General features: G+C 42.5%; 2 protein-coding genes across 2 annotated transcripts; one reads left to right on the forward strand and one right to left on the reverse strand.

Moving 5' to 3' along the window:
• The first annotated feature begins 26,577 nt into the window (after positions 1-26,577).
• Positions 26,578-29,333, forward strand: LOC147885786 (peroxidase 31-like). Its single transcript, XM_087396560.1, has 4 exons — positions 26,578-27,547; positions 27,837-28,031; positions 28,130-28,295; positions 28,404-29,333. Exons 1-4 carry the CDS (start codon positions 27,296-27,298, stop codon positions 28,814-28,816), a joined length of 1,026 nt encoding a protein of 341 aa, XP_087252686.1. The 5' UTR covers positions 26,578-27,295; the 3' UTR covers positions 28,817-29,333.
• Positions 29,334-43,491: 14,158 nt separating this feature from the next.
• On the reverse strand, positions 43,492-48,009 carry NFXL1 (NF-X-like 1). The gene has a single exon (XM_087396459.1). It carries the CDS (start codon positions 47,667-47,669, stop codon positions 43,869-43,871), a length of 3,801 nt encoding a protein of 1,266 aa, XP_087252585.1. The 5' UTR covers positions 47,670-48,009; the 3' UTR covers positions 43,492-43,868.
• Between the last annotated feature and the right edge of the window lie 24,080 nt (positions 48,010-72,089).

The raw sequence follows: 72,089 nt of genomic DNA on the forward strand, positions 1-72,089 counted from the left end.
ATGGCTTGGCTTCGTGCTATATGTACATACAAGCACTTTTTGGACTATGAATTAATATACACTCCTTTTATTTTTTAGGCTTTCAATTGCCTTGTGCAATGTTCTATCAATGAATGCCTTGTGAACTAAACATTTTGGAGTTGTAATGTTTTATTCGGAATTGTAATCATTGGCTATAGACATGCTTGGAATCGTGCTAACCAAAATGCCAACCATGCTAATTAAAATGCGGTTGGCTGTAAGAATTGAATTGCACATTGTGGAAATGGGATTCTTGTAACCACACGGCATACATAGCATTCTGTTCAATGACAAATTTCTTCTTTTCTTTTCTTTTTTTAAATTCTGCAGAGCGTCTATAAGCGTGTCAATGAATGCGTCTTTCTATTTTTTTTAAATATCTATAGAGCATCCAATAGTGCATCTATAGGCACATCTATATGCACTCTGTCTATTATATAGATGCGCCTATAGACGCAGGTCTATAGACGTGCCTGTAAGTTTTTTTTAAAGTTAAGGAAATGCATCTATGTGTGGTTTGTGTTGTTGTGTGTAGAGTCTTTTGTGTTGATGATTGAGGAGCTAATTCAAGCTAGCTATTGCTACTTTATAGTTTTATTGAAGCATACTATTACCCTTACTATGCCTTCATTCTTATTCGACATTGTTTTGCTGATGTTTAGCACGCGCGGGCATGAAAACTGTGACTATGCTACATGGGCGGGTTTTTTGTCGGTACTAGTGTCAGAGTGCCGGTGCCGACACTAATTAGTGTCGGTATATACTGACATTAAGACAGTGTCGGTATGTGTCGACACTATCAAAGGTCATTTTACCAGTATTAGTATATACCGACATTGGTAAAAGAAATCCATACCGATGGAATTACAGAACCAAAATAAACTTTTGCTAAAAGTTTCATCATTTGAAAGATAAAAAATAGAAGAGTATGTATACCAAGTTTGAGATCAAAATTATACTCATGTATTCATGGTGAATTCAATATACAAATGTACATAATACCACTACAAAAGTGAAAGAGGCAAAGATAAAAAGCCTTCTCAATGGCAACAGAATCAATCAGTAGTATTTACATCAATAGCTTCATCTTGAACCAAGTCTCACGCACCAAATAAGTATATCTCTAACTTTATAGTCAATTGATGACCCATATCATCATCGTCTACTATACATCTATCTAATACTTGCTCCTCTATTTCATCTTCTTCAATAATATCAAGTGATATATGATCCCCATCTTCTTCCCTAATGTCGTGATCTCCACCTCTTCCATTATGATGTCATTATATGCACTTTCTTCTTGGCCCATATCACGATCTTCTTCCCTAGATCCATCGGTATCAATTGGATCCATTGGTGGCATCTCTATATCGACACACCTATCTTTAAAAGTATGTTTACTTTTAGGAGCAACTTGGACCACATACCATCATCTTGGATCAGAACAATCTGGATGGAAGACTTGTATTAATGGATGCCTAATAATATACAAACATGTACCAATTCTTTAAAATGAAGGCATCATCTTAATTAATTCATTAGTACATACTCGCTCACAATGCTCAAGAAGAACAAAAGTGTCACTTTCATTGGTCCATAGTTTGGTGGAGTTTATGGGAAAAAAACTACTACTATCTTTTCTGATTGCAACATTGAGACATTGTAGATATACAACAACACAATGCATCTGTAGACGTGCTCGATAGATGCAAAAAATAGCGAGCATGTCTATAAGTGCTGATAGAGTTAATGAAATTACAAATGCATCTATTAGCACAGTTACACAAGCATCTAAAATTGCAGTTATACATGCATTTAATAGTGCCTGCGCTATATGATAGATGCGCTTTTACACGCATTTTAAAATGTGCAACAGAGTTTAAAATTTTATTGCAGGTTGATAAAGGAGTATCATGTCTTGCCAAAAATTGCCCATGATAACCAAAGCACCAAATTTAATAAAAATATCAATGCTATGCACATGTCTCACACCGTAATATGCTTTTTACAAAATGCACATACACAAAAATTAAGCGAGGTGAGGAGAATGAGAAAATATATAAAATAGTTTTGCCAATATGTAAGAAATTTGAATGATAGAATGATGGGCTATGGTTCGATCTCAATTTTCAATGAGATCAACCCTTGCCAAAATATCTACTTTAATATCCAAACCAATGTGGAGATCTACAAATACATTCATCCCACTACTACTTGCGCTACTGTGCTCATAGAAATTAGCATCACCAATGGCAAGTTTGTCCTCATGGGTAATGGCATGAATATCTATATCTCCTTTCTCATGATCATCCTCCTATCTCATATCACGATCATCATTACCTCCATGGCCATGATCATCCTCCATATGCTGTACTATACATCACTTTGAAACATTAGGTAATAGGTATGATGTGCCACCACCCAATAGGAAAAAAAGGAGCTCATTTTGGAGCCTTTTAGGGTTTAGAAAAATAGGCTCTCGACCAATCAGAAGTGGGCCAATGTAACATTGGAAAAATACCAAAAACCATGTAAAAATATAAAATAAGTCATTCAAAATCTTTTTCTTTTATTATGTCTGACATATGTGATCTTCAAAAGATGATTTTTTGTGCATTATTTGATGATTTTTACATTGCCAGTGCATTTGGAGCGGGCCAAAACCCCCAAATCGACCCTAGAGACTTCAAAATCTGATGCCCGAAGGCCCTTAAAAGGGCAAAAATGCTCGAAATGGGGGATTTGCACAAAAACACAATTTGGCCAACTCGAATTGTGTTGATCAGTGTGTATTGTAAGCAGCCTCATGTCTTACCATAAGGAAATAGCTCAATAATTCATTGGGCAACTGAAACCTTGAGACGAGGCTTAGTGAATCCCCCCCCCTGCTTGATACGCTTTACAACCTCATCTCTGTGACAAGAAGGACAAAAAGGAAGCCTCATCTCCAAGTGATGACATGTCTAATTTAATGGGATTGGACAAACACAAATACAAACAATAAAACAAACACAAACACAAAATCGAATAAGAAGCAGAAAAAACAATAAGTACTCACATGCATAAGAAAAATAAAATGAATAGAGAGGAATGGCGGAATTTCGGAATGAGAGGAATGAGGAATGAAAAAAGATAACAGGTGGAATGAGAGAAAATATGGAACCATAGCCAGAAAGACAAAAATGCAAAAAAGCTGAAAGACAGGAACATGAAAGAGCAAAAAAAAGAAAAGATGAAAACACGGAAAGGCAAAGAATTGGAATGAGAGGAATGAGGAATGAAAAGAGATGATGGTGGAATAGGAGAAAAGGTGGAAAGAAAGAAAGAAAGAAAGAGAGGAAAGAAGAGAGGAGGGAAAGAAAGAAGGAGAGAAAGAGAGAAAGAAAGAGAGGAAAAGAGAGAAAGAGAGGAAAGAAGAGAGGAGGGAAAGGAGAGGGAAGAAAGAAGGAGAGAAAGAGAGAAAGAAGAAGAGAGCCAAAAGAAGAGGAGGGAAAGAAACAAGGAGAAGAGCCAAGAAAAGGGGGTAAGGGTTCCTATGCCCATCACTATAGCTAGCACTTAGGGCACTAGTTGGAGGCCAATGTATGCACAAAAAGGAAAACAAGAGGGAGAGAAATCACGTACTTATTTAGAGAATACGTGTCTTATGCATGACCACAGATGATCCCACTCAAGGTTTCAGGGATTTTGCCCTATAAAATAGAGGAAACATACCATTTTTAAGAAAACTAGTTAGGGAAAGGAGGAGTTTGGAGAAGAAACATACCAAAAGAATGGAGAGGAGACAAAGAGAAGGATACAAACAAAAACAAATCACAAAAACAAGAGGTAGAGCTTTCCTACTCCTCTCTTTCATGATTTTTTTTTAATACCTTGTTCTTTCCTTTCATAGTTTTGAGGGAAAGAAAAGGAAAGGAGGAGAGAAACATAGAGAAAGGGAGAGAAACTAGAGAGGGAGAAGGAAACATAAAGGAAAGACAAAGAAACAAAAAGAACTTGAAATAGAAGTAGATGAGAGAAAGTCTTAGCTTGAGGTGGAGAGGGAGCTCTTGCAAGTATTGTAGGTGGAGAGGGAGAATGTTGGAGAGAATGGAGAGGTGGGAGGAGGAGGGAGGAGTGAGGAGTGAGGAGGAAAAAATGGAGGGTGATCATGAGCTAAAAGCCAGGATAGAGGATGCAAGAAAGGAAAGCGTGAATGGCATCACGGGAAGGGACGGCGCGGGTTTTGGTCTCTGGTATTGTCGGCATGACCGATGATATTGACATTTTTATATATAGCAGAGGCATCGGTATAAGAGTCAATGTGGGCATCGGTATATACCGATGCCCATACCAACAAAGCACGGATTTGGGGGTTCTGGGGGTTTAGGGTTTAGGGGTGTTGGGGGGTGTTTGAGGGGATTTAGGGGGGATTTAAGGGGGGTTTAGGAGGTGTTTGGGATTTAAGGGGATTTAGGCTTTAGGGTTTGGAGGGCTTGGGGGGGGTTAGGAAATTTGGATCCGTTTAAGGGGTTTGGGGGGGGTTTAGAGGGTATTCGAGGTTTAAGGGGATTTAGGGTTTTGGACTTTGGGGGGTTTAGGGAACTTGGACGAGTCTAAGGGGTTTGGGTGGGTTTAAGGGGTTTGAGGGGATTTAGGGGAGTTTAAAGGGGTTTAGGGGGTATTGGGGGATTTAGAGTTTATTTGGAGGGGAGGTTTGGGGGTTTCTAGGGGATTTGGGTGTTTGACATATCTACGGATGGTCTACACCTGGAGCAGACTGTGGATATCTAGGGATCAAACTCCCTGAGTTTGAGCTATACTCCTTCCATCTGCACATTGCTTGTAATCACTTATCTTGGTGTATTTGGGTATCAAACTCCCTTGAGCTTGTCCATTGAAGTAGATCATTCGGCCTGGTCACCTTTACTCACTGATTACCCTATATTTGGTGGTTGTACTATGTGGATGTTAACAATGAATTACTCAAATATCATTGGTTTATCGATGATGCTCTAGCATGATGACCAATATCCTCTTTTGGAGTTGCCTTTCCATATATTTGCAAGTGGCGCATGACAATACAGTGCAAATGATGAACCTCTTGCCTGCAATGCATGCAAGGACAAGGCAATCTCTCATAAAGCCACTCCACACTCCTGAGAGGTGGCCCCCCATCCGATGAGCTGTCACCACTCATCCTCTCCACCTGAACACTACCAAGAACAGGGAGATGCACACAATAGGCCACGTCATTAGTGACATGTCATCAGGCCACGTCATTAGTACCATGTCCCCAGGCCATGTCATCAGGCCATGTCATCAAGCCACATCATCACTGCCATGTCACCTCTGCCACCTCAACAGTGCCACCTCAGCAGTGCCACCTCAGCACTGACCTCTGCAGGCATAGTCCCTTGTCAAGCACATTGTGCACATAGTTGCCACCTCAGCACAGAGCTTCACTGGCACACCTCTTGCTAGGCACAATGCCACATCATCACTGCATGTGACTCACAGTGACACATAATCATTGAGCACATTTGCACTCCTTTTGCCCCTCCACCTAGATCAAGTCATATCTCTTGATCCAGGAAGAATTTGAGGGCGCTTCAAAAAGGAAAGTCGCTCGTTTTTTTGTGCTCTATGCGCTTGTCAATCACGCGCACATTTTCGCGCAAGTTACACTCACATTTGAGCCTCGCCAACAAAACCACTTCCTTCATGCACATTTGCCTCTACATCGACGCATCTGACCCAGCACTTAAAAAGAACAAAAGAAAAGGAATTATTTACTGTTCTTTCATCGATTGATGGTTGGTTTAGATCTAGATCAGAGTAGACTAGATCACCATAGAGGGGATGCTTTGAATTTCCCCAGGTTGCCAATCTAAGCCATGCCCGAAATTCCCGACTAGTACCTACTCGGAGTCGGTCCATTCGCTCACATACGGTTTCACATCATTACATTACCTGAAACCTTACATTCATCACTTCAGTGAGCAGACTTCAGAGTTTAGAGGCATTGCAGATTGATTTAGTGGGCAGATAGCATTTGATTTCACACACACATGCCACCATTGTAAAGCCTATTTGGCTATCTCACGGCATCGTGCACATCATTTCAGCCTTGTAAAGGCTCTTAGCTATTCTCGGCATCATTGCCACAAGCCTTATAATACAGATTAGATTTTATATATTGCAGTTCTATCTTCACCGATGGTACAGAGATTTGACTTGGCATATTCAGTGTATTTGCAATTGATTCATACAGGAGATTTTCACGACACTTTTGAGTACATTTCTTGCACCATGTCGACTAGCAACCTCAATTTGGAGGCATCTGCTAAGTTAGACAACTCTAATTACGGTACATGGAAATACTGAATGGAGACCATTCTTGTGCTTCAGGACAAATGGGAGTATGTCGATGGGTCTACACCTAGACCATTGGACAATCCAGCCACCAGTAGCTTTACTCCATCTGTTGTCACAGCACGAGCAATGGAATCTACATCGGGATCTACATCTACACAAATAGTTTTTGCACCAGTAGCAGATCTTGCCATTGCCCGAGCTCAAGCAGAATGGGATAAGAAAGATAAGTATGCCTATCACCTGATCAAGCAAAATGTGCAAGATGTCATGCTAGGATAGCTCAACACACTCAAAACATCAAAAGAAGCATGGGATATGTTCGCAGCTCTCTACGAGTCCAAGAACACATCTAGGATTCTCACACTGAGAAACCAGATCAACCAGAGTTTTCGCAACATCAGTGAAACCGGTCATGCTTATGTACTCCGCATAAAAGACTACAACAATCAACTTGCAGCAACAGGAGAGACTATGTACCCTGCAGAAATGGTTCAAGTCATTCTGAATGGACTAGGAGAGGGATATGAGAATCTAGTCCAGAGTATTGCCATCCAACTGCAAATTCCAACACTGGAAGAACTTCAATCAGTCCTACTTAGTGAAGAACTCAAGACTCAAGCCATTCAAGCACGTAAAGGTCATTCTAATGATCAGGCATTCAAAGCTTCAGATAGAAGCAGAGGTAAAGGTAAAGGAAGAGGTAGATCATACCAGAAAAGTGGTCATCATCAACAAAATCAAAGTCAGAATCAGCATCAGCATTAGCATCATCCTCACCAACATCAGAATCAGCAAAGAGGAAATCATTGCAATCGAGGAAGATTTAAAGGACGAGGGAATGCATCCACCAATGTGTCAAACATTCAGTGCAACTACTATCACAAGTTTGGACACTATGAAAGAGATTGCCGCAAGAAGCAGTACGACCAAGGCGGTCAATCTAGTAGTAATCGAGGGAATTCCCGAGGCAGAGGAAATCATCGTGGTGGACATTCTAGTCATAGTCATTTTGCAAATGAACATGGAAATATGTTTCTTGCAAGCGAGGAATCGCATCAGACTGATACGATGCACCTAGACACTGATTTCAATCCCAAAGAGGATTTCAGTTATCAAGTCGACCAAGTGGAACAGGATCCTTAGTACATCGACAGCGGTGCATCATCTCATATGACAAATCATCAGGAATGGTTCACAAAAATGAAGCCATTAGAAGGACAGAAAAATGTCATCTACACAGCAGACAATACACTGAATCCAGTTCAAGGGACAGGTGTTATCCCTATGAACAATTTCACTGGCACAAAAGGATTAGTCAAAGATGTGCTCTATGTTCCTAAGCTCAGCAAGAACCTTTTGTCAGTAGGTCAAATGACAGAACGCAATTACAAAGTCATCTTCGATGGTGATGAGTGCACTATCAGAGACAAATCCAAAAGATGTCAGCTAGTAGCAATAGGTGTCAAGGAAGGATGCTTATACAGAATGCTAACTAAGTACCAGATAGGCATGCCATGTCAGCTCAACCGCAACAGATGCTACTATCTGCAAAATGGCACAAGAGATATGGTCATGTCAGCTTCAAGTACTTGTTAGATCTCAAGAATCAGAATAAAGGCAATTGGGATTCCGAAGCTACAGTTTCTTGGAAAAGTTTGTGAAGCATGCTACTTCGGCAAACAAAAGCGAACCAACTTTGTCAGAAGTACCTCTCGTGCACGAGGTATTCTTGATTTGATACATATAGATGTATGGCGTTATGCCCAGACCTGCAGCATCAATGGTTCACTTTATTACTTGACTTTTATCGAGACTACAGCAGATATTGTTGGGTCTACTTTTTGAAAGAGAAATTTGAAGTGTTTTCAAGATTTCAAGAATTCAAATCCATGGTGGAAAACCAGACAGGCAAAAAGATCAAGGTCATGAGATCAGAAAGAGGAGGTGAATACATGTCTTCAGCATTCATGAGCTTTTGCAAAAGTCACGGCATACGAAGACAATTCACATGTGCAGATACTCCTCAGCAGAATGCAATAGCTGAAAGGAAGAATGGGACTTTAGCAGATAGTGCTAGAGCAATGCTTAGTGAAAAGCATCTTCCAAATCAGTATTGGGCAGAAGCAATAGCTACAGCTAACTATTTGCTTAGTCGGCTTCCTACCAAACCGATACAAGGTATGACTCCCTATGAAGCATTCACTGGACACAAGCCACGCATTGGGCATCTCCGCATATTTGGTTGCATAGCATATGCTCACATACATGATGATCATCACAGGAAATTGGATGCGAAGTCACGCAAATGCATCATGGTTGACTACAGTGAAGAAAGCAAAGCATACAAATTGTATGATCCCATCAACCACAAAGTCATTATCTCTAGAGATGTAATCTTTGATGAGGAATTAGAATGGAAAACCTCACCTACATAGGAGATAGAAGCATCGACTTCACAGTCATCTATAGAACAGGTTGATGAAGAAGAGCAAGAATTGCTAGCAACACCCCAAGCAGAGCCACAGCAGCTCAGATGGTCTACTAGGGAAAGCAGACCTCCAGCTAGATTGACATATGCTCAAAAAGGCAAAGCAATTCAGGTGGAAACCACCAACTATGCTCTTATGACTACCATCATGGCTACAGAAGAGCCAGTGTACTTCGAAGACGCAGTAGATAAGCCAGAATGGCAAACTGCTATGAATGAAGAAATGGATGCTTTGTATAAGAATAATACTTGGGAATTATGCGACCTTCCACCAAGAAAGAAGGCCATAGCCAACAAATGGGTATACAAAGTGAAGTACAATCCAGATGGCAGTATTCAAAGATATAAAGCTAGATTAGTTGCAAAAGGATTTGCACAACAATATGGTCAAGACTATGATGAGACTTATGCTCCAGTAGCAAAGATCGATTCCATACGGTTCTTGATATCACTAGCTTGATGTCAAGAATGCATTTCTCAATGGTTATCTAGATGAGGAAGTCTACATGCAACAACCAGCAGGTTATGTTGAACCAGGAAAGGAGAAAAAGGTTTGCCATCTCAAGAAAAGTCTCTACGGCATAAAGCAAGCACCCAAAAGTTGGTACAGCAGAATCGACAAGTATTTTGCTGATTTGGGATACATGAAATCCAATGCAAATCATACTCTCTACTACAAATTTCAAGGGGAAGACATTACTATTACACTTTTGTACATAGATGATCTAATTGTGATAGGAAGCAAGGATAGCTTCATCAAAAAATTAAAACAAGACTTATCTACAGAGTTCGACATGAAAGATCTTGGACTTATGCACTATTGTCTTGGAATTGAGTTCTAGAGAGATTCAGATAGCACATTCATGAGTCAGCTCAAGTATGTTGACAGTCTCCTGAAGAAGTTTCATATGGCAAATTGCAAGATTGCAGCCACTCCCATGGAACAGAGTTTGAAACTTACTAAGGATTTAGAAAAGCCTACAGTTAATGATAGATACTACAGGCAGCTCATCGGATCTCTTATATATCTGACAATCACACGGCCAGATATTTGTTATGCAGTAAGCTCACTAGCACAATTTATGTCAAATCCAAAACAGTCTCATTGGAATGCAGCCAAAAGAGTCTTGAGATACATTAGAGATACAAGACAGTTTGGGATAGAATATAGAGGAAGTCATCCACGGTTGCATGGATTCTGTGATAGTGAGTATGCTGGAGATCATGAGACCGGGAGATCGACATAGGGATATGCATTTTTCCTTGGTCAAGGTGCTATATCATGGTTGTCAAATAAATAGCCAACTATTTCTTTGTCTTTTTCTGAAGCAGAATATAGAGCACTTACTACAGGTGCATGTGAGGCTATATGGCTCAGAAGACTATTATCAGAAATAGATTACTTTGATGAGTCAAAGCCAACAACAATATAGTGTGATAATCAATCGGCTCAAGCATTGGCCAAAAGTCTTGTATATCACTCTAGGACAAAGCACATTGATGTCAGAGAGCTCTTCATCAGAGAAAGAGTGTTACTTGGTGACATCACACTATAGCATTGTGATAGCAAAGAAAATGTTGAAATGCTGCAACACTTTTGTAACATACTCCTTCTATGAAAGCCAAAGGAGTTTCCTACTCTGGTCATGTGTGATGCACATACAAAGAATATGACCTACAGGTCCCAAATCCTTCATGTCAAAGGCCTCATGCAACTTGGACCTCAATGCATCAATCTCATAAGTTTGTTCTTGCTAGCCAATAACGTATCATCCACATAAAGTGCCAAGAGTATCAGGCTATTAGCCTAAGCCCTTAGCCTGAGCCCTTTTAGTGTAAAGGCAGTGATCAATCTCACTTCTTCTGAAACCCTGGGACCGAATGAAAGCATTAAACTTGTGATACCATTATCTAGGCGCTTGCTTAAGGCCATAGAGACTCTTTTTCAGCTTGCAAACCAAATGCTCTTTGCCCCTTCAAAGCCTTCCAACTGTATCATGTAAATTTCCTCATGCAAATCCCCATGCAAGAAAGCTGTCTTGACATCCATCTGCATAAGCTCCATATCCCCTATTGCCACAAGTCCAAGTACACATCTAAGTGTGGTCATCTTCACAACTAGAGAGAATATCTCATCAAATTCCACACCCTTCTCTTGCTTGAACCCTTTAGCAACCAAACAGGCCTTGTACTTAGGCACATCATCACCTGTTCCTTCATCTTGTAGACCCATTTACATGGCAATGCTTTCTTTCCATGTGGCAAAGAAACCAAGTCCCAATTCTTATTATTTATGAGTGAACTCATCTTTGATTGCATAGCATAGTCCCACTTGTGCTGATCCTCGGGCATCATAGCCTCTCTGTAGCAAGAAGGCTCCCCGTAATCAGTAATAAGCATCACATAGTCTACCCTTGGAACAAATCTCTTAGGCGATGGTCTAGACACTCTAGATGTTCTTCTTAAGGGCATTTCATCTTGTTGTCCCACTTGCATATCAGCCACATTTGGCTCATCATTGCCACCAATAGATGATCCATCATCTATACTTGATTGTGTACCTGTGGGAGTACCTGGTGGCACCATTTCCTACACATTCGGTGCATGGACAGCTTGGTGTCTATCAACATATGCTGGTGAATTCACATCCTGGAAAGTGATTCTCCTCATTTCCACATCCCTCATGGGTGTCTTATGCATCTTCTTCTCATTAAAGACCACATCATGGCTTTGTATGATTTTCTTTGCTTGTGGATCCCACAGATGATAGTCCATCTCTCCACTTTTACCATAACCCAGAACGATGCATTTCCTAGACTTAGGATCTAGCTTCTTCCGAAGCTCTTTTGGCACATGTGCATATGCCTCACACCCAAATATATGCAAATGAGAGTAAGAAACTTCTTGCCACTCCATGCCTCTTCAAGAATACCACCATCCAAACTCCTTCTAGGTGACGTATTGATCACATGCACTGTAGTCTTCATTGCTTCAATCCAAAAAACAAGAGAAAGAATTGCATTGGAAAGCATACATTGCAACCTTTTCTGAATGGTGCGGTTCATCTGTTCTGCAAACTAGATTCTGCTTTGGAGTACGAGGGGACGTGAGCTCCCTCTTAATCCCATGTCTATCACAGAAATGCTGAAAGTCATGAGAGATATACTCTCCACCATTATTAGTCTGTAGGCATTTAAGTGTTCTACCTAACTGATTTTCAGCCAAAGCCAACCATTTTTGAAATACTTGGAACACATCGTTCTTCTGAGCTATAGCATAACCCCACACTTTCCTAGTTGCATCATCAACGAATGTCACATAGTATTCAACCTCGCCTAATGACGTGTAGGCATGGGACCACATACATCTAAATGCACTAAATCAAGCCTTTCAAGCTCTTTCTTTCCCCTTCTTTTATGGGCTGATTTAGTCTGCTTCCCATAGAGACAGTGCTCACAAAATTCAAAATCAGAAAAACTCAAATGTGGTACATAACCCAAATGGCATAAGAGTTTCATTCCATTCTGGCTCATGTGCCCCAACCTGCAATGCCACAAAGAAGTACTTGGCTGCTCGGTTATTGCAACAACATGATCACACACCCTTGATACATGTAAGGGATACAAAGTACCACACTTGGCACCCTCGGCCAAAACCATTGTCATAAGTGGAGAACTGTTCCCTATGGGGAGTAACATGGAATGAAGCACCAGAATCCAAAATCCAATCTTGGGAATATGCATCATCTAAAGTGGTGAGCAAGTTTGTAGTAGGTAGACTAGACATGAAGAGAATGTCATTGTCACTATCATCAGTGATTGCATTAATCTCCTTGATCTTCATTTTTCCTTTGTCCTCCCTTGGACTCTCTTCCTTCTTATTTGCACGCCAATTTGCATTCTTTTTATTATCCTTTTGCTCTCTTTTTAGCTTGTAGCAATCCTTTTTCATATGGCCCTTCTTGCCATAGTGGTAACACTCAATGTTTTGTGCCCTGGATTTGCTACGAGACTTCCCTCTTTCTTGGGACTTCCCCTTGAACGGTGATCTGCCCCTTTGCACATTTACGGCTGCATCCTGCTTGTTGCCATACATAAACTTCCGTCTAATCTCCTCGACCAACAAGCTACCCACAACATCATCAAACTTCAGTACTCCACTAGGTGTAGAGTTATTGACAGCTGTATGGAAGGTATCCCATGAGGATGGCAATACACATAAGAGAAATATTGCCTTAGTCTCTGCATCAAAATTCATCTTCTGAGGCTGAAGTTGGCTGAAAATAATATTGAATTCATTCAAGTGAGAAGCAATGGAGACCCCTTCATTCATTTGCAGCGCAAACAACCTCTTCATGAGGAAAACTTTATTAGAGGCAGTATCCTTCTCATAAGTGGCACACAATTTCTTCCACAAATCTTCCGGTCTGCTCATTTACTACTATGAAATTAACCGACTCTGCAAGATGAAGTCTAATAGTAGACTTTGCTAATGCATGAAACTCATTCCAATCATCCTCAGACATATCTGTAGGCTTAGCTTCAATCCCTACCAAGGGTTTAAAATGCTTCTTTTGAATAAACACATCCCTTATCTGTTCTTTCCACAAAGAAAAGTTTGACCCATCAAACTTTTTAATGCTGAAAAACTCCTTTTCAGACATGGAAGAGGATGCCATGATGCAAATGAAACAAAATCCCAAATGCTAGTACTTGCAAAAGAGAAATCACACCAAATACCAGGTGCACTCAATATGTATGCTTTAATGATGGATGGTGTCACCAAAACTCAAGGCTCAAAGCATCAAAATGCATCTGACTCATGTGCATATACTATGCATCCATATAAGCAAATCTGGCCCAAAAGAAAATGTCAACCCACAATGACAAAACAATGGCAATATAACACCAATAAAAGCCAAATGCCTCAAGCATAAACACCATCCATGGGCATAAGCATCAATAATGTCTCATCCAAAAGATCATAACACAACCTATGCATCCACTACAATATGTCAAAGCTGTCCCTCAACATAAAATAGCATATGTGTAAACATCCATCAATAAAGCATCCCACAAGGCGATCTGGGCGTATCAGCGCATCCAACAAGGATCGCAATGCATCCAAATGTCCTCTAAAGCATCCACTGCAAAATACAAACCACAAATGAGTGCACATGGCTCAGACTACAACCAGAGTGATTTGCATAAGATATATCAAAGAAATCACAGCCTTACGAGACAATGACCGCTAGTGAAAGTAGAACCTCGGATGTCTCAAAACATGGGCATCACTGCATAATCGAACTCAGCAAGACAATCTGCAAATATCTCTCTTCTACCACAACTCCAAAATCTCATCCAAGGATGGCGTAAGAGCCAGTCAACCCTTGCATTTACTTGCAAAAATGAACCTTAGGAAACTTAACCTTAGTCAAAATGCCACATGGCAATCAATGAGAAGGTCTTAGAAACTTTGAGAAAGAGACGAGGGGACAACACAAACAATCACAACTCCCTCGATTCTTCACAGAATGGCAAGCAGCTTTGTAGACATATGTTTCAGGCAGTTCGAATCCAATGAGACAAACAGCTCTACAAATGGAGGCCCGGATGTTGAGATCCCACTCGCATTGGAAATGGCGAAATGAAGACATTGGAATAGACAGAGATTCACTACAGCTTCAAAAGTTCACGGAACCGGAAGCATCTTCTCAAGTAGAAGTTTTGGACCACTCTGGATCCACTAGGAGTGTCAGAACTACAAATGGTGGCCTAGATATAGAAATCCAACACATGAAATCCTCGCAGGAAATGAATTTCGTCACTTTTTGCAAGAGCTGTAACTTTTCACTGAAAACTCGGATGACAAAGATGTTGAAAGTGAAAATGTAGCTCTCAATTTGATCTACAACTTCTTTGAAGGCTTCAAGTCGAAATTCTGTCTCTAACTCTGGATATTTGCGCTACTACATATGTATGTCTGAGAAGATTTGCTTATATCTTGCGCCTTCAACTTTGCAACCCAGCAAAACAAATGCCCAAGAGGATTTTGCCCCTTTCTCTCCAACTACTATAGCAGGTCCAAAATCTACAGCTCCTCCTATTGAACAAGGATCTTTGGGATGCACCACTCTCTCTCTGGGCTAGAGGCTATAATGGGCTGCTCACACTACTGCCAAGCTCTAATACCAGTTGTGAGGACACAACAGAAGCTAAGAGGGTGAGAGGGAGTTTGAGAGACACAAGTTTTGGTGGGTGCAAAACACCCTAATCTTCTATTTCATCCATATATATATGTGTTTGAGTATTGTACATAACTGGGGTTAAGGTACAGTAACCCCCACATTGGAAGAGGCACCTTAATTATTGGACACCTTTATCATCAATGTGCAAATGGTGTTCTTTACAAATGGATTATGCCACATGAGCGAGTAGTCGTTTTGCAAGAAACTCACTTGGGTCCTTCACGAGGACATTCCAAGGAGAGATAACTACCAAAAAAGTGTTACACGAAGGACTATGCTAGGAAACCTTGTTTAAGGGTGTTCAAACTAAGTGTATGCATTGTGATGTGTGTCAGCACACTGGATGGTTATTGCCCAATCAGTCTATGCCATTGCAGCCTACTCATCCTTCGGAAGCTTTTCAAAGATTAGGTTTGGATTTTGTTGGCCCTTTCAAACCTACTAAGCTTACATATAATAAATAAATCATTGTAGCTCTATTGACTATGCTATTAAGTGGGTTGAATGTAAGGCACTCTAAGATAACTTAGCTCAAAACATAACCAAGTTTATTCTAAAAAATATCATCTACAAATTGGTTTCCCTCTATAGCTAGTTATTAGTGATAAAGGTTCGCATTTCCTTAATGACGTTGTGCAATTGCTCAAGACTAAATTCAAAATCATGCATACAGTTTCCACTACTTATTATCCTCATGCCAATGGTGAAGCTAAATCCACTAACATAACACTCAAGAGTATCCTTTTGAAAATAGTGCAATCATCCAAGAGTGAATGGGATACTAAATGGCATTTTGCATTATGGGCATATGGGACTATTTATAAGGTCACTACAAATCTTACTCCTTTTCATATGGCCTTTGGCTTTTGGAAGCAGCTGTCCCCTCAGAATTTACGTTCCTAGCCTTTGTATTACTACCGAGCATCAATTAGATGAGTCAGACGAAATCAAGGGGCAATTGCATCAACTAAGCCACCTAGATGAGTTACTCCCCCAAGCAGCCTAGTCACAGCAGATGATACAGTGCAAGAGAAAGGCATGGCATGACAGGTATATTGTGCCTAAGCACTTGAAGAAGGTATGCTCGTATTATTATACAACGCCAAGTTGATACCTATTAAAACAAATTTCAAATTAGGATGGAATGGTCCCTACTGATTAAAACAAATTTCAAATTAGGATGCATTGCATGCTAACACATGGTAGTCTAAAAATTATGGGGACACTAATGTAGGATAATCATGTCTAAGAAAGGGGTACTCTACTTTATCATGCAGCCATTCATCTAATAGGATGTCCAATATTAGATCCTATTTCGATACATTTGGTTGTGGATTTCCATCATCTTCTTCATTGCTTGTGTAATCTCTTATATCCCCCGTATCTCTATCTCTCACAACATCCCCCTTGCTTTCGTTGTGCCCAAGAATCTATTGTGCTTTCCACTCTTCTTCATCGTCCTCACCTCTAATTAGTTTCTATGCAATCTTTGTAGTCATGGAGGAGTAGAGGGAATGAACAAACTGACAGAAGAAGCGAAGAGAACCTTCTCATGGTTGTCTCCACACCCAATTGAGAACTTAAAGAAAGAGATCATCAAAGGAGTCTTGAGGAGCAATAAGCTCCTAATTTCTCCTGACTACCATGGAAACAAGTGTGGGACAAAATCTTGGCAGAAGAGATCCTAGATTCATATGACGAAGAAGACCACAACGTCGTTATAGATGATGTACAAAATTGTCTGAGCCCACAGCTACTAGAGGAGGTATTCCACTTCAAAAGGCCAGGATAGCTAGCCTCTACTAAAAAGTGCAATGCTTACTTTGATGAGGATAGCTACTAGACCTCACAGGGCTACCTCATCAACATGGCATTTGATGAAGGCCTAAGGGCACAGTCTACAATTTTTTATCTGAGTCCATTGGCCTTAAGAAGAGCCTGGGCTATGTTCCATGATAGTATGTAGCTCAGTTGGTGGTAGCTTTAGAGTATGACCTTGGATTGGATTGGTTTACCACTTTTGAAATGGTAGTCGAGTCCCAATTGAAGGTAGTAAGCAGGGGACAAGTGCACTGCAAGCTCGGTCCTCATCTATGCATGTCACATTATCACCTCACAACTGGCCAGGTACAATGGCCCAATTCCCTTCCAGCACTAGGTGTAGCAAGATCATTAGGAGCCAAGAATGATGAACACTCAGAAGAGCAGGGTCAGTATCAGAATTACAACACTAGCAAGGGTGGTGAGGATCATGCGTAGGAACAAAATCTAGGGGGGAACAATGGTAAGGGCACCTCCGAGGAGCGTGTGCAAGATCAAACTCTAGAGGGGAACAGTGGCAAGGGCACCTCTGAGGAAAAGTTGGATCAAGAGAAGTCTGCTAAGGTCTCTAGGGTTGCACTATTAAGAATCCCTAGGTATCACGTGCGTTCAAGGGGTATTAAAAAAAACCATGAGATAAAACTTTCCCCCGAATAAAACCACCCATCTTTTCTTATGAACCAAAATATTTTTTTCTAAAGTTGATTTTTAAAAAGCCTCCTATTATGGTAATCTTGTTAAATTATTTCTATATGTGAAATTAAAATACCCCTCCTTTTGAATACATGTGGTACACTAAATATTTTTTAGGTGAAACCACCAAGGCTAAGGGGGTAGATGAAAGTGATACCCCTAGGGAGAAAAGGACTAATGAAGAAACCACTGAGGGAACATACAAAGACCACATCAAGCAGCCTTCACAGACACCCTTGGAGCAGGGCCTAAGCAGAAGAGTGGTAGTGTAGAGACTCCAGCCAAAACACTTGCACTACCTCCGCCTCCATCTTACGTGCGAGATTGGGCCAACTTTGGAACCATTCTCCCTTGACCCCCTACAGATGTAGAATAATCATCAAGATCAAAGTTCACTTTTTGTAGTTTTATATATGTCGTAGTATAAGTCACAATTTTGGTAGACACATGTGACATGAGGATCCACACATCTGAGCATGTTTTGGATGCCAAGCCAATTTTTCCAAGGAAGGATCTTCCCATGGCCGTGCTAGTAACTGAATGCTTTCATTGAGTACTAGGCCAAGAAGAGGTAGGTCTGTTTGAGATCTATGCAAGGATCCGCTAACTAACTACAAGAATGAGTAACACCAGCTCACGGATATGCCAAAATGTTTTAGGCCGCACTTGATATCTCCGATCCACATGAGGATCCAGTGGCCGAGATGTGGACTGTTGACTGGCTTACCAACCCATAGAGGCTACCCATCGATATTAGCTTGTTATATCCTTGGCCTTGCCATGAGAAACATAGTTTTGGCCTAGCTTTTGTGTCCTCTCCTCGGTCCCCACCTATAGATTAAGTTGTATCCTCAAATCCACCAGCTCACTCCAATCCACCACCTTGATGATGGCATCATCCTTCATGATGCCCCCATGGTTTCAATCCTAAAGCTACAGCATTCGAGCAGTAGCACAAATGGTTCCCACTAGTCCCAATTCAAGTATAGCCAATGCAAAATGTTAGCCCTTAGGTCAAGCTAATAGAGATAGAGTGAAAGGCCAAGTGCCACTCACCTGCATCAAGTATGGACTGTATACGATAGCCATAAGTGCATGCTTAAAGCACTAAGGTTCCCTAGGTTGTGCTATGGCTAAACCCGACGATGTCCACTGCACTAGGGAAAGACTTCACTGATGCATAAATATCCTCATGCTAAGGAATGATCTACTGATTGAAAGTGGTGATAACTAGATCCAAGGGTGGTGCAATGCGGCATGACTTAGCCGATGTTGTAATGTCCTGAAGATTGATCTATTGATGTGTACTAATGGTGGAAATTGTGTCCAAAGATGTAATATGATCCGTATCAGAGGTGAAAGAATCAGTGATGGATGTTCGAATGGAATCAACTAAAGAGCATGTATCTTGACATGATGCTAGAGATGTGAGAGCCTCGTACTAAGGACTTACCTCTACAAAAAAGATGCATGATCATAACTTATCTCCTAATATGGATATGCATCTAATATTATAGTAAATGGAGTCAATATTACTTCTAACACATACAACTTGTTCAAATAATAAAGATGAACAAAAGGAAATTGAGATAGAAAGAAAAGCAAATCATAGATCAGTTATAGAGTGAGGGTATTTGATCTTGGTTTTGAAGTCTCTTAAGAAAGCCTTGCCATTTCGAAAGACATCCCATTTTCCTTCTTTTTTGGCCGCCTAAAGACCTTTGCAAGCTCTGAGGTCTTAGTATTTAGCTGAGCTTTTGTGAGTTCCTCTACCATCCACTCGCTTAATCCTTTCAACTTATTTAGCTGTCTAACAATCAATCTAAGTTCGTTCATATTTTGACTCGAAGGTAAGGATTGCATACGGCAGGAGGGAGGAGCAAAGGAGAGGGATCTTGGGTGGCTGGAGAAGGAGGGGAGAGGAAGGAGGGAGGAGGAGCCAAAAGGAGGAGGAGGGGAGAGGGAGGAGGGAGGAGGAGGAGCAAGACGGAGGAGGGGAGAGGAGGAGGGAGGGGGAGGGAGGGAGAGGGAGAGGGAGAGGGAGGAGGAGGAGGGAGGGAGGGAGAGGGAGGGAGGGAGGGAGAGAGAGAGGGAGGGAGGGAGGGAGATTCAAAATTTGAAATTCAAATTTCAAAAAGTGGCCCCCTCTCCTCATTGATGGGGGGAGAGGTGGGCTCAAATGTGGGCTTAACCCACCTAGGTTGGGCTGGTTAGGCCTCTTTGGGACCCTCCAATCCCCTTGCATTAGCCCACCAAGCATTCTCTAATCCATTCCTTATGAGGCCCTTTTGAGACCCCAATTCTCCCCTAATGCTTATTCAAAAGAAGCAGATAAAATCCTTGCAAGGGATTGTACCTATGTCCACAGATGAATGGAATGAGTTGGACATATTGGCAAAGTCTACCATTAGATTTCATCTTGGGGAGAGAGTTTATTTCACCGTAGTCACTGAAAAGACTACGGAAGCTTTATGGAAAAAGTTGTGTGCTACATATGAGAAAGAGACTGCTTTAAACAAAGTCTATCTTAGGAAGAGATTGTTTGAGCTGCACATGAAGGAGGGAGTATCCATAGCTTTGCACTTGAATGAATTTAATATCATTTTCAGTCAGCTTCAAGCTTAAAAGCTGAATTTCGATGTGGAAATGAGGGCAATATTTCTCTTATGCTCATTACCATCCTCATGGGATACTTTTCGTACTGATATTAGTAACTCTGCACCTGGTGGAGTATTGCACTTTGATGATGTGGTTGGTAGCTTGCTGGCCGAGGAGATTAGACAAAAGTCAATGGAAGGCAACAAGTAGGATGCAGCCTTAAATGTACAAAGGGGCAAATCACAGTCCAGGGGGAAGTTTCAAGAAAGAGGGAAGTCCTGTAGCAAGTCCAGGGCATGGAACATTGAGTGTCACTATTGTGGCAAGAAGGGCCACATGAAAAAGGATTGCTACAAGCTTAAAAGAGAGCAAAAGGATAAGAAAAAAAATGCAAATTGGGGTGCAAATCAGAAGGAAGAGAGTCCAAGGGAGGACAAAGGAAAAGTGAAGATCGAGGAGATCAATGCAGTCACACATGACAGTGACAATGACATTCTCTTCATGTCTAGTTTATCTGTAGAGTTGCTTACCACTTCAGATGATGCATATTCCAAGGATTAGATTTTGGATTCTAGTGCTTCATTCCATGTTACTCCCCATAGGGAATGGTTCTCCACTTATGACAGTGGAAAGACAAGTTGTGTGCATCTTGGAAATGACTATGCATGTGACATAGTGGGAGTAGGTGACATATAGTTTTCTTTTACAAATGGGTTTGCATTTATTTTGAAAAATGTGAGACATGTGCCTAAGTTGACCAAGAGTCTCATTTCAATGGATCAGCTAGATGATGCTAGTTTTCAGACCATCTTTGGTTCTGGGAGTTGGAAAATTTAGAAGGGCTCTATGCTTTTGGCTGAGGGTGCCAAGTGTGGGACTTTGTATCCCTTACATGTATCAGGGGTGTTTGATCATGTTGTTATAATAACCGAGCAGCCAAGCACTTCTTTATGGCATTGCCAGTTGGGCCATATGAGCCAAAATGGGATGAAACTCTTATGCCGCTTGGGTTATGTATAGCATTTAAGTTTCTTTGATTTTGAATTTTGTGAGCACTGTCTCTATGGGAAGCAGACTAAATCAGCCCATAAAAGAAGGGGAAAGAAAGAGTTTGAAAAGCTTGATTTGGTGCATTCAGACGTATGTGGTCCCATGCCTACACGATCATTAGGCGGGGCTGAATACTATGTGACATTCATTGATGATGAAACTAGGAAAGTATGGGCTTATGCTATAGCTCGAAAAAGTGATGTGTTCCAGGTATTTCAGAAATGGCTAGGCTTGGTTGAGAATCAGTCAGGTAGAACGCTTAAATGCCTACGCACTGACAATGGTGGAGAGTATCTCTCTCATGACTTTCAGCATTTCTGTGATACATGTGGGATTAAGAGGGAGCTCACATCCCCTTGTACTCCAGAGCAAAATCCAGTTACAGAAAAGATGAACCGTACCATTTAAGAAAGGTTGCAATGCATGCTTTCCAATGCAAGTCTTTCTAGTGGTTTTTGGGCTAAGGCAATGAAGACTGCAGTGCACATGATCAATAGATCACCTAGTAAGAGTTTGGATGGTGGTATTCCTGAAGAGGCATGGAGTGGCAAGAAGCCCTCTTACTCTCATTTGCATATATTTGGGTGTGAGGCATATGCACATGTGCCAAAAGAGCTTCGAAAGAAACTAGATCTTAAGTCTAGGAAATGCATCTTTCTGGGTTATGGTGAAAGTGGAGAGATGGGCTATCGTCTCTAGGATCTAGAAGCAAAGAAGATCATATGCAGCCATGATGTAGCCTTTAATGAGAAGAAGATGCATAAGGCACCTATGAGGGATGTGGAAATGAGGAGACATGAATCCACTTGCATATGTTGATAGACAGCAAGCTGTCCATGCACCAAATGTGCAAGAAATGGTACCACTAAGTACTCCCACAGGTATACAATCAAGGGTAGATCATGGATTATCTATTGGTGGAAATGATGAGCCAAATGTGACTAATATGCTATGCAATCAAAGATGAGTTCACTTATTAATAATAAGACTTGGGACTTGGTTTCTTTGCCACATGGAAAGAAAGCATTGCCATGTAAATGGGTCTACAATATGAAGGTCACAAGTGATGATGTGCCTACGTACAAGGCCCGTTTGGTCGCTAAAGGGTTCAAGCAAGAGAAGGTGTGGACTTTGATGAGATATTCTCTCCGATTGTGAAGATGACCACACTTAGATGCATGCTTGGACTAGTGGCAGCAGAGGATATGAAGCTTATGCAGATGGATGTCAAGACAACTTTCTTACATGGGGATTTGCATGAGGAAATTTACATGGTGTAGCCGGAAGGCTTTGAAGAAAAGGGCAAAGTGCATTTAGTTTGCAAGCTGAAGAAGAGCCTCTATGGTCTTAAGCAAGCGCCTAGAGAATGGTATCAGAAGTTTGATACTTTCATTCGTTCCCATGGTTTAAGAAGGAGTGAAATTGATCACTGCCTCTACACTAAAAGGGCTAAGGATAATAGCCTAATACTCCTGCATGAGGCCTTTGATATGAAGGATTTGGGACTTGCAGGTCATATTCTTGGTATGTGCATCACGCATGATCAGAGTAGGACACTCCTTTGGCTTTCATAGAAGGAGTATGTTACAAAAGTATTGCAGCGTTTCAATATGGAAGGGGGAAGGCAGTGAGTACTCCATTGCCTCCATATGTGAAACTGAGTCATACAGATAGTCCCAAATCAAATGAGGAGAGGGCCATGATGGCCAAGGTTCCTTATGCATCAGCAGTTGGGAGTCTTATGTATGCTATGATAGCTACTAGGCCAGACATTGCATTTGCAGTGGGAGTTGTTAGCCGGTATATGGCTAATCCAGGAAAGAGGCATTGGGAGGCAGTTAAGTGCATCATGAGGTACATGAAGGGTACCAAGGAGATGTGCATCTGCTTTGGTAGAGGAGACGTGCGTGTACTTGGGTAACAGATTCAGACTAAGCAGGGCATGTGGATAGTAGGAGATCCACTTCTAGTTATGTCTTCACCTTTGCAGGTGGTGCAATGTCGTGGATGTCTCGCGCACAGAAGTGTGTTGCTTTGTCTACCATAGAGGCTGAGTATGTTGCAGCCACAGAGGGTTGCAAGGAGACTATATGGCTTGATCGGCTAGTGCGAGATTTGGGGATTCATACAGGTGTACCAACATTGCATAGTGATCCTATGAGTGCTATTCAACTAGCACAAAATCCGGTCTTTCATGCAAAGACCAAACACATTGAGGTCAGGTACCATTTCATCAGGGAGGTACTTGAGGACAAGCGCATAGACCTTGTCAAGGTTCATACAGATGATAACCCTACAGATATGCTGACGAAGAGTCTACCTAGTCAGTGGTTTGAGTATTGTCGTGTATTGATGGGCATTGGATAGTATGCTCAATGGTTGTTCTCCCTTAAAGGCACATTGTTCTTTAAGTGGGAGGTTGTGGGGGTTAAAGGTCACTATGCCTTTACCCCAGTTATGTACAATACTCAAACACATATATAAATGAATGAAAAAGAAGATTAGGGTGTTCTGCACCCACCAAAACTTGTGTGGCTCTCTGTTTCTCTCTCTCTCTCTCTCTCTCTCTTCCGTTTTGCTTCCGTTGAGAGTACTCTCACACAGGATGTTGTAGGTGAGAGTTTACACCCTCTAAAAATAAGAAGCAAAAGAATAAGCTGAAAGTCTCTTTTACTACTGAGGTGGCTAAGAAAGAAAGTTTTAGCATTAATCAGAGTTACTTTGGTTCTTATAGTACCTTTGTTATTCACAAGGAAATGCTGAGTGATAAGGTGCTTCCTTATGGAATCAAAATCTGAAAGTTTTAAGGAACTGTATTCTGAGGAACATGATGCGGTTGTTTAAGGGCCTAGTGCAGATGTTAATTTTCACCAACAAGCTTGATCTCATTGTCATTGCATTTTTTAGCTTGTTCTTGATAATATTAATTTCAAGCCATGTGACAATGGGAAAGCAATGTAGATTCGAACAATGACATATCAGATGGCAAACATAAGAAATCCCCTACTATTGAAAGGTGATGTTGTGATGGACTTAGGGTGTGGAACATGCATAATAAGGTGTGAAATGTTTGGCCCTTTCATCATGTTTCTTTGGTACTCTGGATAGGTGAAGATTGGGAGAGATGGCCCCAGATATTCATGGTTCTCTCATCCATTCAAAATTACTTGTTTTCAATTTGAATTCTTACAATAGTCCTCTCTTTGTGTGATGCATGTTCTTGATGCGAGGGAGTAAGGAAATCCAAGCTCGATGCAAGATCAAAAGATATCGACACTTTTATTCATATGATTGTAGTCCATGTGAGCATCGCCTTATTCATGTATTCGCTTTTCCCCTTAAAAATTTTGATAAAATCCTAGGATTCAAGTTTAGTTTCGAGTTAGTAGTTTGGTGCTTGATGACAAAAAGACTGGCTACCAAAACCTAGTTACTAATTTTCCAAATAAGTTGCAATGTAACCGCTCTTATTAGGTGCCAAAGCTTGGCTGGGGAGTCGCTCATTTGAGATGTGTCTCCAAGTAGCACAACTTTCCATTATACCGGAATGTGAATGTGCACCTGATCAAGCCACTATTGTATGAACTGCCAGATGCCGTGTATAGTATAGCATTCCCATAACAAATGGAAATGCAATTCTACCTCACTAGGTCTTCTTTCTTTTAGTTCATACATAAGGGTACATAATGCCAGTTGGTTCTTGATTTTAAAAAATAAATTCACAATGACAAAACACACCACCCTATAGCTTTAAGCTAATCACAACCAAACCTGGCAGCCATTGTCATCAAAGGCTTTAGTCTGGATTGGCAAGGGGTTGAGGCTATCTACATTGATGGGCCCTCCCCCTTTTAGATGCCGAGTGGCAACCACGTTAGGGCATGCCCATGTTGCCCATACTTAGACAATATGGGTGCCTGGTTTGTAAAGTCCTTGAGGCCAAATTTTTCATGAAGGAGCTCCACGATGTACGAATGTGCTCTAAAAGGGCATTATTGCAATGCTCAAAGCAACATTTGAGAGTTTTCATCTTGAACGATTGAAAGCCATGTGAGAACACAACAAATTTCCTGGCCCAAAATTGCGTGATGATAGCACATATATTTGAGGTGAAACTTTGTGTTAAGTTTGCCCGCAATGTCTCCAAAATGGAGATGAGATTTTCATGCTTAGAGGGAATTGCTACCTTCAGGAAATGCTCTCTCGAAATATGCGAAGGGGCAAGGAATAGCCAAAAGCCATGAAATATGCTCCTATTTTCATGCGTAACATTAGGGATATGGGCAAAGTTAGGCATGAAAATAGAGAAGAAGAGACTTTCGGGGAGATGGAGTTAATGTCTTCTATCCTGTTCTTTTGCAAACAAGCCTAAAGTTTCACTCATCATATGATTTAGAGCTCTAAGATGAAAGCTGGAGAGACATTCCCATGCCTTGTTTGCATGAAAATAGCCTTGTTGTTCATTTCATCTCGAGACTGCCCTTTTATTCTCTGTCATTTTCCTGATGTTGGTAAATGTGAGCCCTTGGAATGATGGCCTAGATGGTGGAAAGTATAATTTATAGTTGATCTAGGATTTCGAAATGTCGAATGCAGTGTCACGGGAATGCTCTCTAAGAGGGGATCCTTGTGGTAGGGCTAGACCAGTCCCAGATGGCAAGGGAAAATCACATCCCTGTGAAAGAAAAATGCTCATCTAGCATTGTGGCCTGGCAATGGACACTTGCTGGCCTAAAGGGGGGGATTTTGGCAATTCCAGCCCAGCAGTTGAATGCCAACTGGTTCAATTGTGCCATGATGAGAGCCCCTCCACTATCTCCACTCTCTTCCACCGGTTGGGTGCATCCTCTAGCAAGGAGTAGCCGGTTGGATTGAACGTCGAGCGTGGGGCAGCCGACACACGGGGAGAAGCAAAAACAACAATGCCATGCAGCTGATGTGGCAGGGTAAACAGCCTCAGGGTTGACGCGGGGAGGCGCTCTAAGGGCGGAGGTATGGTTAGACGAAGGGTTGACACGGGGAGTTGCTCTAAGGGAGGGACGCGTGAACATGCGCACGAAACACACATGCGGCATGTGAAGAAGCAGCTGAGCAAAAGGGTTGATGAGCAGCTGGCAGCAGCTACCCAAAAGGGTTGATGAAATCAATCAACAAAAGCACACTCGCAGTCAACAATGGATTCGTTCTGGCTGTCCTTCAATCTCTCTCGTGCTCGAACATCAAAGCTTTGCTTTCTGCTGTGACCTGCAATTTGCAGATGATTCCTATTTTGTTTTGTGGTGCAGCTGCCTGATTGTTCGCCTCGTGATGAAGCTCAGTTCGCAGCAGCCTCCGCACGATTCATGCCGTTGTCAGCGCTACCCCCCCCTCTCTCTCTCTCTCTCATCTTGGGCATCGATGCAACTCCCTTCATCTACTGTAGCGCTTCCAGCAGACGAAGCTTCAGAGATGGCGATCGCGTCTTTGATATCACTAACCACTTAGCAACTCGTTGATTCAAGCTGGAAGAGAGCTGCACTGTGCATAATATCTTGGGCATCGCTGCACTAATTCCTTTAGCGTAGCTTGAAGCGCAAGAAGCTTCAGAGATGGCGATTGAGATGCGATCACAAAACACTTAGCAACTCGTTGATTCAAGGTGGAAGAGAGCGGCGGCCTAACTCCCTCCCCGCTGTGCCGATCTTGGGCATCGATGCACTTCCTTAATCTAGTGTAGCTTGCACCACCAGACGCTTCAGAGATGGCGACAGAGACTATGATCATAAAAGAAGCAGCAACCCGTTGATTCAAGATAGAAGTGAGCTCTCGCAAGCTTGCTCCGACCTGCCCAGGTTTCTACGTAGCGATCCCTCAACTACAGACGGTTACCCCGTCGCTCTCTTTATCCAACAATCTTTAGATTGACTTCCACTCCTCTTCCTTCCGGAACCGCTTTTCTTCACTAGTTCGCCTCTTTGTTCCCACTGTGATAATCGTCAGCTCTCCAGCTGCAGTCTTAACTCTCTTGCCTCAGTCAAAAAATGGAGTCACTTTGTTCTCGTCGTGTTTGCTGTGCGAAGTTTCGGGAAGAGGCTGCATTGCAGATGCTTGCTGCTCTTTTCGCATTCTCGTTGCTTCAAGTAGGATTGGCTCAGCTCTCTGTGGACTATTATCGCAAAACCTGCCCCCAAGTCGAGAATATTATCCACGATGTTATGGTTCAGAAACAGAAGGAAGCTTTTGTTACTGCAGCTGGAACTCTCCGCATTTTCTTCCACGATTGCTTTGTTCAGGTTCTCTTTTCTTCCTTTGCCCCTTTTCGTTTCCGTCTGCTATTTTTTAAGGGCATCGCTTTCCTGCCCCTTTTCTACTCAATAATTCCTCATATCTTTTTAGGGGCGCTATATGATATCCTCACCCTCCAGAATTATCTATGCACTTTATGAATCACATGTATCGATCTCTGCAGAGGAGTCAAGGATCACAATTGAAAAATGCGACTTTGGAATTCTCGAAAGAGTGTCGTTATGTACGTCTTCGAAAACCTGTTAGAAAGTCATTGACATAAATTTGGTTTTGCAGGGTTGCGATGCATCCGTGCTGTTAGTTTCGACTCAAAACAATAAGGCTGAGAAGGATGCAGACGAAAACCTCTCATTGCCAGGGGATGGGTTTGATGCTGTTATACGAGCTAAGACTGCCGTAGAGAAAGTGTGCCCTGGAGTGGTGTCGTGTGCCGACATTCTATCGATTGCCACAAGAGACCTTGTAGGACTGGTAATGTTCCCCGTTACTATATGCGTGTAACATAAGAGTATTAGAGGGCAGGTTCGCAGAGAAGAGTGAATGGCATCGTGCTTACGGCCGTTGTGCAGGTGGGAGGCCCTTTCTGGGATGTATTGAAGGGGCGAAAAGATGGGCGTGTATCGTTAGCTTCTGAGGTGCCTGGAAATCTTCCAGTGGCTACCATGAATGTCGATCAGCTTACGAACCTCTTCCAGATGAAAGGATTTACACGAGACGAGATGGTGATCCTCTCAGGTGAGTCTCACAGTCGCATTCTCGCTGCTGAAAAGCACCGTTTTTAAATTACTTCGCGCTCTCGACTCTCCTCCCTGCTCCAACGTGGTGCTATCTTTACATATGCAGGTGCGCACACGGTGGGCTTCTCCCACTGCGGCCAATTCCTGAAGCGGATCTACGGCTTCAGCAGCGGCAACGCGGTGGATCCGACGATGAACATGAGCTACGCAATGCAGCTACGCGGGGCGTGTCCGAACGTGAATTTGGACCCGACGGTGGTGGCATTTAACGACGTGACGACGCCCAAGGAGTTCGACAATGTATATTTCACGAATTTGCAGGAAGGGCTGGGGCTACTGGAGTCAGATCAGGTGCTATGGACGGATGCGAGGACGAAGGGGACAGTGAGTTGGATGGCGCAGTCGGAGGCAAATTTCTTCGGAGCGTTTACGAAGGCAGTGCAAAAACTGAGCTTGGTGGGAGTGAAGACTGGCAGCCAAGGCGAGGTTCGCAAACAGTGTGCCTTCATTAACACTTGACGAAATATGCAAATGAAGATGAAGATGAAGATCAAGGAAAAAATGAAGATGAAGACTTTGATGAAGATAAGGTTAAAATTATGAAGAGAACTAGAAGATGAAGATGAAGATGAAGATGAAGGTGAAGATAGAACTTCACATACTTTATTTTATGGGGTGAAAAGAAACACACTTTTTCTTCTCACACACACACACTTGGCGTTGATGGTGAAATGCTTCACACACATACACTTTTTGGTGAAGTGCTTCACACACACTCACACACTTGGCCTTGTTGGTGAAATGCTTCTCTCTCTCTCTCCCTCTCTCCACTTGGCTTAGCACACTGGGTCTACATGCCTCTCACTTTCATATTTGTCGGCTCCTCATCCCCACTCACTTGTGCCTCAAGGATTCTTGTTTCCCATAAAATAGAGCTTTGATGTCAAGAGAATCATGGTGAATTTTGGAAATCGACCTTCAAATTTGAAAATAGAAGATTTCAACAACCTGCAAATTTCAAGGCATTATAGATACATTCTTGCTCGGAATTTTCATACTTGTTAGCTCCCTTATGCCCACTCGAGTTGTGTTTGGAGTCTTTGTTTCGAGCAGTGTTTATGAAAAATCGAGGGTTTGATGTTAAGTGAATGGCAAATTTTAAAAATTAACCTTCAAATTAAAAATAGAAGGTTTTAAAAGTTGCAAAGTTCAAGGCTTAGAACTTTCATATTTATTAGCTCCCTCACACCTACTCCAGTTGTGCCTTAGGATTCTTGGTTCCAAACAATGTTAGTGAGAAATTGAGGTTTAATGTTAGGTGAACGGAAAATTTTAGAAAGTACCTTCAAATTTAAGTATAGAAGGTTTTAAAATCGGTAAATTTCAAGGCTTTTTTGTTATATTTTGCATGGAAATTTCATATTTGTAGCTCCCTCACCCCATCTCAAGTTGTGAGTTAGGAGTCTTAGTTTTGAGGGTTTTTCTTGAAAAACAAAGAAAGCTTATTCCCAAACTCTGAGCGAAATTGTTCGAGCAAATAAAAAATCAAGTGAAAACTGCTAAAACAAGCATGCATATGCATCATCGCCATCGTTGAATTTGAGGCCAATTAGCTTTCTCATAAATTCTTGAATGTTTAGGGTATGTGCTTGAAGATGTATCCCCAAATAATTTCTCGTCTAGTTCTTAGTAGTTTTTAACATTCCATTAACATGATGAAAACCGTTAAAACAAGAGCACCCATGCCGGGAACAACAAGTAACCAGTTTAAAAAAAAAAGGACGGACTATATTGACAAGTAATAGATATGTCGATGCATGCATCATCACCATCATTGACTTTGAGGGTCATTGTTTGCTTGGGTGTAGCCATTTTTGTTGAGGTTCAGGGACTTTTCTGTATATGTGTATCTTACATGACCCATAACTTATGCATTGCTCAACGGAATTCGGCAAACTTTGTCTTCAAGTTGTAGTACACATTTCAACTAAAATGTGAGAGCAAAAAATTATGGAATAAGGATTTGTAATGAGACCGTTAAAGCATTATAAGTGCTATGTTGCATGTGAAGCATGCATCCTGAAGACTATAGGATATAGCAATTTATTCAAAAACATCAAGATTTTGTTCTATACATACATGCAACTAAGTGATCATTATAAAGTACACTACGTGAGCTTCTCCTCAACCCAAGGACACACCTAAATGAGATCTTTGAGGGCACACTCCATAACTTTCTTTTGATTTGTTAAAAATCAAAACGGATTGAAAATTTGGAATCCAAACTATTTGGACTAGTGCATGGTGGTCTTAAAACATTGATAGTAGTTGGTATTGGTATCTAGATTCACCCTAAAATGGAAGAAGTTGGAAAAGTGCAATTTGTGCATGTGCAAAGATATTTTAACAAATCCAACACTATTTACAATTTTGAATTGTTTCTTTTTCCATGCACTTGCTTGCTTATGGCTCATAAGCATGTCGAAGGTCATTGTATTTAATAATACACAGCATCAAACCCGAGAGCATGCCCTTTGGCCTATTTGTGTTTTAAGGCATTTTAGGCCAGATTGCACTCGTTTGGGATATCTAATTCTGTTGCCATGTATCGTCGAAGGGGAAAGAACTGGTGGCTGAAATTTCGCTACTCCTGCGAATTTTGAATTTTCACACCTCCCGCCCATCAAATCTTGGAAGATTTAAGTATTTGCAACATGCAGCTCGCCATGGCTTACAAGAGAAGCAAATAGAGGCTGCGAGACAGGAAAGCCGAAAAGCTAGGTCAAGGCACAAGGAATAGAGTGTGGGTCGAGGAAAGCACTGGTACAGTATTGAATCGGCAACGGAAGACACTTTTGCAACATCTGCGAAGGGAGAAACAATGAGAACAAAGAAGAATCCTTGCAGAGCAGTAGCATCAAGAAGCGGTTGTAGATGCACGCATTTGATCATTGCCATCGGAGTGAAGAACACGAGCTGTGGTGTCACGATTGGTGGGAGCATTCAAGGCAGCAACATCATGCCATTCATTCACAAGCTTTAGCCTACAACCTAAAGTTTGTAGAGTAACAACCCTACCAACACCTCGGGAGATGCACGCCCAAGAGTGGTGCTCTCTAACCTGAGAAATGGCCTACATAAAGTGAAAGGGGTGCACAGCTTAGATCAACTAGCTGCACAGAGGGTGACATTAGCTATGTTGGTGTCCCCTGAACAAAGGAGAAATGGCTTAGGCGCACAATGTCGAAGATGTTGTCAATCAGAAGGACCAACGTGCTCTAGCGGTTGAATGTAGAGTAGAAGCAATGCACAATCATCCCGATCCAAGAAGTCTGTGGGCTTTAAAAAAATGCAAGAAAAGGAGAGACAACCTAAGTGCGGAAGTCATTGCTACAGTGACGACGTTTTGGCACAAAAATACGAGAGTTTCTCCAAATAGAAAGGACATCTGTAAGAAGTGGATGGGATGAAAGGTGTTTGAGGAGCACATCATACACATGCTAGATACAACGCAGATACTATAGTGGTGCCTAAACCAGCCCGATGGTTATTTGTGATTGAGCTTTGGGATAGTTTACTTGTTTCTTTTCTTAAACTAGGCTTGGACTAAATGTGATTGTCCTAAACTAGCCCAATGGTTGGAACATCATGCAATCGTAGGTTGGTTTAGCTCAATCGCCAGTGATGTGATTGTCCTGAACCAGCGTGGTTGAACATACATTAGTTGTTGTCCAGCCCAGTGGCATGGTTGAGCAGAAATTAACAACAATATATTTTGCAATATATTGTTATTTTACTAAACCAGCCCAGTGGTTGGAACATCATGCAACTGTGGCTGCTTCAGCTCAATCACCAGCTATGTGATTGTCCTGAACCAGCGTGATTGAACAGACATTAGTTATTGACTAGCCCAATGGTTGAAATTATTTTGTTTCTTAGTACTTAAATTCGTTAAATTTAATTTCATGCTATTCGGATCATATCACTGTTAAATTGTGGAATTCAGAAATGAAAAGCAACATAATGTTATTTTCTAATGGTGAAATTCAAAAATGAAAAGCAATATACTTGTTTTTGTCTAATATGTGAAGTTGAGACCATCAGGCTAAACCATCCCAGTGGTTGAAACTGTGATAGTGTCCTAAACCATCCCGATGGTTGAAATTGTGATTGTCCTAAACCAACCTGATGATTGAAATTATGACTACCCTAAACCAGTGCGGTGGTTGAAATTTGTTTTGCTTCATTATATACTTTAATTAGAATGTGTTTTGTATTCTTTTAGTAGTAGCAAAAAGGGGGCTCATTGTTCTGTTGTTCCCGCATGTTGGGTTAGCAGACAGAGTTGTATCTCGAGTTTGTGGATCAAAATCCGGACACTTCAATTGGACAGAGGAGCTTTGAGCATTGTAAGCCCTAGTACATCAGGAAACTCAAAGACATGAATGTTTGTTGTTGCAAAACACACATAGACTTTGACCAAGCCCGGCAAGCTATGAATGACTTGAGATCTGGTCGTGTTGGAGCATTGCTCCATGAGGATCGATGCCCATGCCTCCCCAATGAATGTGTAGTCTATAGGCCACCTAGATCCTCATCATGTGTTGCAAGGGAGGGCAGGTTTTGTAGCCTGAGGTCTCTGTGGGAGCCAATGGTTTATCCAAAGGGAGACCATGAGTGGCAAAGGATTGAATGCATTTGTGGCACATGCAAGCATTGCAGTTTGAAGCTGAAGAAGAAGACATTCAATGTCTATCCAAATGAAATGAGGGAAGACAACCACATTGCTCTAAAATGGAGGAGATTTGAAATTGCCAATGTTGAAGGATCTCATAAAAAGAGATGGCTACTGTCATATAAGAGCACCCAGCTAAGGGAGCTTGTAGATCACGTGGTTCAATCCATCCCAAAATATGTGCTTCATAATTTCACGACCAACTGGCAGGGTAAGCAATTCAGGATGTGCCTTGCCAATTTTCCTCGTGACACTATTGAATTTGTCATAGATTTTGCAGAAAATTATTATTTTCAAGAACAAGATGAGATACAAAGTGCTCACTAGTACAACAAGTAGATAACAATTATTGTGCATATCAAGTACAATCATTTGCTTGATTCTTCCACGTCTGATGCCAATCTGCTTGCTGACTCACAGGAGTCCAAGTTAGTGCAATGCACTTACCATTTCTACATTTCAGATGATAGGGAACATGACACCCTATTTGTGCAGCATGCCTTTCTACTGCATTGGGAATGGCTGAAAAAGAAAAATCCCCATGCAGAAAATATAAAACAACATTGGGTGTGGTCAGATGGTGCTGCCTCTCAATTTAAATCAACACATGGATTCTACTTTGTCTCAAGGTTCAAATCCCTGACCGCGGTCTAGACATGATGTGGAATTTCTTTGGGTCCAGCCATGGCAAGGGTGAACATGATGGATGCGGTGTTGTTATTAAGTAAGCTCTGTTTAAACACCAATTAGCATGCCCTCAAGAAAAACTCAATGATGCCCATGATGCTGTAACATGGCTTACAGCCAACCTCTCCACAGGCGCACATTCAACATACAGTAAACAAAGCCTTAAGAATACTATAGTACACAGAGTGTTCCATGAAGTGAAAGTGGATGAAGTGCAAAGGAGAAGCCGGCACGATTGCGAGAAAGTTAAAGGAGTTCGTGATCTGCACAGTATATGGGGCTTTTCAAACAACCAAGTGATTAAAACGAGAAAACTTTCTTTTTTTTGTAGTGCGTGCATTATAGGGGGTCATGACAATTGTGAGAACATTGCAACTGTGAAGACATGGGAGCAAGTTCAATTTTTTCCTCTACATCCAAATGGAGAGACAAACGACTCGCCACAGTTTGGGGAGAGTTTTGATGACCTCACTAACTGTCTAGAAGAGGGAGATAACTTTGCAGTTGTCGCAGATTCTGGGGAGAACGAGGAAGATGACCCATACTTTCTATTGCTGTGCACAAAACCTATATACAAGGTTGGGGAAACATTTAAGGATGATTGGGGAACAACCTATGAGAAGTGGGATGTAGTAGTCAGATCTTTTTGATACAAAAAAACATCCAAGAGAGGCCACAATTACGGACTGCTACATAAGAGTCCACAAACATGTGTGTACTCTCATCTAGTAAGAGCTATTAAGTTCCAGATGCAACCTATGCCACAAGGAAAGAAGGGCAAGAGTGTCTTCAAATTGGATTTAGACACGCATGAGCACATCTTGGGGTGTCTTGGAGCGGTGGACGAGGATGACTGAGATAGTACTAAGAAATTGTATGTAGTCTTATTGCAAGAAAACAATATGTTCACTTGTCCTACAAAATGGAATTTGTATTGAGACTGCGTCTTTTTAGTATATCCCAAACAACCACCGTGCTGATTTTATTAAATTATTTTTGTAAATCCCAAACGGTAAAACCCATGCTTATTTTTAGTATATCCCAACAAACACCACACTAGTTTCCCATAATGAATCCACACATCCTACAAATCCATTCATCTTGTAATAATAGAAGCAAACCACCGTGCTAGTGGCTGTTCATATCCTAGTGCAAACCAACCACTACGCTGGCAATAACTTATCCTACACTACTACCATTCTATCCCTACACTACTGCCGTGCTATCCTAAAATTTTTTGTACAATGCTATACTAAAACAATGCCCTTTAGACTATTTATCGTTTCATTAACCATCAAATCGTTCTATCCCTACACTACTGCCATGCTATCTTAAAATTTGTTGCACAATGCTATACTAAAACAATGCCCTTTAGACTATTTATGGTTTCATTAACCATCTAATTTCATCCTATGCTTGCTTTTAGTATATCCCAACAACCAGTGTGCTAGTTTTCCATAACGAATCCATTCATCTTGTAATAATAGAAGCAAACCACCACGCTAGTGGCTATTCATATTCTAGTGCAACCAACTACCGTGCTGGTGATAACTTATCCTGCACTACTACTGTGCTAGCCCTACACTACTGCCATGCTATCCTAAAATTTATTGCACAGTGCTAGTGCCCTTTAGACTGGGGTATAGTTAATCATTAGATTTCAACTACCGGGCTACTTAAAACATTTAAGTACTAACATGGAAGTAGATTGATACAAAATCAGGTATTACGAGCACCATGAGAATATCCACAAGTTCAAGAAATGTCTGCAAGATTTTTATTATTTCAAAACACAATGACATTTTGCTTTTTCAAGAAATTCCAGACTCCCAACTATCTTATCAACCTCTCTATAGCAAGCATCTCCCAGCTCTGGAGGCCAATCTGCTGCACTATGGCATATCTCTTCACACTCGCATCACACACTACTTGCTTGACTCTGTCGACTTATACGCCCATAGTAACTCCTCCTTTTGCTAGGGGTCCTCTTCATCCTGCTCTTTGCGCTCTATACATTTTCGAGCCTCTATCATGTCCTGCCAAAAGAAACCTACGTCATGAGCTTAACAAAAGTACCTTAAAGGAGTAGAAAAAATAATAGCCAGGGAAATTAATAATCATCATCTGTGCCGACTCCAAGTAATACACCCACCACCGAAGCATATCCTCCTTGCAGATATTTTCCTCCTTCTTCGAGTCTGTTTCTACGAGGATGCCATCCAACATCGTTTTCAGATAGAAAAAAAGCATTCCAAAGTCTTTTGGGTATGCCATAGATTTGCAGTAGGTGGATCGGTGTACAGAGTTTGGATCTGTGTATAGAGTTTTGGGGCTAGATTTCATAATGGGCTCTTAGTTGTGTCTGTACTGCACTTAAATAGGGAGAGAGTTCATTGAGCCCAGCCTTCTCATTCTTCAATCTCATGTTAGTTGTCTAATCTAAATCTTTTGTCACACATTAGTTGTCTAATCAAAATCTTTCATGGTACAATAGTTCGCTAATCGAACAAGTCATCCCAAATGTAGAACTCTACTTGAACATATGGAATAACCCCTTGAACACATGGTATGACCCCTGAGTCTTGGTCTATAGTATGACCCCTTGAATATATGGCATTGAAATTGACTTGAACATATGGTATGACCCTTGAGCCTTCATCTATTTGTGTGGAGCTCCTTGTCTAGACCTATTGCCAATATCGACCATACTGGCTTTTGATCTGTTAAGGAATCATTAAGATCAACTCCTATCTTGATAAAATTCAAAGCATTTTACCTCACCAATGCAACTCAATGCATCAGCAATCTTGGTCAACCTACCCTTCCTATACTCGATTTCCATATCAAATTCTTGCATAAATTCTACCCATTTGTTCCCTCAATTCCAACCTAGTACATACGTATTTGATAAGACCCATGGTCCATCAATACAATAAACCTGGCTCCACATAGATAATGTCAATGCATAGATAACCCCTTATAATTCCTTCTCCTAGCTAGCCACAAACTTGGGTATCATCTAGCTTTTAACTCTGCAAAGCCACCAGTTGGTCATCCTCGAAAAGGGTTACGCCAACCGCAAAATCACTAGCATCACCCTCAACAGCGAATGGTCGGTTGGGATCCGGTAAAAGCCTCTTCAAGTTTATCATTCAAGGAGATAGGAAAGTTGGACATTGGTTCGGTTACTTTGAATAATCCTTCATTTTCTAAGGAAGACAATGAATCCTAGGAACGCACGTAATTGCTTTACTGTTTGAGGAATAGGCCAATCAACACCTCTTGATCATCATGGTCAATGCTCATGACCTCTCAGGAAATTTTAAACCAAAGAGTTTTTTATTCTAGGATACAAGTTCTTTACAAAAGAAGCCACTTTTAGACTCTTTCGCATACAGTTTGTCATGCCTTAGTGTCACTAACACCATGTAGAGATGCTCAACATTCTCATCAAGAGAATTGTAGTATACGATAATATCATCTAAGAAAACCACTTCCATTTCCCAAGATACTCATGAAGATATCGTTCATCATTTGATGGAAGGCTCCAAAAGCACTCGTGAGTCCGAAAAGGAGTACTAAAACCTCATAATAGCCATACCTAGTCGGAATACCATCTTATAGACGTCTTCCTTAGCTATGCATATTTGGAGGTATCCAGTACGAGGGTCAGTTTTCATTAAAGGCTAGCTTCCTATAGCCTATTAATCAAGCCTATATGTCCTATGGAGCTATCGACTCTTGATTATAACTTTATACAAATTTTGCAATTTATGCACATCCTCCAACTTCCGTCCTTGTGCTTTAAAATAGCAGAGCACCCCAAGGAAACTTACTTTTCCTAATATTCCCCAATCGTAAATATTCAAACAATTGGAGGTGAGACTCACAGACAGGGTCAGTTGGGTGCATTAGAACCCCTAACATATGCACAAGTTTAGCGTTCAAGAAATTATGAGAACTCCTAGAGCTATTCATGAAGATATCGTTCATCATTTGATGGAAGGCTACAAAAGCACTCGTGAGTCCGAAAGGGAGTACTAAAACCTCATAATGGCCATACCTAGCCAAAATACCATCTTATAGATGTCTTCCTTAGCTATGCATATTTGGAGGTATCCAGTACGAGGGTCAGTTTTCATTAAAGGCTAGCTTCCTATAGCCTATTAATCAAGCCTGTATGTCCTACGGAGCTATCGACTCCTATAGCTTCCTATAGCCTATTAATCAAGCCTATATGTCCTACGGAAGTTGGAGAACCCCTAACATATGCACAAGTTTAGTGTTCAAGAAATTATGAGAACTCCTAGAGCAATGTCCTACCCATGATCGTCTTTACATATGAGATCATTGGGTCTAAAGTTATTGAAGTTACAACCATGCTTGCAAGGACTTTCACCTTACAGAGTGGTATGAACGGAAGAGATAGTGTTACCTTTGTCAAAGGGGCCCTTTGACTTTGGTCAAAGGAGCCGTCTTTACCTCACCCTTCAACTTCCAACACTATCCTCGCATGTGGCCCTTGTGTCTGCAAAGGAAGCAATGGCATTCCTTTACGTATCGAAGAGTTTGTTCGGCCTTCTTTATGCACTTGCGATTACGTCAGCTATAGTCTCTGAAGGGGTAGGGAATCAACATCGGGAGCCGATTCCTGGGAGGAAACCGGTGCCACCCAGCAATCGGTCGTAGGCCGAGAACGGGTGGCCCGATTTTCGACTGGATATCGGTGACCGATGCCGCTTTTCAACCATCAATGGTTGTGCAAGGGGGATGGACACGAGAATTGGTGGATTTTCCAGCAGTTATGTGTCCGGTTGTTTGGTTTTAGAGCTGGGTTTGCAGGCGTGTGGTTGGGGACCTGTGTTGGTTAATTGTTTGACACGTGTAGTCTTATTGTTGGTTGCATGAGTTAGTGGGTAGTTGGACACGTGTCCATGTTTGTGTGGGCCAATTGTTTTGTGATTAGGTAGTTGTTTCGTTTTGGGATTTCTATTGTAGACCGTTCAATTGGAATGGATCATAGGATTCTCTTGGGTATTATTTGAATTGTGTATTGATGGTTTTAGTTGTGTGGATTTGGGTTTTTGGTAGTCGGGGATGCGGGTGAGGGACTGCTCGCCTGCTATGCTGATCGCTACTTCTGCTGGGTCATGATGAGCGGATGAGCTTTGCAGTTGGTCGTTCTGAGAATCTTTGCGCTGCTTCGGTGGTTTGGAGTAGGAATGTTTGCTTCGCGGGGATGTTCGTTTCATGTTATATATATGTGTTGGCTTTTGGGATGTCTGCGATGGGTGTTTTGGGAAATTTTCGCTGGGATGGAGGGGGTTGATCATCCATCTTTCTGTTTGGGAGTTGGGGGCGATGACTCTGTAGGTAGTGGTGCTTATGTGGGTGAATATGCTTCACGGGAGGGTGTTGCTGGTGTTGTGTCAATTGGTGGCTTGGGGGTTGTAGCGAGTGAGTCGGGAGGTGTGTCTAGGTGTCTGGTTGAGGTGCCTTTTCTGGCTCTAGATGAAGAGGAGGAAAGGCTGGTGAGTGAAGGAGGTTCGAATCGATCGCTAGCTAAAGATGAGTGAGCGCCGGCGACGTTTTGGGGGATGGTGGATTTGTCAGTTGGCAAAGTTTTGGGGGGAAGCTTACCGGCTCGTCCGGTTTTATGTAAATATTTCTTATATGAAATAAAAATGTAATTTAATTTGTTTTAAGTATATTTTACGTTTTAAAATGAGGGCTGTAATTTAGCCGGTGGACGTTTGCGTTTATATTACGATTACGGATGTTTGTAAATCAAATGGCTGGGATTAAAACTCCGCCAACCCCAACCGTTATGGACTTGTGGCCCTAGGAAGTCAAAAGTCTCTTCTTCTAGCTTGGAATATGTGCGGTAGCGTGTGATTGCTATGAACAACTCCCCTTCGTTATAGTAGTACCCATGGCACCATTCCAGAGGCTTGTGAGGGAAATATGCATCAACTGGCACGTGGACTTGAGATGACAATGGATGTTGAGATATGGTGCCATGAACACATAGGTTAAAGGCTAAGGTATGGTATAGGATCGTCCTAGATCTTGGTGTATCTAAGTGCATCCTCAAGGTATCCTCAAGGTCCTTACTGTGATTGTTATTCACCTGAGTTAATGTTCATTTGCAAATCCATTGATGAAAACCCACATAAGGTGATAGGATCCATGTACAAGGCTTTGGGTTGTGGGTCCCTAAAGTTTTGCAGGTAAGTATTTTGTCCATGTTCAAGCGTGTTAACTTGTGAGGAGATCAAACTCATCCTCAGGTTGAAGGAATTCCTGTCTTCAATCAGCCCAGGTCATTGGCTTTTCTCCTCTGATAGACCAACGCCTTTCCTTTGAACATCCCTTGCACCATTTGTACCTGCCACCGGTTCAACCATGTGTCTATGCACTCAGAATTGCATTTCCTCTTCTCACCTGAGAAGATTTCGGGGGGTGAAAGAAGGCGCCACAGGAATAGTCGCACCAGTTCCCGCTACCAAGCCTGTAACTATGGCTTGCGCAACTATCTGTGTTTGGGCTGTCATCATGTCCTTAGTCCTCTCGAAATGGTCCTTCAGTTCAGCCTTCAGTTCTGCTTGCTGCTCTTTTGTCGCGAGGTTCTCTACTCCAAAGCCCAGCTCATCGCCTTCCTCTCCTTGAGGCTGAGGTACACTAGTTGTAGCCTCCTCATGTGCATGAGTTTCTTCAGCCATCGTAGGGGATAGATGAGGTAGCAGAGAGAGTGAATTCAGCAAGTAGACGAGTGGGAAAAGAAGGGGAAAGAGCAGAGTGGCTTGCTGTGTAGAGGCAGCTGCTGAGGAAAAAGAGGGAGACAAAGGCTTCATAGAGGTTATTTGCTGCCAAACATATCCTCCTCTGCTGCAACTTCGAATTAAGGGAGAATCATTTGTTGCTGTTGGGAAGGGAGCACTCAGTGTGAAAACTGCTGGTATGCACCTTTCTTCGTTCGCAAACTATTGTGACACTCCTTGTTGGGTCGGATCGGCTGGCAACGATAGAGTAGGCGGGTGTGTAGACTAACAACCAGGGGTGTGGGTTTTGACCCTTGCCTCTAAAATCCATCCTGTAAAAGCTATCTAAAGCAGTGCAGAGCTTTCCCCCAGAGCTCACAAAGCAAGCTCAGCTTTTCAGAAGTCATCAGCCTAGAAGAAACCTAAGGAACAGCTCAGATCAGCTGCCATCCCTGTGCACCACACCCTTACAGCTCAGTCCTTACCAGTCCACCCCTCTGCCGTTAATGGATTGGTCCTCCTGCGAATCGGGGCAGCCCAACCAGGCCTTCAGCATCCAATCACACCACCTGTCCAGGCTTCCGACACCCAATCCCACACTACAGCAACTAGTCGCACAGCCTGCATCCAGGCCTTCAGCAACCAGTCTGAACTTACAGTTCATGACCCTACAGTGATTCTACCTTCCTACAAGATAGCTACAGCAGAGACTGCTAACTATGGCATGAATACTTCTGTCCCAACAGCCCATCCTCAATTGCGATGGAGTCATCTTCAACAGCTAATCACTTGCAAACACCTGCAAAATCTCGACCGTACATTCTAGTTGCTCTAACAATCAACGCTTAAATCCTGCTCTGTTTAATTCACAATTAATGTAAAAGTCCCCAAAAGTCCCCCCCTTCACATGTTACACACCACTTTGGGGTTTATTGCAACAAAACCTACTGCGAAAAGTTCCTATAATCATAATTCAACAATTCGCTCAGATTCGAACATCAAAACACCTTCACCCTGAATTTCAAGGCAAACATCTGCAATATCTCTCCCATAGACCTGCGAATTCACTGCAGTAGGCTTCTGCACTTAAATCCTGCTCTGTTAATTCACAATTAATGTACAAGTCCCTCCTTTACAGGTTACACAACCCTCTGGAATAAAGTTTGACATTGTGTGCCTCATTGCTTCCTCATGAATTCACAAGACCTCCTGTAATACGTCCAAAACCTACTGTGAATAATTCCCATCATCACACTTCAACAATTCTCTCAGATTCCAACCTCAAAACAACTTCAGTAACATGCAGAAACAGTTCACTATGTAGCCCTTCGAAGGGCATACCTCGCAAAACTTGAACTCGTAGAGGGCTTCTCTGATACCAACTGATGCATCCACAATAGGACCTAAACCTAAACACAGTCCAGAACAATCAGTAAAACGAAATAAAGATCAGCAGGTGATTCACCTCCCAGCCACCCCCGAGCACGCAGGCTAGAAATTACACTCCCACAAGGCTATGCCCACCATAACTCTGGCATCCCATACAACCAGGAACCTTTGGCATAATATCTCATGAACTGCCTTGTAGAGCTAGGATTCTAGACTAGCAGGCAACTCACCTCCCAGCCACCCCCGAGCACGCAGGCTAGAAATTAGACTCCCACAAGGCTATGCCCATAACTCTGGCATCCCATACAACCAGAACCGTCCACTAGGAACCTTCGGCATAATATCTCATGATCTGCATTGTAGAGCTAGGATTCTAGACCAGCAGGTGACCCACCTCCCAGCCACCCCTGAGCACGCAGGCTAGAAATTAGACTCCCAATAAGGCTATGCCCATAACTCTGGCATCCCATAAACCCAGAACCATCTACTAGGAACCTTCGGCATAATATCTCATGTTTCAGCCATGTAGAGATAGGATCTTTCATGTAGAGCTCATGGTCCAGACCAGACCTTCCAGTGGTGTCAACACACTAAAATGCTAACTCAATAGCCTTGGCCACTTTTATATAGAAGAGCATCCCACTCTCTAGAAAGAGCGCTGGCTAAATATAGCCAACTAGTCCTCTGGTCCCATGTTTGCCTGCTTCCCTTAATCCGAGGACCCCCTAACCCTGTTGGATTAGGCCCACTAACCCGAGAATTAGCACCCAAGTACATAACAAGAGCGATTCTCCTTAAAAGGGAAAAAAATGACAGGGAGGAAACATGCAAAAAGCAGCCACACTCAGTGTGAATGTAGATAGAGCTCAAAGGGGAGTTCAGTATCAAAGGAATTCATTGTCTTAGGCACAAAGGGCATGTTAGGAATTCATTGTATTGGGCACAAGAAGACTCTCCAGGCATTCAACCCACTCGTATTGGAAAATGTCACCCAACAAAGGCCTCAAATTTGGCAACGGAAACTGAGCTAACAGGCAAACAGCAGCAAGAAGAGCCAAAGCAACGGTTCATATTAGCTGAGATACAGATGCAGCAAAGATTGGCCAAAACTACTGCAGCCTTAAAATTGACTTAACATGTCTGAAAATACAGACAGCATCCAACAATGTTCACAGGAAAATGTGTCTGATCAATCATTTTCAAAACTGTGTCCAACATCATTTGAATAGGGCAGAGGCTCTCAAAGAAAAATTATTGAGCCAGTAGGCTATGAGCTAGGTTTTGCACTCTATATGTAACTAATGATTGCCGTTTTGCAGGCCTCATACTTACTTGTAACAATTGTGTAGATTAAATCCATTCCACCTAGAAACCACATCAATTCAATAGCTTGCAGATAATGAAGTTCAGGTTGAATTCAGGAGGGAAGAGGAGCTGGGATTTACTGCTATAGCAAGAAATGCATAACAAGAACAATCACGAAGCAATGCCGATGCCGCTACCAAAAATTTAAGAGAACTTATTTAAAGCCATCCATGACTCAGAAACGAAAAGCTATATCATCACCAAAAGGCTTGCAAAGTGAACCTTTAATTCACTTTCTAACATGTATGTTATATAGACTTTCTTTCCACAAAAAGGCAAATGATGAACATTTCAGCTAAGAGTAATACACCATGGATTGTGATGACTGGTTTGTTAATCAACAAAATTCATCCAGTCACTTTCCCTGATACCTTTTGTAATGATTGGGTTTATTAATCAACTTCCCTGACTTGAGCATGCTTTAAAGGGAGCTTACTTCTGCCTTCTCCAACACTCTCATCCCCAGACACATGATTGGTTGCGTTAGGGAAGAAAAAGAATGATATGTACCATAAAAGACAGCTCTTGATCCTGCAAGAAAGCTAATCTTCTCAATGGAAATCCGGAGGTACAATCGTGAAACAGACTCTGGTATAAAAAAGATAAAAGCACAGAATAGTCACTCGTGCAGCCATTAACCATCCAAGTCTTCCCAGCTGTCTGCAGCAACAGTTCCAGTGGAGTCTTGGACACCACCAGCCGCACTGGCACTACAAGCCAGTCTGGAGGAAGAAGCATTATCTAGAGTCTTTCCAGTCTGAGCCTCATCCTGCTCCAAAGCTTCCCAAGGATTGTGTGAGGTGGAAACAGCAACTCCCATCCCTTGCCAAACCTTCTTAGGCTGCTCTGAATATCTTCCCCATTCCTCACCCCATGCATCTCCAACCCAGCTTGACTCTTGACTGTTTTTCTTTCGTGATGGCCCTTTAGCACTTGGCCCCCCATCATTGGGGCCCCATCCACGTGTAGTTGATATGGCTGACAAGGACATCCTCATCACCCCACGGTAGGCAGAGGCATGATCCACACGTCGAAGAGCAGTTGCTGCCCTTGCCATATCTGCAAAGATTGCTAGAGCATTCTTATCATTCAACCACACAAGTTCACATTCTCCCCCAAATCTTAGAACTAGAGTGCTGATGTCTGCATCCCTTGGAAGGTCAAAAAGGCCAACCACCAGCCTAGGATCCATGTCCAAAGTTGAACTGAAAATTGGAGCCTGAGCTTGCCCTGGAAAAGGAAGTGGTGACCTTCCAATCAGACCACGTGTTGTTGGAGCTCTGGACTTTGCATTGACATGAGCTGTCAAAAAGCGCCTGGGTTCTCTACCTACTGCATTCACAGAGAGATTCCATCTTTCAGCAATCTGCCTCAACGCTTCCCTCTTGTCCTTGGGTAAGGAGCAAAATACATGTACCCGGATTGGCCCTGAGCTAGGTGATTTTGTTCCTAATACCAAGCATTTGAAACGCTCTTCAGCAGCTAGAACCCACTCTGGTTCCTTCTTTACTAGCTCTCTTAGAGCCTCTGATTCCGCTTGAAGACTTTCAGCTGAAATGGCAGGATCTATTGCTGCTGCTGTTATGCCAAAAGCATCTGCAAGAACTCGTCTCCTTTCCAGCTTCGCACACTCTTCATTGCAAGCCAGCTTTCGCTGACCCAAAGGAACTCTAGTTTTCGATTCAACCTGCTGTAATGGTAGCTTTGCATAATAGGCAAGCTCCAGTGAATCAGTCCCTTTTAACATTTCTCCAGCGTCACATGGAACTTGCTGTGACAGTCGGCCACATGAGCAGGTGATTATAACAGGAAACTTGCACCGTGTTTCAGGGCATGGTGCAGAGGGATGACAATGAGCTACACAGACATGCTGGCAGTCTCTACGAGGAGCTCCACACTCTTGTCCACAGCTTTTATTCATCATCCTACTATCACCATCTGATCGTACATCACAAGGAGGGAGATGGCAAGTGCGAGCACAAGCATGCAAGCCACATTGTCTTGTCTTCCCACATAATTTATTGCACTTAATATCTCGCGAACCACAAGGTACATTCCTTAGGATGACATGATTTCCAACACATTCCTTGGCTGTTGGAACAATGCAAGGAGGGCACTCTCCAAAATGGCAGCTATGGGTGGCAGGATGGCCACAAGACTGGGGAACAGAACATGGGTGCGGGCAAGAAGGTGGTGGAGTCCCACAAGGTACAGGAGGAGGAATAGACGTACTTCCACATGCACAGGCCAGCTCTGTGAAAGTGGATTCCAAACATGGAGGACAGTGACCATTGTGACATAGTTCCTGGCAAGTGTGTTGCCCACACCTCAGCTTTTTACCACATATAAGTGTGCAAAGATGAGGATCATCGTCTCCCAGAAGGCCACCATTCTCATCATTAGCCAATAGACAGCACTTGTTGCTGCACCTGTGCCTTCCACAGCTCTTCTTCTTTCCACAAGTCCGGTTGCATAAAAACAATCCTTCATCATTTTCCATTCCAACATTCACTTTATTACCAACCTCTAGGGGCAACGTTCTAAAGCAAGGCACTGTTTGGGAAGACGAGTGGCATCTACACTTCTGATCCACTAATACTTCGCATGGAGGACATTGGCCAACATGACACAAGCTTGTGCAGGTATGCTTACCACAGGGAAGTAACTTGTTGCAACTTTGGCCACAAAGAGGTATCGGATCAGTACAGAACTTTCTATGCCTGCCAAATCCCAATAACTCTTGAATGGGTTGCTTACCACATGGGCATGTCTGGACCTTTCCTGGTGCTGATTCACAATCTCCACATTGTCCGGCATGACATCTTTTACTACACAAGTGTCTCCCACATTGAAGCTTGTTCGGGCAAGGGTTGTCACAAGAAAACACACCTTTTTCCCAGTCGAGGTTCCCTTGTAAACTCATATTACCACACGTCCTTGCCTCTGTTTTCCTGCCACAGAAGCACTTCGCTGGCAGTCTTGCATCACAGACCCCACAAGGACCTTCATGGCAGATCTTTGCACAGTAATGTCTCCCACAATGCAGCTGATGGCCACAAAGCTTCCCACAGCTCTTTGTGGGCTTCAGTTCAGAGCACCGCTGTGTATAACTGGTCTTTCCACATGAGCAGAACTGGGGGCCAACCAAGGCATTACAAGGAGGGCAAGGGCCAGGGTGGCACTGCATAGTGCAAATGTGTTGGCAATGGATGTTCGTTCCTGAGTTCAATGGTTTCTTGCAGGGCCCCCCACAAGAATGGGGTATGATATAGTAATCAACCTGAGGCTCTAAAACTTGCCCACAATAGCATCTGTATTTAATCTCATCAGCACTTATGAACTGTGGAGACTGGCAACCAGGACACCTCCAATTTCCCACTGTCATCTGGCTCGAAGCAGAAAGAGATACATCTGCAGAAATTGGCGCTCTTGCCCATTTCCTGACGCAAGCAATATGAAAAATGGTGTAGCAACCTCCGCAAGACCAAATAGCAGCTTCCCTCTTCACCATGTCGTAACATATCATGCACTCAACCTGTCCCCTTCTCAACTTTTCCTCAAGCTCTTGGACAAGCTGAGGAACGTTAGTCTTGTCTTTGAAGACATTGTACATTGCAGTCGAAGAGATTACAGCCTGGACTTGCTCAGCACCTTCAGATGCAACCTCCACCCTTGGTGTCCACTTCCTTCCAGTGTTTCCTGTTCTGGCCTCTCGGATTCTGTTGCCATCTCTTCTACTGCCTGAGCTAAAATCTCCTTGCGATCTTTGGAAGGATAATCCCTGAAGTGCATTCTCCACAGCGTCTCTAGACGCCTCTAAGACTTCTGGAGAGACGACGGCACCCCTCAAACCAGGAGGCCGATGAGTGTCATTAACACTACCACGATAAGCTTGAGACGTCGGTCTCCAATGTCTTCTCCCATCCCCAGGAACGCCTAGACTACTCGCACGATTTTCCAGTCTGAATTCTTGCGCATCCATTGTTCTGGCATCCTGTGATGAGAAACTCTCCATAGTGCTCTGGTCCCGCGTACCAAACCCTTCCATCCTCCAACGGTTATCTAATGAGGGGTGCTCCGTCGGGTGCAACGGCCTGAGCACTGCAGAAGTCGTAAATCTATCATACAATCCACCATCCAGAGTGTGCTGTCGAGAATCATCAGAAGAAACGGACACTGTTGAATTCAGCCTATCATTCATGCCGCCATCAAGAGTCCCATGACCTGGGGGTCTTGCATTTCCGAGGATCCCCCGCGAGGGGTCTGCGGGAGAGGGCCTATGAGCAGCGGGAAAAGAAGTGGGTGGGGGAGGGTGATTGACGGGAACCCATTCAGCCACAGCGCTGGGCTGGGGACGCCAGGGGTGTCGACGGCGGGAGGAAGGCGGGATATCTCTGCGGCCACGAGGACGGGGAGCGATAGAGAGGTCAGCCATGATATGAATGAAGAGCAAGCAAGCGATCACAGAGGAGAGATCTATCCAATGAGATTGCCGAAGAGAAGCAGATCTTGAGCTTTGCTGAGGAGAAACTCTCTGTATCTCTGTTTCTCTTCCTCTCTCTCAGCTCTCTCTGTCTCTCTGTTTCTCTCAAACTGCAAACTTCTGCAAGCTTTTGCAATGGCCTGCGCTTGAGGCTTCTGTTTGGAGGCTTGAAGGCTGCCCACAGTTGCGAACCTCTCTGTGTCTCTCCCTCTCTGGCTCTCTGTCTCTCTGTTTCGGATAGCCCAAATGCAATGGCCTGCTCCTTGAAGACTTCTGTACAAACAACGCTGTGAACTTCCACCCTACAAACAACTCTGATTTCTCCCTTCTCTTCAGATTTTGTGCTGCCCTTAAACCGCCTCTTCCTTTCCTTCTTCCACACGCCAGCTTGGTCGTCACTTCTTCTTATATACCCCACGTCTCTACTACGGTACTACCCCTTTGGAACCTTCCATTTCTCTTTGCAATATCTCCCTCGTTCTCTGCCCCTGCCCAACAAGTCCTAATAAGCCTTCTGAGAATTTTGTCCTATTTTCAGGTCTTGGTGATTGTCAGCAGTGCCGTTCGGCATGGACCGGCATATGCCACTCATTTCGCAATGTTCAGCCATTTTTCGAACGCATCGTCAAAGGATGGGGTTGGCGGACTAGCCATTCTATTAAATTTTTCGATGAGCAATCTCAGATCTGCCCACATCTGCCTCACACTCGGGCGGACACGGGCGGACATCAGAGTGAATTCCAGGAACAGGATTGGATGAGAGAGCAGATGGGGCCTACTTTTTGGTTGTCCGCACCTTGGACGGCTTGCCTAGGCCGGATGAAATAAAATCCAACGGACAAGAAGTTCCACCAATGACTTTGTTCCATCAAAGCTGAACGCCCCTTTCACACTACCTTGTCCGCCCGTGTGTGAAACCAGTGTTACCTAGTAGAGATTACTACGTGACACGTGGCCCCCTCCCCAAGCCTTTGACAATCCGAAAAGGGGGGGCCGTCCACCTTTCCCCTCATAATGGCGAGTGTGGAAAGGCGTCCCCCTTCCCTTTCCCTACTCCATGAAGCCAACCTCCGCCCCATAACCACAATTTTTGTGGAGCACCCCCACATAATATAATGAGGGGGCATCCCCTAGCAACCCAAGATGCGAGTTGTCCTTGCAAGAACACCAAGCCACGCCTTGATTTTAGGCGCCCGAAAATTTATAGTCGGCGACCCATGCTCTTCCAATGCATGGCGACCGGCTCTTACGCTATCAGGCAACTTAGAGGAGCTCCCCATGTTCCTACCAACTTATGCTATCAGGCAACTTAGAGGAGCTGCCCATGTTCCAACCAATAGACTAGATTGATGAGGCCCAGAAGAATGTTGCATCCAATTGCACGAAAAATCAAAGTCTTCTAGCAAATCACAATGCTTGAATATTGTAGTGTTGTGCAAGCAAACACTCAAACAAAGTTATTGGGTTGGAGAGAGAGAAAGGAGGCCATAGTTCTTGTGAGAGCCATGGGGAAATGGTTTATAGTGGCTAACATCATTCCGCTAGAGCCACTAACGAGCGCAAAGAAGCCTTCTTACAATGTTGCATTGTTTCATATACTACTAGATCTATAACCGCCTTGTAAGGCTTGTAGTATTTCAAGGCTATGTTGAAGATGCACAAAAGGCATGTTGGAGGATATGTTTTATAATTAGCTAGTGCTCCACTCAAGGGCCAGTTGAATGTTCTCCCACATTCCTTCAACATTTTCGAGGGAGTATCTCTATACATTCTAATACCCAACTCTTACACGTGTCGACCATTGGAGGCACCCTTTCTTGATTGGGTAGACCCTCACTTGGCAATCTTCCTCACCAAAGTTCCCTCACCGCTTGCTCCATCAAAATTCAAAAAACCACCCAAAATATGTCTTCCGTCATGGAAATTTCTCCATCCACCCCCATTGATCATGGAAACCTCCTCTCGGCTTACTCTTGGTTTTCTTCTTCGAGCATTCAATCTGTGGAGTGTCGCGTACCTTCAATCTGTGGAGAATCCCGTACCTTCAATCTTCGATTTGTAACTCTAAGATGTTTCGTTTTGTATGTCAGTTTTTCTTTTCGTCTTCTGTATATCGTTTTGAACGTGCTCTCTTGCTGTGTAGAGATATGGTACCTAGAAAGCAAAACGTAAACGTGTGATAGTGACGAAAAGTTTCTTCTCAAAGAATGGGGCTGGCGTGCGTTAGTACATTTTACTCAAGCTACGCAAGCACTGAAATCTACAATTTTCAAAGCTACCTCAGATCTGTCCGCTCTCATGGATTTGTTTAGGCTTGAAGACCCATAGGACAACTTAGTGCGCACAATCAATTTGATGGTGGTAGTGTTGAACACGTCGATCTGATGAATGCTTCAAAGTCCATCATTGAGAAATGCCATTGCTTTTAGTAGCCCTTTGTGGCCAACTAGCCAAGGTTTGATCTCGTGCTCCCGTTCGATATACATAGATTCGAATGCTATTCCTGTGATAGATCTTCGATGGTTCAATAATTTGATCAAAACTCCTGTATACTTTGTTTGAGTGATAGAACTTGAATGATTCAATAAACTTTTCTAACTTAATTGCCGTCAAGGTCGAGGTTGATTCATGCATGAGTAAGAAAGGATAGGTGGCACTTGGACAGGGAAGACTATTGGAGAACACATGGCTGCTATGACGATGATATGATCTCTGCTCACACGAATTTCAAATTGTGCCGACAGCTGTGCCATGAAGTGGCCAGCAAGCTATCGTTGTCAATCTGTAATCGATTCCAAAGTGAGGATTGCATTGTTGCTTGCTTTAACTTCTTTTTTTGTAAGTATTGCACCTTTCTTCCCAAGCTCAGCTTCGGAATCCATTGCTCTTCATAAGCAAGCCACACACGGAATCTATAGCGCATCAAGTGCCAAGTTGCACATTCTAGCCAAATTATCTGAGTGATGATGGTTGAGGGCAGACACGATAATGCCCATTATGGTGTCCACGAATTCTCTCATTTGGCTGCAAGAATGGAGAGGAGACGGTTAGACCCAGGTGCTCTTGAGAGCCCCTTGCTGGATGTTGTCGAAGATGGCGATACTGGGTCCTATTTTGTTAGTCAAATTCATCATCCTTGGCCATATTTTCTATAGCGGAAGGGACCTCCGGATGCTAAGATATCTTAGTCAAATTCATCATCCTTGACCAAATTTTTTTATAGCGGAAGGAACCTCTGGATGCTAACATATGTTAGTCAAATTCATCATCCTCGACCAAATTTTCTATACCAGAAGGAGCCTCTGGATGCGGCAAGTAGATTTTCTATAGCAGAAGGAACCTTTGGATGCAACAAGCAAAGCAAAAATCGAGCAACAGATTGAGCGATTGATGTAGAGGCTACTACATGAATTAAACTAAGGAAGAAGCAATAGGAGGCAACGAGGAGGAGGGAGGGCATCGAAATGGGAGATGGAATGGCCAGTAACAGCAAGATGACGGGCTTTCTGTATTTCTTTTGCTGAACCTAGATCGCCCACAAGTCGAACCATATCATTCCACAACCATTGTTATAGCCGACATGGGTTTCTTCACAGATTCTCTACTATTATGACCTTGCAATCACAAGCTTAGCATACTACCATCCAATCTATCATGTGTTGTGAATGGGACACAAGGACTTGAAGGGCAATGAAGATCATATACTTCTGCTAATAATGGAGATCACTGTTGAGACACACTTGCCCTTAGACAATCAATGATCGAAAGTGGTAGAGGCTGCCATTAGTGCGGAGATTGTTTTAGTCATAATCAGCTTATACTCCTAAACTCTTATGCACTAAATGGGCAACTCCTAAACTCTTATGCTCAATGGGTCATTTTTTATTACTTGAGAGGATTAACCTGTAAAAATTAGACTTCCCTTTAAACTTGGGTGACTATGTCAATAGATAGTGTGATGTCACATAAGTTCTTCAAAAACTATGAATACGGTTGTATGGGGTGACTTGGGACACTCTTGATCAGCTTTGGTGAACATCACTCATATTTGGGGGTGTTTTCTTGGTAGCAACAGCTCAACGCATAATTGGCGTTTCTCGATTTAGGCTCCATACAACATACCCACTGGATTGCAAGCCACCTTAAGTCCAACTCACATGTTGTTTATTTCCAACCTTCTATCCATAAAAATTTAACAGCGCCATGACAATCGACATACCGAAGGGAAGCTCGAACAAACTCAATTGGCACCACCAAACAATTAACAGCTCAACACCAATCTCTTCCTTACCTGAAGTAGTCAATTTCATGGAAGGATGCTCATAGCTTATCTCCCCATCACAAGTGCTCGTTCCCCATCCGATCATTGGAAGAAGCTTCAATGAACATGATAAAAGCCCATTCGAGGGCATAACGCGATGCATGATGTGTATTAAGTAGTACCTGAGCTATCCGAATAATCCTTCACCACTTGTAACCTGAGCCTGGCATCGACCCAAGACAAAAGCACTTCAAATGGGGGGGGTGAGGGGTGGAGAGAGAGAGAGAGAGAGAGAGAGAGAGAGAGAGAGAGAGAGAGAGAGAGAGAGAGAGTTAAAACATTCTTTGCATGTTGTATTGTGGGGACTCTCATCCAGTTCATCTCCATACGCACATTTCATAGCACCAGTACCTCCCTCTCACACTCCATTACTCCGAAACGTGCGTATGGAGATGAACTGGAGGGGAGTCCCTACAATACAACATGCAAAGAATTTTTTAAAGAACTCTCTGACCGTTGTGCATAATGCTTGGTGAAAAGTGGGGTTTATGGTGACTTGGACCATCCAAAGCATATCCAATTGGCACGACACTTTGGACACACCTTAAAAAAGATGATATTCATGCATGTGCAAAGTATCATTACCATCGCATATGTGCACATTCAAAGAACATACCTCAGAGTGTGTTTTTTGATGGGTGTGCATAAAACTCGGTGAAAAATGGGGTGTGCATAACACTTAGTGAAAAATGGGGTTTATGGTGACTTTGACCATCCAAAGCATATCCGATGCACATGATAATTGTCATACACCTCAAAATATATCTATTGACATAGTCACCCAAGTTTAAAGGGAAGCCTGATTTTTACAGGTTAATCCTCTCAAGTAATAAAAAATGACCCATTTAGCATAAGAGTTTAGGAGTTGCCCATTTAGCATAAGAGTTTAGGAGTATAAGCTGATTATAACTAAAACAATCTCTGCACCAATGGCAGCCTCTACCACTTCCGATCATTGATTGTCTGAGGGCAAGTGTGTCTCAATTGTGATCTCCATTCTTAGCAGAAGTACCTGATCTTCATCGCCCTTCAAGTCCTTGTGTCCCATTCACAACACCAGATAGATTGGGTGGTAGTATGCTAAGCTTGTGATTGTAGGGTCATAACAATAGAGAATCTGTGAAGAAACCCATAGCGGCTATAACAATGGTTGTGGAATGACATGGTTCAACTTGTGGGCGATCTAGGTTCAATAAAAGACCTACAGAAAGCCCGTCACCTTGCTGTAGCTGGCCATTCCATCTCCCATTTCGATGCCCCCCCTCCTCCTCGTTGCTTCCTATTGCTTCTCCCTTAGTTGAATTCCTGTAGTATCCTCTACATCAATCGCTCAATTTGTTGATCGATTTTTGCTTTGCTTGTTGCATCCGAAGGTTCCTTCCGCTATAGAAAATCTACTTTCCACATCCAGAGGTTCCTTCTCGTATAGAAAATTTGGTCGAGGATGATGAATTTTACTAAAATATGTTAGCATCCAGAGGTTCCTTCCACTGGTTCCTTCCACTATAGAAAATTTGGCCGAGGATGATAAATTTGACTAACATATATTTGCATCCGGAGGTTCCTTCTGCTACAGAAAATCTGGCCAAGGATGATGAATTTGACTAACAAAACAGGACCCAGTATCGCCATCTTCGACAGCATCCAGCAAGGGGCTCTCTAGAGCACCTGCATCTACCCCTCTCCTCTCCATTCTTGCACCCAAATGAGAGAATTCCTGGACACCATGATGGGCATTATCATATCTGCCCTCGACCATCATCTCTCGGATAATTTGGCTACAATGTGTAGCTTGGCCCTTGATGCGCTATAGATTTCGTGTGTGGCTTGCTTATGAAGAGCAATGGATTCTGAAGCTTGAGCTTGGGAAGAAAGGTGGAATACTTGTGAAAAAAAAAGTTATACCCAGCAACAATGCAATCCTCGCTTTGGAATTGATTACAGATTGACAACGACAGCTTCTTGGCCACTTCATGGCACAGCTATCGGCACAATTTGAAATTCATGAGCAGAGATCATATCGTCGTAATAAAAGTCGTGTTCTCCAATAGTCTTCCTTGTCCAAGTGCCACCTATCCTTTCTTACTCATGCATGAATCAACCTTGACCTTGGCGGTAATTAAGTTAGAAAAGTTTATGGAATCATTCAAGATATGTCACTCGAACGAAGTATAGAGGAGTTTTGATCAAATTATTGAACCATCAAAGACTTATCATAGGAATAGCATTCAAAACTACTTATATTGAATGGGAGCAAGAGCTCAAACCGCAGCTAGCTAGCCCCATGAAGGGCTATTAAAAGCAATGGCATTTCTCAATGATGGACTTTGAATCATTCATCAGATCGACGTGTTCAATGCTGCCACCATCAAATTGATTGTGCACATTTAGTCGTCTTGTGGGGCTTCAAGCCTGAACAAATCCATGAGAGCGGACAGATCCAAGGTAGCTTTGGGAATTGTAGATTTCAGTGCCTACGTAGCTTGAGTGAAATGTACTAACGCACGCTAGCCCCATTCTTTGAGAAGAAACTTTTCATCCCTATCACATGTTTGCATTTTGCTTTCTAGGTACCATATCCCTATGCAGCAAGAGAGCACGTTCGAAACGACATACAGAAGACGAAAAGAAAAAATGGCATACAAAATGAAACATCTTAGACTTACAAATCAAAGATTGAAGGTACGGGATGCTCCACGAATTGAAGGTACGAGACACTCCACAGATTGAAGGTACGCGATGCTCCACAGATTGAAAGTACGCAACGCTCCTCGTACTTGAAGAAGATGATGAAGTTGAATTCTCGAAGAAGAAAACCAAGAGTAAGCTGAGAGGAGGTTTCCATGATCAGCGGGGGTGGATGGAGAAATTCCGATGGTGGAAGACATATTTTGGGTAGTTTTTTGAATTTTGATGGAGCAAGCGGTGAGGGAACTTTGGTGAGGGAGATCACCATGTGAAGGGTCTCCCCATTCATGAAAGGCTGCCTCCAATGGTCGACACGTGTAAGAGATGGGTATTAGAAGGTATAGAGAAGACACCGAATACAGTTAAATAAGCTCTCTCTCTCTCTATCTATCTCGTGCGCGTGCACACACACATAAAACAAGGACGAATCTCGTCCTATCCAATTCTTCAAAGGCATGTTGATGAGTCATGGGAGCCTCATCCCATATTATTAACGTTGCCAGCCTCAAAACATCAACAAGGTTACTGTTCACACTAATATTGCAAGTGCTAGTGGCATGTAGGTTCAATGGTATCTTGAAGCATGAGTGTGCCATACATCCATTAGAGAGCAGCAATGCCGCAATACCAGAGCCAATGCAATGTATCCCCCCCCACAAAATTTAAAGCAAACAATTATAAAGAAATGCCTTTCCAGATCCTCTAAGACCATTCAAAAAGAACACTCACCCACGTTTGAACGAACAGCTGCTAAAACTTGATCGTAAAAGACCAGCTGATAGGGATTCAAGCTTGCGTCCATCGTACAGGTGATTTCTGCCTATTGCTGAATGTCAAACATCCTCCCCTCTTGCAGGAAAACATCCACAACAAAATCATTTGCTCTATCCATGGTAGGCAAACCACCAAAATTTGCCAATGCTCATCCATGCAGCTGAAGAATATGCTCCAAGTGTGCAAGGCATTTCCCTATCACTATTATGCAACGATGAACCAGATTCTCCACACTTACTTCCAATGCATGAAAAAAATCATCTGAAATCTCCAAATAGAATTTTTCCCATAAAAGCCAAGGAGCTATTGACTCACAGAAGAGCAAAATTGTCACAAAGAGTTGTCTCAGTGGTGCACTATTTTGAACAAACGTAGCCTCTTGCATACACACGAACCAATCCTCATCACTTTCCATTAATCCTCTAGCAATGCATGCTGCCTTGAAAGAGGGATAAAGATGCCCACCGAATGTGCAGAGGTCATCAAAAGACTTACAACCCCTACAAATGTTAAGCAACATGCGCATGAAGTATTTCTCGCATGCATATGGTGAAACATTGTACATGCGGGCAATGGTATTTCCCAACTTTCTTTGAGTCCACGTCTTCCTATTTTTGTTCCAAACCCATGCACTTGGAAAGTCCCCATAGAGCATACTGTTTGCATTAGGATGCAATGCATTGCATTTGAACCACTCTATCAAACTGGTTTGTCTATTTTGCTCCATTTCCACTATATCTTGTAAGTTATCATCATCTCTAAATATCACACTATTCATCACCGGGAGATGAACTTGCAACTGCTGCACATCAGGCTTTTCAGCGTGCATGGAGTATTCATAAATCCTTCAACACGCTTTTGAAGCTGACACATAATGTGCATCCAAGTATTGTGTGATCTCATCAATAATACCGTCATGTGGATTGTGTAGCTCTCCTTCCCCTGCTACATGATTTACAACTTGCATCCTTACTATGGCTCTATCATGACCCTTGTGAATGTAATGAACAAATCCGATTTACCCCTTTTCCGTACAATTGCCATAGCATCCTGATACAACTGACACATATATCGGGGTCCTCCCATAAAGGAAGATGGCAACACAACCCTGTGCCCTATAGCATTACCAAATAAGGTGTTCGCTCCATCAACTGCATTTACCATGTCCGTCAATCCTTGGTAAACTTCTACATGCAAAGATGCTTGATTATTACGTATCCACAACAATCTTGATTCCTCCATACTACTACTGTATGCATCAACCATGTACTATTGTAGTAATCTCCCCCCGCACAAAAGGCATGCATTTGTATCAGATCTCACTTGCAGACAATAAGCATAGTATTTTCTCTACGTCACATGCTTTTGTCTTTGTACCCCTTGATGACTAGGATCATTACCATATGGGATACATATATGCCATCCATCCTCCCCTAAAGGAAATAGAAGAACATACATGAGGGGCATGTATGATCGGTGCAAGTTGGATATTCATCGTATACGACCATTGCAACTTAAAATTTAGACGTCCCTATTGCCAACATCAAGATCATTCCCTTGTCCTAGCATGATTGCGACAACCTCGCTAGTTGTGGGAACTAAATATTGTCTGGAGGTTGCACATCTCTCGCAAATAACCATCCTTAAGTCTGCATGTGGATTTCTTCTCAACATCTCCCCCATAGCTACCAATGCGTTGGCATAAGGATTGCATGCATGTATCATTCTCTGCAAGGATTCCAATATCATTGGATCTAAACCAGGCATCCTAGCCAAGTGGTTCTACAACTCATGCTCTATGTCATGCACATATAACTGTACAAAATGTGGAGTCTCCTACCTAGTACCATCAGGAAGCAAATTACCCACCCGATGATACACACCACCATAGACCCGAAAGTTATGTACACCTCTATCCCCAGAAGACATCCCAACAATTTGGGCACCTAATGACACAAAAGCCATCACACTATTGTACACTCTTATGTTTTTCTTGAATGATCTGCTTGTAGCATCATTCCCATGCAATAAAACTTTCAAAATCTTAAGTGGTTCTTGTAAAGACAACAATGACACACACCCAACATCACAACATTGTTTTCCAACTACTTGTTGCATATCTGCTCGTGTTTCTTGCTTCCATAAGTAAGCATCATAGAAACTACATACGTGGTTCATTGGTCCAAGTGAGTGACCAGTAGGAGCACAAATAACCAATGGAAACATAGATGAGTGGCCTATATCATCTCGTATGGGAAATAGATGAAGAATAGAGGCAACCCACTGCACCATGGGAAACTATAGCAATGTTGGCGAATGTGCGTTGCCCTGCATGGCAACGTTTTTGAGCTCTAGTTGCATCCTTGCACTTAAATTTTGAATTCCATTAGCTTGTCTTTTGTGAATAGTTCTTTGTCTTGCAAAATCATGGCATGCCCTATGTGTTAAGTCCAATCTTCTTGCCTTCCCACAATGGACCAAAATTGAAGCACATCACACCATCTCTTGTAATGGACACAACTATGTACGTCTCATTCTTCCTCTGTGTGTGTGTGTGTGTATAGCTCTATCTATCTATCTATATGTGTTTACATGTTCACATTTATGTATCTATAGCTGGTTGCATAGTGGAAGGATGTAGCTCCAAATTGTATCACATGCATAGCCGAGACAACTAAAAATTTTATTCTTATTTTTGAGAAGAAAAAATAAAAATTTGGATATGATGTAGAGAAGGTGTATCCCACAAAGTAATTTAAAGAAAAGTATTCTTGAAAATAGTATGAAAATATATCAGGTCCATTAAAAGTACAAATGCATAATTTATAAGAGCAATTCAACTGCTCTGCAAGGGGTCACAACGTGGTCAAGTTTGCAACTCATCCTCGTCATTATAGCTGTCAACCTATTTAGGTTGACTTTGAATGTTGCCACTTCAGTGTGCAAGATTTCCACTTGTTCCTTCAAGATGTCGATCTGCATTTTACATCCTTTGTCACAAACAACTAGACCTTGTCCATCTCTACCAAAAAGATTTTGTGTATACTCATTCATGGCCTTCACGCTATTCTCAATTCATGCAATCCTTGTAGTCAAAGTATTGGTGGATGCCCCCATGTCTTCTCCACCACTAGTAGGGTGATGAATCTCACTCCCTAAGGCGACCAAGTATCGATTATTCAGTTCATTAACAACTCTATTGTGGGCACATATATCTTGAATGGACTTTAACTGATTTACAATACTTGCATAAGACTGACACGCAATTGCATGTCTAATTTCTTGGGTTGAGGGCCCTACGCTTGTGAGTCTTCTCAATGTATGAAGCCTTTGTCACCCACGTAAGCACTTCAAATGCCTTGCAATAGTAGTAGTTGAAGTAGAAAGGTGTGTAGCTACTTGCCTAACTAAGCAAGTGGAAGGCCCTATCCTTGCGAGTTGTTTTATTGTATGTAGCTCACGTCGTTGATGGATTGATGACACGACAACATCAACAACGTGATCTACAATATTTTCTACATTTGGAACATCATTCGAGGACATTTCTCCACTGCATACAAAATAAAGTGAATCATTGCTTGCCTATATGCAAATGTTTCAACATAGCTCTACCCTTGGTTTTCTAGTAACTTGAGTTTGAGGGAAGCACCGTTATTTGAACTACAAAGTTTTCTAAAGAACCCTACACTATAGGTACATGAGTACATGACTTTATTTATTTATCTTTGTGTGTGTGTGTGTGTGTGTGTTGTTATGGATAAATTTGACCAAAGTAAAAGGCATAAATATGTGTGTGTGCTTGTATGTATGGCAATAGTATAATAAAATATGGTGTGCATAAGGCCCAGGGTTAAGGTGGCATGGCATGACCATGTGCCACCCTTCCACATAAGAGGACCCATAAGTGTGTTGTACATAATCCATGGTAGTAGTAATATAAAATGATAAGGTGACATGGGTCCTCCATGTACCACCCCTTCACCTAGGCAGTCCCATGCCTGCATTTAGTGAGATATGGCCCAAGGACCATGGGAGAAGTAATATAAAATAGGTGGAGATGGATATTATATTGCATTATTTCCTCCATGTAGGATAGGCCCATGTGGGGGGGGGTGTAGAAAGTCCAAGTATGCAAGTTAAATAATGGGAAGTAGGATGAGGTGGCAAGATTCCTTGTGCCAACCCTCCACTTGTCCTCCTAGATGTTTGAACGTATTATAAAATTGGGAAGAGACCAAGGGAGTATCTTAGACTTGGGATATGGGGGTTGATTTATGTGGAAAAATGAGGCAAAGGATTGTTGCACACAATTGAGAGTGCATAACTGCCTAGCCCACATGGGAGACTCTTCCACACACACCATGCGTGTGGGATGATGCATTTATTGGGAGAAACCCCCTCTCTTGGCTATAAAAGGAGGGGGCTATTCCTTGATGGGACACGCTCATTCTTGTAAAGCCACCTAGCTAGTACTTTGATTTCTTCCCCCCATCCTTCCTTTCAAATAAAGCATGACTCTCCTCCCTTGATGTCTCCATCTCTACATTCCTCGTCCCATTATGTACATGCTCCTCTTTCCCCTCTTCCTCTCCCCTTGTGCCATAGTCTCCCTCTTCATTCCCACCCCTCTTAATCCCTTTTTCCCACCCATGTTAATGCTTCTCCCCTCACGTTCCCTTTTCCTATATGGCTCTCGAGCGTCACCATCCTAGTATCTAGCCTCTTGTCTCGAATTCTTTTCTAGTTAATAGAACTAGTGTGGCTGCTGGGATCAAAATCTCCATGGCTAGTGGTGTAAAATTCATTACTCCTATGGCTGGGTGTAGTTTTGCAGCACCTTCTGTGTGTAGTCCTCTGCTTCTGTGCCTCTAATCTGCGTGTCTTCTACTCGCAGTTCTCCATCTCTGCGACTGGCAAACTTCTCAGTTTTTATGCCTTCTGCATGCGGTTCCTGTGCATCTTCTGGGTTCTTACGTGTCTTCTGTGCAGTGCCACGCATCTTCTAGTCGACTGCATCTTCTCTTCTCTTCTCTTCTCCTCACCTCTCCTCTCTTTTTATTAAAGAGTGGGAATTGAACGCAAGACCTCCCCATTCACAAAAGAAAGACTTACCAATGGGCCAGCAAATAGGAAGTGATGAAAGTGTAATGATATTGCTTATATGGTGAAATCTCATGAACTGTAACTCTCTAACCGTAGGGAGTTTCCTTTTGTTGTAAAAATAAAAAGTACTTCATTTCATGTACTCTATTCATATCTGATACTAGATCATAGATTCTGAACTTTTTCAAGTTCACTCCTTGGACGCACGCCACACGAGGAGGGTGGATATTTATGTCACTTCTCGACGAGTTCAAGGATTTGGTGCTTGGTCCTCCGCTCATTACGGCTACCAATTGGCGAGATCTCTCTCTTGATCTTCATGTTCATCTTCAACAACTGATTATACAATGCATGGTTCAAGGAGACGACGAGTGGGATGATACACCATGGATAATTCAAAGTGAAGAACTAGTGATACACTGGGAGGACTTTGATTTCAATTCTGCATGCAACCATTTCGTGAGGGTGGGTTCTTCATCTCGTCTGCTTTTTATAAAACTCATCCTTAATCTTTCGCCATTGTGCGGTGATCGAGCTACTTGCTGCATCAGAGCTAATTAAAAGGGTGACATTCTTCGAAGGGTGGGATGCTCCCCAAGCTTGGGGGGAGATTTGGTGCATCTGCTTATTAATTCTTATGGATAAGCTCATCTTGAATGATTTCTTCTCGATCTCATTACAAAGGTTTCTAGGGCTCGGCTATGGTTGGTAATGTTTCGTCCAAGGAATCCCTTTTACCTAATCAACCTTTTGTGCCTCAATTTGAGCTTCGAGTTGTAATTCCTTTTGGTCTAAAGATAAACTATCAATAAATGATTGCAAGTTTATTTGGTGCTGAACGTCTTGCTCAAGTATTGAATTCTCCCCACCCTCTCCTTCTACCTATCTTGGACTACCGAGAAACTTGGGATGTCTGGATTTTAGTCTTGGTGTGATGACATCTTGGCTCCTCCAATTTGACGGTGCATACAAACCTTTGACCAAGGCTACTGGTGTGGGTGTGAAGCTCACTTCACCAGGGGGTGAGATATATTGTTATAGCAGGTCTGCACTAGCAAGTACTTGCAACCAAGCTGAGTACTCGACACTCATTTTTGGGCTACTAAAGGCACAAGAACATCGCATTAAGCAACTTGAGGTGCAAGGAGATTCTCAACTCATGTGTGAACAAGTTAGTGGAAGGTGGAAGGTGCAGAGCAAAGGCTTGGTTCCATGATATCAATAAGCATTGGAACTTTGCCAACAATTTGAAGAGGTAAAAATTTAGCATATCCCTCAAGCTCAAAATATAGTTGCTGATTTCTTGGCACGCGAAGCTTGTAGTTCAATCACACATGAAGCGAGTGGAAGCACTGCCCCAACAAAGCTGCAAGCCATGAATGAGGGTGATCATTTGTAAGGAATGCCAAGGTTGTGGCCATCATGAAACTAAGTGTTGGGTATATTTGATACGAGTTTACCGACTTTGGAAGATCATCAGAAAGGTCCTTAAGGACATTGCACAAAAGAAGGATGCCAAACCGCACACCCCTTGAAGAAATAGCATGGCGACTACAAGAACTGGAAGAAGCTGAAGGTGATGTGCAAGGTCTCCAACTGTTGACATTTGTCATGGCATTCTTGTTTGCCTTGATGAACAACTTCATGTAGCGCCGCATCTCTAACCCTCGCTTGTAAAGATGGATGCAATATCATGAGGGTTGGTCCTTTTAAGCTTGTCTATGAGCTATTCTGTGCTAAAGATTCTTCTTGTATAATATTTCACAATACATCAGTCACACCCTACCCTGCCTATGTGTGCTTTGTAGATGTATCTTCACCTGATTTTTAGTTCAAGCTACCTCTTTCCATTGTTTTCCAATAGATAAGCCTCATTTCGTCTCTCTTTTCCATTTTCCAAGCATGGCTCACATTCCCGTGTTCTGTGGTCGGGTGGAAGAAAATCCAAATGAGTATCTTGTGGCCTTCAAGTGTCATGTTTCTCTCAACTTTCTTACTGAAGATAGATGGCTGTTGGTTCTTCCCACATTTCTAGAGGGTTTGGCTCAAGTGTGGTACGAGAAGCAGGCCAAAGACATTCGCCAAAGTTGGCCGAGGTTGACAGCAGCTATGATCGAGTATTTCGGCAAAGAAGAGGAGCCGGAGCATGTGTACCTGCAGGTGGCAAACCTGAAGCAGTCAAAAGGTGAGACGGTGCATTGATATGTGGATCGAGCGGTCATGCTCCTGGACCATTTAATTGCCACGTAGGAAGACAATGTTAGATTGAGCTGGAATGACTCAACATGTGATGGGCTACCTCGTAGTAGGAGCAAGTGATGAATTCTGCCTCAAGCTTAAATGGGAGAATCCAAAAACCACCGTGCTAGCACATGAGATTGCTCAAAATTTTGATAAAGTTCAATCTGACCCCGCTTCAAAGAAGATGATTGTCCCTCCCAACCCCCTCAAATCTTGCAACAACAACTTGGGGGGTCCAACTCAGGGGCATACCCCCACCCCCCATCAGGGATGTATCCACCACCTCCACCTCAAATGTATGGTCCTCCCTTAGATTCTTACCCTCAACAAGGAGTATATCCTCAACCTCCACCTGGAGGATTTCCCTAGCCTCGTCCACGAACCCCCCACCTTCCTACTCCCCCGGCCCCTCCTACTAAAGAATCCAGAGTCAATGACCTAGCCAAGACCCTGAATGATCTTCAGCTTGAGATGGTGGGCATCAGAAATCAAGCCAATTGCCCTCCAAGACAATGTGCCAATGTTGTGTGCTACAAGTGCCACCAGAAGGGTCATTATCGCACGGAATGTCCCAATATTTCAAGGGTGAATCTTCTAAGTGAATCAGGCACCAAGGATTCTGATGTAGAGATCCTTGACCTTGGGAAAAGAAGTCATACCACCTCGGACCCCTCTCCAAACCATGCACCGGGCCACCCGAGGAAGAAGGTGTCCTTCTCAAAGCCCTCAGATGTTGAGATGGCAGACCCACCAACAGAGAAGATTAAAAGATCTCACAGGAGTAAGTGGTCGCCCTCGGATTTTCCCATTGGCTCGGGGCAAGAGGACTATTCGGTCATTTAGGACCTTGCTCACTGGTCTTTGAGCATCACGCTTCCTCAATTAATAGCATTAAGCCCTAAGGTGAGACGAGAACTACAGCAAGGGCTCTCAACAAGGAGGAGCAAGAAAAAGGGAAAGGTACGAGAGGTTTCTTCTATCTCTGAAGAAATTGATCGACACCCGCATACAGTAGATGTCATCATAGATAATTCCCATTTCAAAAATGTGTGTGTCGATGGGGGAGCCACATGTAATATCATGGTGCCCCGTATCATGAAGAAATTGAATTTGAAATCCACAAGGCGTTCCTCCACTCGAATCAAGGTAGCAGATGGTCAACGACTTGCCACCATAGGAGTCATTGAGGATTTGCCCATCACTGTCAATGGGTTAACCACCACCGTTAATTTCTATGTAGTGGACATCGAAGATACAAGTAGGAGTTACCCAGCCATACTTGGGAGACCATGGTTGAGAAAGAGTGATGCAGTCAGCTATTGGAAGACAGGGCACATGTCTTTTGGTGCTTTTAAGGAGAAGATCTCAATGCAACCAGGTGCCACTGAACCAGAAGAAGAAGAGGAGCAAGATAGTGATACTCTCTCATCCTCGATGTCTGAATCAATGGAAGAATTAGACGGGGGGGAGGAGTTCTCAGAGGAGGAAGTTTATATGATGGTGGTGTCTTCGACCCCCCCACCTGCAGAAAAGGTAACAGCTAGTCCTCAATAGCTTGAATCTATGCTTTCCCCAGACCTCATTCCAAGTGAGAAAGACGAGTTCCTAGAAATGTTCAAAGATTTCCCTAACCTCTTTGTAACTAGCTACCACTACCTTCGCCATGTGACTACCATAGAGTGGGCTGAAGCTATCGTCGTCCCCGCTGCAAATGGTAACGTAGTTTCAAATTTCATATTTGAACGTATCTGTACAAGGTTTGGGACACCCATGGAAATAGTATTTGACCATGGGATTCCATTCTTAAATGAAGCAGTGGAGTTGCTCATGGATCGCATCGGTATTGATCATCGCACTTCTAGCATCTATTATCCAGCATCCATGGGACAAACGGAGTGGACCAATGGCCTCCTTTGTAAATCCATGGGAAAAATGGCCACAGGGAACACCCAGGAAATAGGAGTCAATGGGATCAGAAGGTCACTAAAGATGTGTGGGCTTACAACATGACTCATAAAACGTCTACATGTTACACTCCTTTTGAGTTGGTGTAGGGTACTGAGGTAGTTTTACCCCTAGAGATAGAGATTCCAGAGATTGGCACAAGAATAGAGGATGACAGAAGATGAACATGTAGAGGCCAGGTTGGTACAACTTGAGAAATTAGATGAAACTCAATGCCTTGACGTACATCAAACAGAGATCCAAAAGAATCGACAAAAGGCCCGCTTGGATGCTAAAATTCGCAAGGGATGGGAAAGACACTTTGCTGAGGGGGATGTTGTGCTATGCTTTGATAATAGATTGGACCACCAAATGGATAAGAAGTTCCTGCCACTGTGGACTGGTCCATACAAAAGGAACGTAGCAATGGGTCTATACAAGTTTAGGAGCTGCATGGGCCATATGGCAAGAAGGTGATCAACAAGCATTATCTCAAGCCCTTCTTTGTGCATGATGGTCCCAGGCATGGAAATGTTGTGCATTCCCTGCCTGGGGGGGAAACTGTTATGGATAAATTTGACCAAAGTAAAAGGCATAAATATGTGTGTGTGCTTGTATGTGTGGCAATAGTATAATAAAATATGGTGTGCATAAGGCCTAGGGTTGAGGTAGTAGGGCATCACCATGTGCCACCCTTCCATGTAAGAGGACCCATAAAGTGTATTGTACATAATCCATGGTAGTAATAATATAAAATGATAAGGTGGCATGGGTCCTCCATGTACCACCCCTCCACCTAGGCGGTCCCACGCCTACATTTAGTGAGATATGGCCCAAGGACCATGGGAGAAGTAATATAAAATAGGTGGAGATGGATATTATATTGGATTATTCCCTCCATGTAGGATAGGCCCATGTGAGCGGGGGTGTAGAAAGTCCAAGAATGCAAGTTAAATAAGTAGGATGAGGTGGCAAGATTCCTTGTGCCAACCCTCCACTTGTCCTCCTAGATGTTTGAACGTATTATAAAATTGGGAAGGTACCAAGGGAGTATCTTAGACTTGGGATATGGGGGTTGGTTTATGTGGAAAAATGAGGCAAAGGGTTGTTGCACACAATTGAGAGTGCATAACCACCTAGCCCACATGGGAGACTCTTCCACACACACCATGCATGTGGGAGGATGCATTTATTGGGAGAGACCCCCTCTCTTGGCTATAAAAGGAGGGGGCTATTCCTTGATGGGACATGCTCATTCTTGTAAAGCCACCTAGCTAGTACTTTGATTTCTTCCCCCCATCCTTCTTTCAAATAAAGCATGACCCTCCTCCCTTCATGTCTCCATCTCTACATTCCTCATCCCATTATGTACATGCTCCTCTTTCCCCTCTCCCTCTCCCCTTGTGCCATAGTCTCCCTCTTCATTCCCACCCCTATTACTCCCTTTTTCCCACCCATGTTAATGCTTCTCCCCTCATGTTCCCTTTTCCTATATGGCCCTCAAGCGTCGGCATGCCTAGTATCTAGCCTCTTATCTCGAATTCTTTTCTAGTTAATTTTTTGTGTGTGTGTGTGTGTGTGTGTGGGTGGGTGGGTGTCTGTGTGTGGGTGTCTGTGCGTGTGTGTGCGTTTCAAAAAAAAAACCTTGTGACAACACAGCACACAAAGCTCAGATAAGGGTGGATAAAAAATTATTTATTACATGGTTGTTCATAATACCAAAACTTGGTACGAAAGTGTAAAATAATTAATGTCGATACAGTCCTGACAAGCATCTTTTTTACTGAAGAGGAGAATCTGCATACCTGCCACCATCAAACAAGAAAACATGGTAAGGACCAGCTTAGCTTTAATTGGGAAGATAGCTGTCATCAACACTCCTCCCTTGTTATCGAGGTCACAATACATTAGAAGCCTAGTCATAACTTTAACCAACACGAAGTAAAATATTAAGTGTAAAAGATGGGGTTTTTTTTCCAAGTGTGTATTGGGTTGAGTTGTAAAAAAAAAGGTAAAGTAAAATTATTTTAATTATATATAAAAACAAGGGGGATATGGAGAGAAGGATGGGGACTTTAGTAGAAAATTAGGAAGAGAGAGGATTTTGTAAGGATGAAGTTTAATAAAGTCAATTAAAAAGTAAAGAAATCAGGGGTGAGGGAAAAAGAAAGTAAATGAGAGTTTTTTTAATTAAAAAAATTAAGCGATAATGGCCAACTAATTTTAAGGGGAGAAGGTTTTGTTAGCATAAGTCACTGGAAGGAGTGATAGAGAGTTATTTAGCGAGAGAGGAAAGAGAGAGAGAGAGAGAGAGAGAGTCTAGGGGAGGATACGAAAGAGGGGATAATTAGAAAGGGGAAGAGAGATAGAGATAGAGAGAGAGAGAGAGAGAGAGAGAGAGAGAGAGAGAGAGAGAGAGAGAGAACTAGAGAAGGAGAGAGATAAAGAGATGGAGGGATAGAGAGGGGGATAGAGAGAGAGAGAGAGAGAGAGAGAGAGAGAGAGAGAGAGAGAGAGAGAGGGGGGGGGGGGGTTGTGAATAGACTAGAGTATAAAATAAATAAGATAGGAATGGGGGGGTAAACAATTTTTTAAGGTTTGTATTTAAACAAAGTTAGAATTAAGAAGGGAATTACACTATAATGGTGGGTTTTTTAAAAGAAAAGAATTAAAGATTTAGAAGGGGGGGAGGGGGGGGAGAAAGACAAAGGGGACAAAAAATTAACTAGAAAAGAACTAATAAGAGAAAATAAAAAGGGTTAGAGTCTTAATAAACGAATAAAAGTAAAACAAACCAAAAAAAAGAGGGGGAAGGGGGGTCTAAAAAATCTTAAGGACCTGAAAATATGGGATGTCTTAACAAAGAGGGGGGTCTTAAGATAATGGAAATAATTAAAGAAACGAAAAAGAAGAAAAAGGTATAGAAGATAGTAGAAGACCTGAGAGTCATGTATTACGAAGGCACTGTGAAAGCGAAAGGTGCGTGTCCAATGGTCATGGGAGATGCACCAAGACATGCATCATTCGTGAGCCAGTAGGAATTGAGGAGTCGACGACACTTTACAAGTGAAGAGTAACCATAGAGACATAGGAGCTAAAAGACCATGCACAGTCAGATATCTGGGTAGTAGCATGGCAACCCAGGCCGAGCGTTTAGAGCATGAGAAGCAGAGATTACGGTGGTCGTGGGAGAGCAGTAGCACAGTGCTGAGGGCCTTATTCTACATAGGAGTAATCGGCAATACAGTAGGGTGGGAAGTACATATGTCGTCCCTTTGGTGGCTGTAGTAGAGGTTAGGGACTAGGGAGGCAAAGAGGCCAGCCGACGGGTATTAGGTAGTGCAACAATACGAAGAGAAGGGGGGAAATGATGTTAGTAGAGGTATCTCAAGTAGGGACTAGGGAGGACATAAGCGAAGAGGCGAGCCATAGTGGAGCATGGGAAGTGCATTAGCATGATGAGAAGGGGAGGATTGATGGAAGAAAAGGAGTTAGGGCCTTCATTATATAGGCTAGGCCATATGCATACAGTCGGGCACATAGCTAATTTTAATGGATCTAGATAGTTTAGGGAGTGCATTTTTTGAGGGGCGGGATGGCATGCATGTCGGTTCAGAAGACTAGGATAGGTAGAAATAGCGGGTGGGTAAAAAGTGAGGGAAGGGGGTCTAAATAGGCCTAGAAGGTTTTAAATAAAATACAATGTTTTTTAATATAATTTAGGAGACCCAATTAGTAAATAGTTATATATATATATATATATATATATATATATATAGATAGATAGATAGAGAAAGAGAGAGAGAGAGAGAGAGAGAGAGAGAGAGAGAGAGATTTTGAAAATAAAGGGAGAACAATTAAAAAATTATTCAAAGGGAGAAAAATAAGTAGGAAAAATAAAATGAAAAAGAGAAAATGATCTTTATTATAAAGAAAAGAAAGGGGGTTTATTTAAAGCATCATCTATCTAATCCTATAGAAAAGCAAAAGAACAATTATAGTAAAAAAGCTATTGATAAAGGATAGAAAGAGAAAACAACAGAAAGAGAGAAAAAGAAAAGAAAAAAATAAAAATTAAAAATTAAAATTGAGGTAGGTAATTTTTTATACTAAAGAGGTTTAATTATTAAAAAAATGTAGATCGAGTATTAAATAAGGACAATTAGGGAAAACAAGGAGAAGTAAGGAAAATAGAGCTCTAAAGAGAAATTCAGGAATCTATAGTAAAACCAGAAGAGAGAGAGAGAGAGAGAGGTTCAGAACAGGGAGGAAAGGTTACAAAGTGTGTGTGTATGTGTGTGTGTACGTGTGTGTGCATATACACATACAAATTAGCACATGGCTTCCTCTTCTTATAGACATGCATATATATATATATATATATATATATGTATATGTATATGTATGTATGTATATATATGTACCTACATACATGTACACATACACGTGTGTGTATGCGTGTGTGCCCACACATGCATGTGTGTATGTTTTCGCAAATACAATTGAATAAGATCTCTCTCTCTCTCTCTCTCTCTCTCTCTCTCTCCCTCTCTCTCTTGCACACACACAAACACACACACATAAAAAGGAGGACCAACCTAGAGTAATGGAGTGCCAGAGGGAGGAATTGGTGCTAGTGACAAGTCTATAAACACGAGGAGACTTTAATCTCTAACTTGAGAGAAACAAAGGCCCAAACATCTTTCTCGGCTTACTCTTGGTTTTCTTCTTCAGGCATTCAACTTCATCATCTTCTTCAAGTATGTGGAGCATCACGTACCTTCAATCTATGGAGCATCACGTACCTTCAATCTGTGGAGTATTGCGTACCTTCAATGTTTGGTTTTCTATGTCGGGTTTTTTTTTCATCTTCTATATGTCATTCCGAACATGCTCTCTTGCTTCATAGAGATATGGTACCTAGAAAGCAAAACGCAATTGTGTGATAGCGATGGAAAGTTTCTTCTCAAAGAATGGGGCTAGCATGCTTTAGTACATTTCACTCAAGCTACACAGGCACTAAAATCTACAATTCCCAAAAGATGCCTCGGATATGTCCGTTCTCATGGATTTGTTCATGCTTGAAGACCCGCAGGACGCCTTAGTGCGCATAATCAATTTGATGGCAGTGTTGAACATGTCGATCTGATGAATGCTTCAGAGTCCATCATTGTTGAGAAACGCCATTACTTTTAGCAGCCCTTTGTGGCTAGCTAGCCACAGTTTGTTGAGCTCCTGCTCCAGTTCGATATAAGTAGTTTCAAATGCTATTCCTGTGATAAATCTTTGATGGTTCAATAATTTGATCAAAAATCCTGTATACTTCATTTGAGTGACAGATCTTGAGTGATTCAATAAACTTTTCTAACTTAATTATTGCCAAGGTCGAGGTTGATTCAAGCATGAGTAAGCAAGGATAGGTGGCACTTTGATAAGGAAGACTATTGGAGAACACATGACTGCTATGACGACGATGTGATGTCTGCTCAACGAATTTCAAATTGTGACGATAGTTGTGTGATGAAGTGGCCAAGAAGCTGTCGTTGTCAATCTGCAATCGATTCCAAAGCAAGGATTGCATTGTTGCTGGCTTTAACTTCTTCTTTTGCAAGTATTGTCCCTTTCTTCCCAAGCTCATGCTTCAGAATCCATTGCTCTTCATAAGCAAGCCACACATGGAATCTACCGCACATCAAGTGCCAAGCTGCACATTGCAACCAAATTATCCAACTGATGATGGTCGAGGGCAGACACAATAATGCCCATCATGGTGTCCACAAATTCTCTCATTTGGGTGCAAGAATGGAGAAGAGATGGGTAGACATGTGTGCTCTTGAGAGCCCCTTGTTGGATGCTATCAAAGATGGTGATACTGGGTCCTATTTTGTTAGTCAAATTCATCATCTTCTAGTAGATTTTCTATAGCAGAAGGAACCTCTGGACATATGTTAGTCAAATTCATCATCCTCAACCAAATTTTCTATACGAGAAGGAACCTCTAGATGCAGCAAGTAGATTTTCTATAGTGGATGGAACCTTCGGATGCAACAAGAGAAGCAAAAATTAAGAGATTGAGCGATTGATGTAGAGGCTACCACATGAATTAAACTAAGGAAGAAGCAATAGGAGGCAATGAGGAGGAGGGAGGGCATCGAAATGGGAGATGAAATAGCGAGCAACAACAAGATGATGGGCTTTTTGAAGGACCTAGATGAACCATATCATTCCACAACCATTGTTATAGCCGCCATGGGTTTCTTCACAGATTCTCTACTATTATGACCCTGCAATCACAAGCTTAGCATGCTATCGTCCGATCTATCGAGTGTTGTGAATGGGACACAAGGACTTGAAGGGCGATGAAGATCAGATACTTTTGCTAAGAATGGAGGTCACTGTTGAGACACACTTGCCCTCAGACAATCAATGATCGGAAGTGGTAGAGGCTGCCATTGGTGCAGAGATTGTTTTAGCTATAATTAGCTTACACTACGTAAACTCTTATGCTAAATGGGCAACTCGTGATATCAACTATTGACTTTTTCTTTATGGGCCGTTTTTTATTGCTTGAGAGGCTTAACGTGTAAAAATCAGGCTTCCCTTTAAACTTGGCTGACAACTCAGCTCATAATTAGCATTTCTCAGTTTAGGCTCCATACAGTTTACCCACATATCACAAGACACCTCAAGTCCAACTCAAGTGCTGTTGATTTCCAACCTTTTATCCATAAATATTTAACAGTGCCATGACAATCGCTATATCGAAGGGAAGCTCAAACAAACTCAATGGGCACCACCAAATGATTAACGCTCAACACCAATCACTTCCTTGCTTGAAGCAGTCAATTTCATGGAAGGATGCTCATAGCTTATCTCCATCACAAGTGCCCATTGATCACAATCTCTTCCTTGCTTGAAGCAGTCAATTTCATGGAAGGATGCTCATAGCTTATCTCCATCACAAGTGCCCATTCCCCATCTGATCACTGGAAGAAGCTTCAATGAACATGATAAAAGCCCATTCAAGGGCATAACTTGATGCTTGAGGTGTATCCAGTAGTACCCGATCCATCCGAAGAATCCTTCACCACTTGATTACCGCCTGACCGACCCAAGACAAAAGCACTTGAGATGGGGGGGGGGGGTTAAGGGGGTGAGGGGTGGAGAGAGAGAGAGAGAGAGAGAGAGAGAGAGAGAGAGATCTGTAAGAAATTATTTGCATGTTTTATTGTAGGGACTCCCAATCCAGTTCATCTCCATACATACATTTCATAGCACCAGTACCTCCCTCTCGCACTCCA

Source organism: Dipteris shenzhenensis, chromosome 25 (assembly GCF_047967505.1).
Source record: "Dipteris shenzhenensis isolate YYH24624 ecotype China chromosome 25, Dip_SZ_1.0, whole genome shotgun sequence".
Lineage (NCBI taxonomy): Eukaryota > Viridiplantae > Streptophyta > Polypodiopsida > Gleicheniales > Dipteridaceae > Dipteris > Dipteris shenzhenensis.

Coding starts and splice junctions, on each gene's coding strand:
- LOC147885786 (XM_087396560.1), top strand. CDS start 27,296: ATGGAGTCACTTTGTTCTCGTCGTGTTTGCTGTGCGAAGTTTCGGGAA. Junction 28,032..28,129: donor CAAGAGACCTTGTAGGACTG/GTAATGTTCCCC, acceptor GCCGTTGTGCAG/GTGGGAGGCCCTTTCTGGGA. Junction 28,296..28,403: donor CGAGATGGTGATCCTCTCAG/GTGAGTCTCACA, acceptor TTACATATGCAG/GTGCGCACACGGTGGGCTTC.
- NFXL1 (XM_087396459.1), bottom strand. CDS start 47,669: ATGGCTGACCTCTCTATCGCTCCCCGTCCTCGTGGCCGCAGAGATATC.